This window comes from Diadema antillarum, unplaced genomic scaffold, assembly GCF_040938485.1.
Source record: "Diadema antillarum isolate AM-2024a unplaced genomic scaffold, OU_Dant_1.0 scf00000036, whole genome shotgun sequence".
In the NCBI taxonomy this organism is placed as follows: domain Eukaryota; kingdom Metazoa; phylum Echinodermata; class Echinoidea; order Diadematoida; family Diadematidae; genus Diadema; species Diadema antillarum.
Genome location: NW_027270925.1, coordinates 1,683,501 through 1,753,899, shown reverse-complemented (window position 1 = coordinate 1,753,899; position 70,399 = coordinate 1,683,501). Strand labels below are relative to the sequence as shown.

Here is a 70,399-nt window from a genome sequence, read left to right as displayed (position 1 = left end):
ATAGAAACTCAAAATAAAGACTTCTTTTGATACCAAGACGGTGTTGTTCATTATATCAGGTATTTTGTTATATCAGTAATCAACAACAATGAAACAAAAATGAATATTTCTGCTTAAATCAAATGAGAGAGTTCCATATAGGAGTCATTTTGTTGTAGCAGTTCTAAACTTACAATGAGTTTCTTCTGTATTTGAGTTGCTCTTCACTTCTACATATGCTTCAACCACCTATGAATGAATGAAATAATGATGATGAAGACTTGTTACAAGATAAGTGAGATATTTCATCTCTAGTACTTTACTGTTTCACACCATCTAACTTATTTTTAGCCATTTTGTGTTTTATTGTTTGTTTGTTTATTGTCATGAAACAGCTCAGGATTGATGTGCATTCATGAGCTCTTTTTGAGATGGCAGTGATACTCGCTTTTCATTGGTTATTTACTTTCCCGTTTACAACTAAATTTTACAAGTTTTGTGAGGTGATGAATTGTTTTAATACGGTACTTGGGATCGACCAGTTTCTAAAGCATGGGGTCAAATTTACTGGTTATCTTCAGAAAGTCATACAAAAACATGATGCCTTCAACAGCTATAGACTATGGAGGTAATGTTTCTTGTATAATTGCTAATAAACTTGAAACTTGAAAGTAATGTTAGAATATGCCTTGTTTTAACATAATGTAAATGAGGACAATGCAGTGTTAAGTGTATAGAGATGACATAGACTGTATTTAAGTGTTTCACTTTGTGTCATAGGTGTAAGAGGATACAAGAGTCATGATACAAAACTTTGCCTCATGCACAATAACAAGTTCATGATGAATTAGCTGTGCGGGGTAATACAATGTACAACTTTTACATTATCCATAAAACCTCTTTATGAGATGTTTATGATATCAAGCTATGGCTGTTATGATGTTGGGCAAGAAGTTACAGAACTCAGCCTAACATAAATTTGACATTACATCCCCACTGGATGTCATGAGATGACAAACATATCTAGAAACAGCATTTCCTTTTCATTATTGATACAAGAGGATCTTGAAGAGTTTAGAATATACTCACTTTAAGCTAATTTTATGTTTACCCATTTTGACCAGAAAACCATGGGATTCATAATTATGTACACCACCTAGATATACAGTTCCGAGGTGCTCCTTTGTGACTTGTAAAAACTGTAGCTGCAGATTAATGTGTAAATATGTAGATACCTATCTGAATTTGATGGAATAAATGTATAGACCATGTTTTGTCAAACACGAGACCATTTGCTACATACGCACAGTAACACAGTGAACCATGTTGAGTCACAGATATATTTCCCATCGAAGGAAAGACCATGACTAGAGTATTGCACTACTGTAAAAGTGGAAATTTGCATAATATGACAATTATTGCGCTTTTCACATGTCACGAAACTGGCACAAAAATGAAAGCATGCAAGTGTTTATGCCTATGCAAAGAAGTTTTGCCAGAGGCATAATTTTGCTCATTGTATGTAATACTACAGTCTATGTCCTTCATATTTTGATTCCACAAAATTAAAAACAAGGGGAATTCATCTTACTAGGCCCAGCAAGAAGAATAAGTCATGAGAAAACTTCCACTTTTAATGTATTGTGTTGCATATGACTTTTCAGCGCTGCTGCTCTGACAGTCAAATCTACCACAGTTGAATCCTGTGGCACCTTAAGTAGCATACCCCGTACTGGTTTTCACCTGCACAAACTCAGTGGCGGATCCAGAGGGGGGCGCAACCGGCGCACGCCCCCCCCCCCCCTTTATTTTTCGTAAAAAGCAAAAGAAATAAAAAGAAAAACAATGAAATGAAACCCGGAAGTGGCACCAGAAATATTAGTCACGCTGCCCCTTTACAGAATTCCTGGATCCGCCCCTGAAACTTGTCATACGGGGAAAGTCTGATGTGCATATCAAGATTGTGTGAGAGGTACAGTGTAGATGGTGCGTCAACTTTATTGTGTACAGCATTGGTGAAGTCTTCCTCACTTTCTATTGATGGTTCAGGACTTGTCAAATACACTTTATAATTGAACAAGTCCCCTTTGTGGTTAAAATGGTTCAAAATAAAGTGTTATCACGGAACCACAGCTGTGGTATGTTCTCCAGTATCTCTTGGTTCTTCTTGTCTCTTGTTCAGTTTATTTCTTTATTTCTGGTTTGTCTTCATGTTACCATAGTTTGGCGGCCTATGGCCGTGGAACTTTCTCATACTAACACACCGGAATGCTAGGGTCACTTCATTTTAATTTGACTTTATGTCACTTTCTTTGTCTGAATGTACAAATGTATTGTTATACATAGTGTCACAAAAATTAACTGTTTAGATCATACCAATCTCTCCATGCCTATGCTAAGGAATAGTTTGACATTTTAATCATTTTTAGCCCATTCTCAGCCAAATGTATTGTCATCCAGATATTTTGTTACATACTGTAGTTTATGAAGACATACGACAAAGGAGGGCAGTAAAAGCATTATGGAATAATGTGGCAATGAATGCATAGTTCTCTGTGTGGTGCATTTGTATGTGAATATGTAAGTGTGTGTATGTGCATGTGTCTGTGTCTGTCTGTCTGTGTCTCAAACACCATTGGTAGAAATCAATTACTGATATGTATAAATACTCCAAGAATGTTTGTTTTGTGCAGTGCTGGGTGAAACTTGGTCACTCCCATAGTCAAGGTGAAAAGAGAAAGTACATATGTAATACTTGTATTAAATAATCCAAACAGTGCAGGTTTCATGATAGTCAGGCATAAGAAAATAGTGGAATATGGAGGTACCCAGCATGCTCAACAAACTTTGGTTTTGATCTCAAACTTTAAAATTGTGAATTAGATGAGGTGATAATGCCGCAACTCTGATCAGTTGTTACATAGAAAATATCAAACAGATCATACAGTACAACTACAACCATCTCCCTTAAAAAAAGCAAAGCTAAGTTACCATGGGCGTCACGGGGGGGGGGGGGGGGGGGGGGGGGGGGGGGGGCGGGGGGGGGGGGCGTGCGAACGCACCCTCCTTCAGACCCTTAAAAAAAGGTTTTACTTATCATGTATGCACGCACAATTTAAATCTCCATGATCTTGGAGGTGGGACACCCCCCATCCAGACCCTCCCCCGCTTGCTCATACAGGCTCGATCACTTCGTTCCCTCGCATGCATAAGAGCCCCCCCCCCCCTTTTTTTTATTATTTGCTTGTTAGCTGAAAAAAACCTGAAACCCAGAAGTGAAACCAGAAATATAAACACCCCCCCCCCCCCCCCTTCGAAAAAAGGCTGGTGACGACCCTGGTTACTACAACTCCATGATCATTTGACGATAAAGATGAAGTTACAAGCACAAGCTGTTCTTAGTTTTTTCTATCAAATTTCAAAGAGAGATTGTTGAAAGTTTGTGGACATGGTCATTGGAAACATGCTCAACCGTAGCATTAATTCACCTACCAAATCTTGGCTCATGCACTTATTGCCAATGCCACTGTAACATAAATATTCTGCTTATGAAAAGTGAAATTTCATAACCACCTTGTTATGCAATCGACTGATAAATTCTGCCGCTCTGTTTGGGGTTTACTTCAGTCATGAAGACCAGTTTGAGTATGGATGTGACATTACACTTGATATCAAACGATTGTGATGTATTGTTATTAACAGAGATTATTCTTTAAAACACATTCAATGAGCAAAACGTGAGGGTGCTTCAAGAAGAATGCAGTACGTGACAGTCTCTCCTCAATGGACATGTCTGTCTGTGTGTGCTGTGTTATTTGTCAGCCACACTTGTGAATTTCTGTCATCTTGTGTTTTGAACTTAAGAAGCGCTGGTGATACGTGTACACTGTATCACATATTTTCCTTCCACCGCAAAGCAAAATATGATGTCGGAATACATTTAGTTTCAGTTTGACTGGAAACAAGAAATTGTGGAGAATAAATCTCGGAAGACGAATCATTTCAATAAACACCAAAATTCAAGAAATCAGTGTGATTATGTGACACCCCCCCCCCCCCCCACAAAAAAAAGAAAATAAAAGGAGAGGGGGCTGCGACCAATCGAATGTTAGTGATGCGCATTTTACACGACATCCAAAGGGGCTATATCACAACCGACTTCCCTATACCCCTATGTACTGTTGTATATCTTGCGTCGTGTTTTTATGCGCGAGATGTCATTAAATTTCTACAAAAACCCTAGGAAATAGGAAATTGTGAGTGCGGTGAGGTTGTCATGCTGGCTAGATAGTCTATCATACTTCACCACCAACTGGAAAACGAAAATGAGAGAAACAGTGATTTATTGGTGGAGAATGGTATAATCATCACGAAAATCACTATACGTTGATTGTTGCCTCTTACCGCTGGAGTATTATTTGCTTATCGATGTGTGACTTCGCTGTCAGTATAGTTTTTGATGGGGAAACAAGGAGAAAATGAAGATTGAATATGAATGAGTGATTGTAGTTGTGTGTATGTATGCAAGACTCGACATTGGCGGTGGCTCGGTGGTCCGGGACCACCAAAATTTGATGTCGGGCCACCTTTTTTTAAAGAAATTACACGTTTTCGTGGCCCGATCAGGCCACCAGTGTGGATGTTGTGTGTACATTCTTTTTATGTGCTTTTCTCATCCAGAGAAGGGGAAAGGGCTCAGTACTTGATAACTGCATTTCTAGATGTTATCAAGGGTAACCAGGGTTGTCAGATCGCCGCTATATAGGCATACATTCATATTCAATTGTCTTCTTCTTTTTCTTCTTCTTCTTCTTCTTCTTCTTCTCATCTTCCTCTTCTTTTTTTCTTTTTCTTCTTCTTCTTCTTCTTCTTCTTCTTCTTCTTCTTCTTCTTCTTCTTCTTCTTCTTCTAGTTTCCCCATCAAATACAACTAACAGCGAAGTCACACGTTGATAAGCAAATATTATTTATCTCAGTTATTAAAGGCAGGAATTCTCCAAGCGATGTTTGTAAGTATTACCATTCTCAACCAATAAATCACTGTTTCACTACATTCACGTTTTCTAATCAATGGTAAAGTATGATAGACTATTTAACAAGCATGACAACCTCAGAGCACTCCCAACTTTTAAGTTTTCTATTTCGAAGTTTTGTTTTCTCTCCTTCAAAATTTAGACATTAACATTAGTGACGTTTTGCGCATAAAAACACGACGCAAAATACAATGGAGTCAAGGATGGGAAAGTCGGTTGTGATATAGCCAAATTTTGTCTATTTAATGATAGAACTACATTATATGCATCATTTTCATGAATGCGTGGTGTCATGGAAAGTCATGTTTACACGTCATTTCAATATTGAGTATGTTAAGACTCAATGAACTCAGTCCACAGTATGTGGTAATTGAAGCCCTTTATCATACCAGCCAATTTTCACATTATTATCATGGCTTACAATTTTCATGCTATAAAGTTTTATATGTTTTTCTTTCTTATTTCTTTGTCACATTATACGTGTGAAGATCTCTTTTTTTTAATTAAACCTACCATTCTTCGTATGATAAATTTATAGTTTATAATTATCTTATTCTTTTTTATTAATGATTTTGTTTTGTATGTTTTTCTTTATTTGGGGGGCCAACAAATTTCATTGTCGGCCCACCTAAAATGAAATTTGATGACTTTGGTGCTCCGAACGGGCCACCAAATATATATAGCGCCGAGCCTTGATACTTATGTGTGTGTTTGTAGGTGGTAGTAGTATAGTATAGGCCTAGTACGGATGATGGAATGGCAATTTCTAATGATGAGTGTAATTTTGCTCAATATGATTAATCATCTCTCACTCGCAGCGTGTATACCGTATATATAACACACAGCTGTCTTTTCGAGTATTTTTTCCAATATGCGTATACAATGACAACTGACATTGGTTCTAGCACCAACGTTTAAAGGGATGTTATAGTATTGGTTAAGGTGAGGATTTAGCTTTTAACTTTTTTTTCAGAAATATTGCGGAGCATACAATTAAGGACTTCAAAGTTTATTTGATGAAGATCGGTTTTGAAATGGCTGAGAAATCCAAAAACAAAGTAAAACAAAGCGATCCTAATAAAAAGTGGGTCCCACCTTTTATTATGATCGCTTTGTTTTGGATATCTCAGCCATTTCCAAGCTGTTTTTCATCAGATAAACTTTGAATTCCTCTTAACATTGTATGGTCTTTCATATTTCACAAGAGGTTTCTCATTATCTCAATAGAGTAATTGTCAAAAAATGTTGAAAACTTGAAACCCCATCTCATACCCAAACTGTACCATCTCTTTAAATGCTGTAGGATGTTCCAGACATTATTATGAGGATTCAGTGAATGCGAAAAGACTTGTCTTGTTCTCTCTTAATGGAAACTCTATGAGCGAATATCTAACTCGAAATGCCTAGCGCGTGGATGTTTATATTGAATATGAGCTACACAGCGTGACAGCGTGCACGGTAGAAAGGGAGCTTAATATTATACACTTTTGTACCTATGCTCGGACTTCCGTTAAGACCTTTAGCGTGATGTGAGTATACAATAACCGCCAAAAATGTCTGAAAGTATGTTGACCCCACAAAAAGTTTCTTTCGCATAATATTGTATAGAAAGTACCGTCAAAACACGTGGTTTGACATTTCCTAGGTCCTTGGTCACAGCCCACTAAATATGGTCTACAGACTTCGCTGCTTTGTAGGAAGGTCACGTGGGTAATGTTCCCGAGTTACATGGTGTCGCTGCGGAGGGACCCCAATCTGCGAAATAAACGCTCCTACATGTAATATTCAACTCTCTCGCGTATGATTCAATTCATTATGTATTTGTTTAATATCTCATGTTCTTCCTATAGCATGGAAATATTAACAGAAAAGGTTTAAAACTACATAATAAATCAATATGAGATAAGCATGAATCACTTTATCCGGTTGAAATTCGTGGTATCAGATCTAAATTAATCATGATATTGCATTCCGAAATCCGGGAAATTTGATGATCACCATCAAAATTGTGTTTTTGATGATGACATATAATTACGATATCAATAGTTTAATATTATTGCCATAGTCATTCCAAGCATCATTTTCTTGCTATAGAAAAAAAAATATATGCATCTCTTCATGGAAAAATACACTGTGTATCCTGATGTGTGCTTTTTAAAATCCTATTTACCTTCATTATCAAAGTAATATTGTATGTCACAAAAGTATATTGTAAATAATTTATACCATTGTTATTGGCTTCGATGGTTTTGCCTCTGCATGCACTGCAAAAAGTCCGGTGTTAAATAGTGAACACCGAGCTGGTGTTAAATTTTCGGTGCTCATTTATGGTGTTAAATTAACACCTCCGGGTGTCATTTCCAAATATAAAACTGTTTTTTGAAGAGTTTCTTAGTAACTGCACTTCCTGTTGATTTTTAATTTAAACAAGACGATCAAGAATTTTACGTTAAAATACTAGATTTTTGAAAAAATGTGAAAATAAATTTACACCACAGTAACACCAGCTGGTGTGGTCTCTTATTGAAGCTGGACGGGTGTTAAACCATTGATATTAACATCAAAAAATATCAAATCAACACCATGTGGTGTCATTTTTGAATTAACTCCAGTACAGTGTCAAAATAACACCAGGTACAGTGTCAAATTAACACCACGAAGTGTCAGGTGAACACTTTTCAACACCATCGCAGTGCATTTTCTACACCTGTGGGTGTGGTCCTCTATTGAAGTTTGATCGGTGTTAGATTTAACACCCATGGTGTTAAATCTAACACCGATGTTTTTACAGTGTGTATATGGGCAAGACACTTCATCCTCAATGCCTGTAAAGTTCTCCAGAGGTAGCTATCCGATCAATCACCCAGTGATTGCCTGTTTAGAAGTATTCATAGCTTCCGTAGCAGGCATATGGAAGACAATACGTAAGACAAACGTCATGATACAACATTCGAATACAAACAAATATAATGAAGTATTTGCTAGTTTTAAACGTTGCCTTTCTGTGATTGTGATAGGGCGCATACAAAATAGACCACTTTGTGCATAATCATGACTGAAGTTTCGGATGCGTGCATGCAAATGTGACTATCACATCAAGAACAACAAGTAAGATATTTTCTGTACTACAAAATACATTTACACAGATAACAAAATCACGTTAAAGTTTATATTGTTCAGACTCACCCAAACTGTGTTTCCCTGTCATGCTTTTCCGCTTCCATCGACAGGAAATGGAAACGGAAATGGGTGCAATTTCTGTATTTGACTGTTTGCGTGGCAACCCCTGATTTGTCAGGGATGCTTTGATTCTGCGACCTCAACAAATCTAATCGTTGTCACGAAATCAAGCTCATTAGATGCAGTATTATCTTTTATCCCGTGTGAAAGTGCATCAAACACATACATCTGAAAAGGTCCCAATTGTTTGTAAATATTTGTGATTGTTATTTGATTCAAGAAAACATACAAAAAAATACATCTGTAAACGAATTTGTGACTATTTCATTTCATTATGCTGGTCGGGGCAGGACTTGAACTGTATACTTCTGATCTGTTAATGTAAAACTCATTAACATGCACTTTCCGCGCCAATGAGTGAGTCAAAATGTGCACACATTTAACACACATCAATGGATATATAGGAAATAATGTGGCATGTAAAGAGTTAATCGATATTCGCTGTGTAGTGAAGAGCCCCGACTACTTCCAAAATGCTGTTGTTGTTGTTCAATGCAAGATTAGCCCCCGAAACACGACGGATATAAGACGATGTTTTGTAATCCCTTGCAACTTTATGATAGCAGACAGACCCCCGAAATATTTGCTTAAAACGAGAATGTTTCAGATGAATATCGCTAAAGTGATCACCGAATGGTTTCATTTTCAACATGATGTTTCACTTAGCAATGACCCGCTTGTAAAAGATATCATCTGATATTCCTGTAGAATGATATGCAATACGTATAGAGAATTGTAATCGCTAATCTCTTTTGGTTAATGTGCTCTAGTTTTAACTGAGTCCAACAAACGAAATATTGGCAGAAAATTGAAGGTTTGATAGTAATTCAAAAGTGTAACATTTATTCATATAATCATGTCATGTGTCATACATAATTTCGTTAAATCAGAAATATCTATATTTGATAAGCTAAGTAAGTGTTCACTGCTGATTAGGTTTGAGAGACACGCAAAGTGACAATAATAATCACCATGCAGGACGGTTATTGCGTCTGACCTACTTGCGACTGTGTGGGGGTCATGCATGAGACCCCACTGTACAAACAATGGTAGGAAGTTGTAGGAAATTCGGCACTTTTCAATTTTATTGTCAAAGAAAGCCATGCTTTTAAAGTGTCTAATCATGGCGAAAACTGAATCTAGTTCACCATGAAGTCTGAATTTAGGTCAAAGCAAGATGAATTTGCACGTATTATGATAATGATGCATTATACGTGTTATGTGTGTATAAATTATATGAACACAATATATGTCTACATTATACAGGTTCTTCTTTTCTTTTCTTTTCTTTCTTTCTTTCTTTTTTTTTTTTTTGTAAGTGGTATAAAAATTGAACCACGCTCCCAGGTTTATTGAAAATGACCAGCCATAAAACGAAAATAGTTTCACGCGTGTATGAAAAAGCAGACCCCTATGACCTTATGGGCCATTCTTTGGAAATACTATAACTGGACAGCCAAACTTTCAGGAAAAATTATGTTCAGAGGTTGGGCTAAATAATGGTTTGGTTGGTACACTGTAATACAGTTCTGTGATAATATTGTATGATTATAATTTTTACTTTACCAACAATAAATATCAATGGTTTTTTTTTTTAGACTAGTAAGTTAATGGATTATTGTTAGTCAATCAATGATAAATCTTCGCTTTACCGCGTTACACATTGTAACGTTGTACGCCCTTCGTTGATTTGCGCATGTTTCTTCTCGAAGGTATTCCGTATCGGGATGAAATTTCATGTTGATAGCGCATGCGCAGGAGTGACTTGGCGCGCGTACTGTGCGAACTTTTGACAAATCACAGAGCACAGGCGTTGGTATTGTTTTACGATGATTGCTGTTTGGGCCCACGTGCTTCGACATACAGACTGCGTGGATCGTTGATAAAGCATTTGCACTGAGAAGTTCACGCCAGGGTATCAGTATCTATCTATGTTTTGATGATGACAAGGAATATGAAAGGATAGAAGAGGCATACCTGGCCATGGTATATCTTAATAACAATCTTGATGCAAACACAAAATGAGAACAGACACAATCACGTAAATTGTTATATTTCGATAGACATATTCAAACAAAGATGAAGAAATATTGAAAGCAATCGAAACTAAACAATCATGTTTGCCAACAGTTTTAATATCATTAACAATCATGGCGTATCGGCCCTGGGGTCTGCGTCTGTGATGTAGTTATCTACCATAAAAGCAAATGATCACCAAAAAAAAAATATGATAAATTCATCATGCATATTTTTTTTTCTCAGTTGCCTTTGTCGAGATCGCAAGTCACATGCACCGTTTAACAGATTGGATAGGAACTAAAATTTCCATTCTCTTCACAGCATAATTTCCGTAAACTAGTAATGGCTTTCTATCAGCATTCCTTAGAATTACTAACAGGTTTTATCTGTGTATAGCACCGGCTATTCCAAGAAGTCCTGGCGCCACCCACGCGCTACTGCGGGGTAGTGATTTTACAAACTTGCCATGCAAGAGGAGTGGCGCGTGTGTGGGGTCGGGTAATAACAATAACATAACCATGCTGCGTGGATGTATACTTGTACACACAGCAGAGTACCAGTGTGAAAGCATCAGATACCGGTGTAGTACGTTCCCCAGTGCTGACGTGTGTTGGGAGTACGGCGTTCGATCGCGCTCTCTCGAGTCTCGTAAGCGAAGTCTTGGATGTTGCACTAGTGTTGGTCGTTGTGAGGACGTGCGTCCGACCAACTTCCAATCCATCCCGTCCGACAAGATAATTTTCACTGAAAAAGGTATGTATTTTGCGCCAAATATGTTGATTACGTTTCTTGGTAGTCTGCGTAGTCATTGTGTATTGTGTATAGCAATGCATTGACATGTGTGTTGCGTCAAGAAGGCTAAAAGTCTATGCAAAATCACCGAGGCATGAGATGGTTTGGAAACTGTGTAGTTGCTATACACTGACCCGATCGGTTCGGCGCGAAGCCCAAGAGAATACTAATAACCATGGAGCCTAGTAAACGCACAAAAAGTGATGGCATGTGTTTTCATCTTACACTTGCAGGACGTGTGGTGTGTGGCTGTGGGTGTGTACAGTTAGCATAGTGTAGCGAGGTGAAAAGTCTGCCAGCGAAATTTGACTTGGTTTATATACCGCTTTGATTGTAGAGGAAACTGGAAAAGGATTATAACGGCCTATAAAACTTGGATGCAATTGGTGATTTGAAACAATTTTGTGCCTGCTATCTTTTAATGAAATGTGCACCAAGCTTGATTTGTTTGCTTTAGTTATATTAGAATCGAGTGAAATTTCTATTGACTGCAATTATGCAAAGTGTTTGTACTCATACATTTCAACTGATTTAAAGGGATAGTACAGTATTGGTGGAGATGAGAATTGGACTTTTAAATTTTTGCGAGATACCAAGAAAACACTTATGATATAGTCCAGAACATACCATTTTAAGAGGAATTCAAAGTTTATTTGAAGAAAATTGGGCTTGGAATGACTGAAACATCCAAAAACAAAGTAAAACAAAGAAATCGTAATAAAGTGTGGGTCCCACATTTTATTAGAATTGTCTTTTTTTGATATCTCAGCCATTTCAAAACCAATTTTCATCAAATAAACATTGAATCCCTTATAGAATTGCATTTCATAAGAGGTTTCTCATTATCTCACCAAAAAATGTTAGAAACCTGAAATTAGGTCTCAACCAAAACTATACGATCCCTTTAATGAGATGCACACTATATTATTTAGGCTGCCTATTATTTCACAGATTGCAAAATATATGAACACAGTGAAACTGTTCATAAAACTTGATTTGAATAGGGTATATTCAAGTCTTTTTGAAAGAGAAATGGCCAGTATGCAATAATTGGTATGTTTGCTTGAAACTACCAAGCCACGTATCCAACCACCTGCACTGATTACATTTATGCCCCACAATGTTTATCCAGCACAGAACCTTTAGACCAGCACAGCAATAAAAGCGTGCGCATTCCAATTTACATTTGTAAATGCTGTGTCATAGTGAAAGACACAAGCTACATGGTGGGGTATTGGGCAACTGTATGTACCATTAAATAAATACAGTGTATGAGATATGAGGAAAGAGAAAATGATGCGTGGCTTTGCAATGATTCTGATCACAAACTTAGTGATAAGCAATTTTATTTCTGAAATGTAGTCATTGTTCAATATTCTCACCCCTGAATTGTGAGAACTATATTAGACCTTGTACAGCTTTAAGGATATGATATGTATTGTTTTCTTACTCTCATTCTTCATTTTTAAATTTAAGAGGAGATGTACCAAAGGAAGTCTTTTCATCACACCATGACACTTTGGTTGCATGCATTTAGCCTTCCAAAGCATCCTAAATGGCATCCTTCAGTTTAAATCCAATCAGGGTTGCACTCAGTCACCTACACCAAAGTGGTCAAATATTTTTTCTTCATTCCTCCAGTTCATTATGTCCAGTTGTAGATGTCGGACTTCAAACATATGAGTTTTTCATATGTATGCTTGTATATCAGTATGTGTGTTTGTGTGTGTGTGTGTGTGTGTGTGTGTGTGTGTGTGTGTGTACATGTATATTGATGTTATTGCCTTACTATGACTTGAACATTCTTGAGTTCCAAGCATGCTGATTTTAGTTTAACACATTATAGTCAGTTTTGACGTACATGTAGAAAGTATGATGTAAGTGCAGTTGATTAAGATGTACCATTTCTGTTTCACTCAATCTTGATCACAGTGCTCCTGTTTTGTGTGTGGAATAAGTGAACGAGCAGTCTTACCATGTCAGGAAGCCTGGTGAAACCAGCAGAACTTCAAATTAAGCAAGTGCCGGATGAAAATCCGTACGAACTATCGCCCATTGCCCTGGACGAATTAGACATGAGGATTGAACCCAGGTTCACGCGGTTACCACAGGATCCGCCCCAAGCGCCGGCAAGAACGAGGCCGAGCTTGGCGGAGACAAACGTATCCACAGGCCAGCCGGGTAAGTCTTAGACTTAACCCAGTGAATACCATGAGTAAACTATTTGTGTATTTGTGTACGGCATATGGCATTTTGAAATGATAGCTGTGTGAGGTTAAAATGAACTTAAGTATTATTCTTTTTTTTTTGTCTGCTCCTTAGGACACATATTTTTATATTGGTTATCTTGCTTCATGTTAGTGACTTATGTGTGTGTGTGTTTGTGTTTGTGTCCAAATGATGCGAATATTTTGTTATATTGTACAGAGTGTGCCAGTAAAAAAACAAAAACAAAACAAAAACAAAAGAATATCTTCTCCTGTCTCAGATACTGCTCAAGTAGTGACAAAAAGAGACTTTTTTATCATGAAGAATTCACTGAGTGTAGATGTATTCAGCTCTGGTGTATAACAGAATGTGATGCTGATGCAGACCTGTGAATAATTGTAAACCCATTTAAATTGTGGAAAGGCCATTGGTGTCATCTTTGGCGCCAATAGAGTGCTATTGTATAAACCTTGGTGCACTGTAGACAAAATACCAAACCTTCTTAAAGCACCCTGCCTACACAAAGACCTTTTCTGTGAGATAAAAGAAGTATCTAAAACCAGTTTATAGTCCATGCAAAGGATGGCTGTATACCTGTACACTGGATTATCTGCTCATCACTGCGTGTGTACTGGCTTAACCACAGGTGTCTTGGTCAATAGTCTTTATCATTTAAAGTAAGCGTAACTGTTGGTATTCCTTGGAAAAGAGCAGTTTGCTTGATGTACAGGTAGCCCATTGTACAAACACTGTAAATGGTCAAGCTTACAATGTCAAGGACTATAGTATTTTGAAAACAAAGTACTGAAGATGTTGTCTTGTTTTTCATGTTGCACACATCAGATTCTTCAATCATGCTGTCTAATTTTTAAGTCACACAAACAGAGATCATGGGGAAAATTGTCATAGATCAAGATGGAAATTAGACTGAGTGCAAACAAAGCTTTAGCTACATGTTTTAATTTGTTTAAATCTTACTTTTGTGATACACTGCAACTATCATTATTTACCAAAGTCATACATTGTATAACAAGTTTCATTATCAATTCGATAACCTACTCTGTTTCTATTTTGCATATAGACTGACGTAAACTGTTAAGTGTAGGTGACATCTTTCCATATTTCTAATGAATTTAAAGGAGGGGGTTGTAAATGCACCAATATGTGTTGATGCTTCTTTCGAAATGTTTCGACAGATCATGTTACATGTACATTGTCTGTCTATGGTGTAGGTCAGGTGTCATAGGTCAAAATCCAGTCCCTGACTTTCAAATCCATGGAGTAAAATGTGTTGAATGCATGATATTTTCTGTTAAGATGTTGTGTGTATACCACTGAGCAATTTTATTGAATAAAGTAGCGTTATACATTGCAATTAAGCTGTTTGCTTACACTGCGGTAATGCAATAAACATGATGATACTTCAAATAAATACTAGTGTTGGTTTGTTCAACTTTGGTTTATGGGCTTTCATCTGGTGTATGCAAAGACATTTAGATTAATATCTTTCCAGATTTATTTTTTTACGACAGCCAGAGGGAAGAAACAAACAATGAGGGTACCCATTAGCAGTAATGGGATGGAGAGGCTCTTGTCAAACAGGTTACATTCTTGTCTCCTTTTTTTCCCCTGAGAACCATCACTGTAAAGCAGGGAAATGGGATTGGAAAAGTTACTGTAAGAGTATACAGTATGGAGGGGATGTACTCTTATGAAAGAACATATTGGAAATTACATTACACATTTCTGAAATGCATTTGAGCTCAAGAATATTGGCATGTTCAGGCACTCTTAACCTGTTGAGGACGGTTTGATTTTGCTACAACACTTCACACATTTTCCATCTAGATGCTTTCCCGTGTATACTCACTATAGGATCATCCTCATTGGGTTCAGTGAGTTTATTCATAGACCAGTAATGGCAAACAATCAAACAACGTGCCAAACAGCGGTATAAGTGTCAAAAAACAACCTGTGTGGCTTTATTGAACACCTAACTCAGCCTAAAGTTGTATTGATGCACCATTATGGACATGAGTACAAACTGAACCAGAGTTCCACCATAGATCTCAGTTATGTTGCAGAGACCATATTGATCAGACCTGCAATAATGTGCACCCAGAATTTAGCAAAACTAGATCGAAAAATGACTTTGGAGCATGGTAGGCCAAGGAAACTTGATTTGAGAAATTATGTATTTTGATTGAATTGTAATTCATGTCCATTCTTAGATGGAAAAACATACAAACAAACAAACAAATAAACAAACAAACACGACTTCCTCTTCATGAAATGTTTCCAAGAAAGATTTTCAAATAAATTCTTTGCTGATCTAGAGAAGCAAAGTATGGTAGAAGAATATGCACCTTCATGTGCTTTATTTTGTTTTTGTTTGTTTTTTATTTTTGTCTTGTGCATTGTTGTGGATAAATCTCAGGTTCCTCTTTTGTGCAGAAGTTTGTTGAACAAAGATTTCTGCACTTTTGAAAAATGACAGAGCATGACATTTGATCAGCAAATCCAAACAACCAAATGAAGTCAACAACACTCTCGCAGAACATCTTGTGATAACTTGAAACCAAATCTACAGTAAATGCTTTATAGTGAGTATGTATCCAAACTTCTGTTTCACAGGCAATACTGTAAAACATGATATATTCGCGGCATGAAATTCTCGTAAATTGGAGCCGATAGCCTTTTTCGTGGCATGAAATTTTCGCGAATTGCTACTGGCATTCAATGCATGTAGTGTAGACAAAAGCTTTTGCGTGCATTTTAATTTCGCAAATTTTGGCGCTCGCGAAATTCGCGAAATTAAAATGCACGCGAAAATTCCTCGTTTTACAGTACCATATTGCCTTAGGGAAGTTGAAGGTGATTCAAATGCTAAGATACTAAGAAGATGTCATGTGCAGTTTCACAAACAAGGGACTTTGTGGTGCGCCTCGTGGTTTGCCTGTATCAATTTTGCAGACCTGTGACAATGTATACATTGTAAATGGTTCGGAAATGAATGTATGTTGTGCATGATTGATTTGTCAGGAACTAGGGGTGAGTCACACCATGGACTTAGTAGGTCCATGGTGACAGAGAAGCATGGTAGGAAAACTACTCTTTGTTAATGCACCTGTTCATTTTTTCTTGTGCCAGTTCAAGAGTCAGTATTAAGAGGAAATATTGGTTGAGAAATGAAAATACTGACATCATGTTTAGGACATTGATCCAGAGAGAATTTTCCCTTTTATTTACCTAGTACGTATGTATGTGGTACTCTGAAGATATTGAATTCCTTTGATCCTTTTCTCCAGGAAGATGTGGTAAGAACAATTCAGGTCAAGTGCCAGTTTACAGGATTGTATTTTTTAGGTTGTTATTGTTGTTTTGTAGGTAGGGCTCTGTGTACATGCTTGTACAGATGCCCTGGCCTCCTGAAATATTTCCTGCATTGAAATCAAAATTTGCCGAACTTCAGGAGTTAGCATTTATATTGACATGAAGTTTGTTCTTGTGTTATTATGAGACCTCTCAGATACACAAGGAGTAAAACTGTCCCCCCCCCCCATCATATTATGACAGCAGATATCATTAAAATGTCTACCCCCGCAGGGTTTATAAAACATGACACTTGTAGATCACGTTTTTGCAAACTATTGTGTTGTGTTTGTTTAGGTTGAATGTTCAATGGCATAAAATCCCATCAGCCCTGTCTCTACATGTTCAGCATATGTCCATGATAAACTGTTGTTATTGTGCATGCATGATCTTTAATTTGTGTTGCATTTTGTTTTAGGTGTGGCGGAGGTCCAAGTGATGATGATTGAGTATGGTAGTACAAAAATGTAGTTCACACATTAGGATGCAACCTCTATGCCAAATTTGCACCTTTAATTGTGTGTTGTGATTTTAGGCTGTGAGATTACTACCTCCTAATGCAGCAACTTGAAACAAAAGTTATTTTGACTACCGGAAGGTTTGTCTGAAGCTGGCCCAACATAGCAATGAATGATGCATGCAAACTGAATTCTAAGTAGGGCCTACTAAAGTGCATGTCATTAAACTAGGCTGATGAGACAGTTTCGTACGAGATTCTCCGAGAAAAAACCCACGAAACTAGGTACACTGATGTATGGTAATGAAACTTTGTGGACCGTAGTAGAAAGGCAAGTCATTTTTTTTCTTTTCCTACCGCATTTCCTTTCACAGTCAGCCCAAATTATAAGAATCCACCACCCTATGGGACCAGACCAGCTCACGAGAATGGCCACGGGCACGGACACGGCCACGGACACGGCCACGGACATGGTGGCCAACATTTCTACGAGGAAGTCAATCAGGCGGAGCTCTCCAAGAAGCTAAACAAGGAATTTGAGTATGGGTCCCCGTCCAGTCTTCCACAGTCCCACACAGAGGCTGACCAGGCCATCCTGTTCTCGCAGTCCAGCACGACAAATTCACTGGCCCCACTGACCGACTCGGTGGAAAAGAAACCAAGGTGAGATCCATGAGTACTGCTAATTCCGCAGTTTCAAAACTTTGGTGTTGTCTGTGTTCTGATTGGTTACTTGTATCAATCATGTCTACAATTTTGCATTTGTATCTTGTCATCCTAAGAAAGTTTTACGTGATGCTTGATGCTTGTCAAAAAAACAAACAAACGGGAAAGACAAATATTTTATGAATCAATGAGGTTCAAACCCCAGGAGAAAATATTTGTGAATGTGGATTGCATGAACTCTGCCACAAAGCTGCTGACGGATCTGGGGGTGTTTCATCAAGGTAGTCAGCGCTGACAAGTTGTCAGTCTCTGACAATAACCATAGTAACAGTCAGTGACCAGAGCATCTCAGCCAATCAAAACCATGGATTTTGCTGAAATTGTCAGAGACTGACAACTTGTCAGCGCTGACTAAATTGATGAAACACCCCCCAGAGCTTGTACTTGATGAAAAAAGATAGAGACATGTGACATTGTCACACTTTGATTTCTGCATTGAATGAATCTACAACTATAAATCTGACAGAAACCTATTTCTGTGCATATGAATGGTTTGTTGACATAGGGCATGATACTCATCACCTGATGGTACGATTCCATGTTTTCTCACCCATGGAAGAGTACAGCTGCCATCCATATGGAGTCCTTGAAATACACACTGAGGAATGTGTGTGTGTCTCTGGTGCAAAATGCCTTATATGGGTATACCGGTGGTGGGTTTGGCGGTATTCTCACTGCAAATACAGCAAGTGCATTACAATTTTCAATTGGTGATGTCCCTAACATAGTAGTGGTGGCCCAAGCATGGTCAAGTTTACTGATTTATGGATAAAGCTATCCACTGTCCATCACCTATTTGTCATTTTAATATGTTCTATCAGTTAGTACCTGGTAGTGAATTGACGTATATCCAAGGAGAAATACGTAAATTTTGAGGGTTAAGATTTGCTCTTGTGGTAAAACACACACACACACACACACCCAAAACCAAACAAAAGAGAGAGGAAAAAAAATCCTAAACTCACAAACAAAACAAGCACAATCAAATTCGCATTTAACAGGTAGGCCTAATAACTACTGTATCTACGGAAACACAACTAATGGCCTTTATAGACCTAGCCGCTGTAGACAGATTAGTGATCAATATGATTTTATCGTGCAATATTTGTGATACACACATCACACACACATCTCCTGTAGGACCTACTTTGTACAAACTTATAACATGGTCATTCTATGCATTGAATACCAGTGACAATTCACGAAAATTTCATGCTATGAAAAAGGCCGTCCATTACAATTCGCGAAAAATTTAATGCTATGAAAATAGTTAACAGTAGGCCTACACTGTAAAAAATAATATGTGTAATTAAAAAAAAAATGAATACTGTACAACTGCCCAAGATATGAAGCCAAACCTGTCTTGACAACCTGCCAATAGTAGTCACCTGTTAATAGTGGTTACCTGTCATCTGTGGCCACTACAAACTAGTGGACTAGTGTACCGTATGTGCAAAGCTCACCTACAGGGGTCATCTTCCAGAAAGAGTTTGTCTCCTCCAGGCAATATATCACTGTGTGTAGAGGCTATTAGTTCTAGATAATGAGTTCTGCTGTCTATCATTATTATCACATTAAATCATTACTTGTTTTTATTATTCTTTCTGCCTATATTTCATTTCATACAATAGCCCTTCTTCAAAGAGCACAGCTAATTATAAAATGAGACAAAGTAGCATTTAAGTAAAAAGGATACACACAGCACTTTTTTGCACTAATTTATTTCTGAAATACAAGCAGTGACAGGCCTGTGTAGTGTAGACAAGAACTTTTGCGTGCATTTTGATTTCACAAATCTTGGCTCTCACAAATTCGGGAAATTAAAATGCACATTAACATTTCTGGTTTTACAGTTTTGGCTTCTTTTTTTCTTCAGGGTACCTCTTCCGGGTATCATGTGAATATGGGATTCTGTTTCCTTTACTGACTGACAACTACATTTTGTATATCAACATTATTTGTCTGGGGAAGGAAATCATTTTGTGAATTGTCTTTCTTGCCAAACAGGCATGTGATGATATTGTGTAGCCATGATATTTGTTGGTTTCCAGACAGACCATAAAACTTGGCACCAGTATCATACAAGTTGTTCTTTGTGATGGTGATAACAATGCAGGCATTTCATAGCATTTTGCTGTTGATGTATTGTGAAGAACCATCTGACCTGCTCATATCACCTACCAGCACCATCCAGGAGAGATATCATAATTGAAGTGCAAAGTACAGGTTGTATTTCAGCATCGGTCAATTAGTCTTCCTGCAATTCAAAAGTCTGTTCGGAAATTATTTTGCTCCCTTATATTACATATAGCTCAGAGTAAGGATTAGCCCTAGCCTCTGAGGACTAGTATATATTGAAACTTGAGTGGATTTGTTGTCATTGGTTTCACTGGTACATGGATAGACCAAGTGAATCCAAGCACAAATACTAACAGAAAATGGTCAGTATCAGTACTGTAACAATGATAGTAACAGTAGAGACAATGATATCAGTGCTAGGATACTGCTACAGTTACTTCTGCCTATTGTTTTTTACTACTACCACCAAGACAACAACCAGAAACCACTACATCTGTTGTGTAATAGGGTAATTCCATGAAGTTGGGGCAGTGTCCATGTAGCATCGTGATATTTGAAAAATACATTTCAGCATAACTCAATATTAATTATGCTATACATTTATTGTTTGTAGGCTTTACATTTGCATTGAGGCCACACATTTTCCTGGAAATTTTGTGCCATTCAGACTCAATTTTGATGAAGTTATTAAACAATATGTAACGGTGTCCTTTAGCATCGTGACGTGTCCATGTAGCATCGTGAAATTTTAACATTTGGTCCTAAGAGACAAATTATGGCAATTAGCTTGACCAAAATTTGATGCAATATGCATATTTACTAGATTAGTCAGATAGCTAAATATCTCACATTTCCTGTACACAGTTTTAATTTTAAAAGAAAATTACCAAATGTATCACGATGCTACGCGGTGTCCTTTTTTGTTACATTTGGTGGACACCGTGTAGCATAGTGACACATTGTGTAATTTTCTTGTAAAAGTAAAACTGTGGAAAATAGAGTTAAGATATTTAGCTATCTGACTAATCTAGTAATTATGCATATTATATCAAATTTTGGTCGAGCTAATTGCATTAATTTGTCTTTTAGGACCAGATTTTAACTATCACGATGCTACATGGACACGTCACGATGCTACAGGACACCGTTACATTTTTTTAAATAACTTCATCAAAATTGAGTCTGAATGGCACAAAATTTCCAGGAAAATGTATGGTCTCAATACAAATGTAAAGCCTATAAAGAATATATGTATAGCATAATTAGCATTGAGTTATGCTAAAATGTAACACTTTGTGCCCCAACTTCATGGAATTACCCACTACCACTTCTACTCATGAGAATGATAATGATTTAAATGAAGTACTTTGTACCTAATAGGAAATGCAATGGTATTGACAGCAGGATGCACCACTTCCAATATGTTTTATTTGCAAACATAAATGCATTATATGTTACACATTGTTGTGAGAAACAAAGCATGTTGTCTGGTTTGAAACAAATGAGAAACTCCCACAGTTTGATCAGCTAAATGTCAAGCAGTCGGATGTCAAACCCAAGTGCAGACCTCAGGATGTTTCCTTCCCCTGTGAGCACATCAGTTTCCTCCTCTCTATAGGGCCCATGTGATTATGTGCCTCAAAATGGTGAAGGTTAGCACTGCCTCTGTAAAAGAAAATATATTAGCAGCACTAATTGTGAAACCAGAAATTTCTGCGTGCATGAAACTTTCGCAAATATAACGAGGACCAATGATTCCCAAAAGTAAATTGCACACAAAATGGTTCGTCTGCACAAGCCACTACATGTACATGTAGTATACTAACTTGTATTTTTTTTCTTGGTCAGCAATTCCTAAAAGTTTCTGTAAAAGGCTTTCGGCTCCAATTTGTGACAGTTTCAGGCCACAAATTTTTCTCGTTGTACAGTGTTGGGAAATAGGTCTGCTTGGGAAAAAAGAGAAAAACCATGGTATAAATTGTTCTGCCTTTTTTTTCCTACCAGAGACAGGAAATTCTCTTTTTCTTGATGAACTCTGTATATAATAATGGATTTTGCTGTTATTTTATTTGTACAAATTTTCAGAGACTGCTTACAGGTGACATTAACAACTTGCCAAATTATAGCCTCTTGAAAATAAATGCAATGTACTATAAAACCAGGAAGATTTGCAGCATGAAACTTGCATTCAAAGTATTGTGTATAGACAAAAACTTTAGCGTACATTTTACTTTTGTGAATCTTAGCTCTTCATGAAATTCTTGAAAGTTTCTTGCATGCAAAAATTTCTGGTTTTACAGTACAAGTATCCTGTCTCAAAGATGGGAAATTGATAGCTGTGTTCTTGACAGGGCACACTCTTCTTTCCTCATTCCACTACTGTTCTCATTTGTGAATTTAACCACTCATGAATCCGGAATTGGAAAAGTTCTCAGTTAGTCATTTAGCCATGTCCTCATGTAAACAAAACAGACATCATGTCTACCATGGTATTCTTTTTTTTTTTACTGAAAAAAAAAGGAGTGAGAAAAATTAAACAAGATATCTGTTGATTCTTGCATTTGATAGACACTAACTGTAGTCACACTGGTAAAAGATTGTGGAAGTCTTGGCGATCTTTTGTCATCTGTTCATGCTGGCAGCCAAATTTCCTGATCTTTGGATCAAGAAGTTTGAGTGACTAGTGCTCGTAAACAAGGAAGAAGAAAAAGCGCCCCGAGTGAAAGCTGGTGATTGTGATGTCACAATGCACACCTGTACATGACAATGACCATGCACTTCGAAGGCACCACCCACAAACAGATGGTGGACTGGTCACATCACACACTTCATGAAGTTTCAGTTGCTACATGTAGCATTCACACTGTCCAGAGATCAAGAGGATTGGTGGGGGTTCGGGAAATGTCCCTAGTTTGAGTGGGAAGTTTCACGAGAAGTTTCGCTGGAAATTTGCTGTCACGATGGCAAAAGATATCCAGATATTAAAGATTGCAATCTTAAACTTTGCGATCTTTTGCCAGTTTGACTATGGCTGTTGTGTCACGCAATATGCCATTTAAAAAAAGAATCACAAATATGCTTAACTCAGCAAAATTAAAGCACTTTTAAGGTTGGCACCAGGGTCTTTTTGGCACAAAGTTTAGACGTGTAGGAGGAACATGGACATTGTGTCCCATCAATTGAAATGCTACATCTGTTTACAGCAGATGCACTGGATTAATTTGTTTGTTACTATGGAATAAAGTGGGAGAGATATTCAAGACTGTGCCATTATACTGTAACACCTCATTAGGTACGTCATTGACCACTGTATTTATTATTAGGGGGAAATCGTAGCTAGGGGTTCTCCAGAATATATTATGAGCATACAGTTCATTGGTTGGAGAGGGATGGGTCTCTCAAGTAAGCTGATGCGGTTATCAAGCTGAGCATGGGAATTGACAAAGATTGCTCTTCATTATTTTTAATCCAAGACAACAGAGTTTCTGGTTATGGTCATAGTCTGAAATATATACATTTAGTTCATTCGTTTATATATTCATATCTATCAGTATACACTCTGAATATTGCATGTGTGTATACACGTATGTGTATACAGTGTTTGGTATATGTTTATATGATTCATCTAAAGAGCATAAATAACTGCAAGTGTACTTTTGGTTAGCATCTCAACAACTAGCATCAAATAGATGCATCAGTAGACTACAGAATGCCTTTAGGCCTACTGTGTGAATGCTTGGAGTGGGGAGGGGGTAAGAGACACGAAAACTTAGCCCTATTTTGTCAGCAGCCATATGCAGAACAAATTTGCACCATGAGCCAGGCTCTATAGGGCCACGGGAGTAGAAATCGAATTAGATATAAAGGCCACGAGTGCACTCTAATTGCTTTGAACTTGGCTTGCTAAGATTGAGTGCCAGCTATATGTAGTGTAGCAAGAAATTGAGGAGCCATTCAAAAACTTTCAGAGCTTGCAAAAAGTGGCGATCACAATCATGCAGAATCCATGGCAGCCAATGTGGCAGTTTTATAGGGAACAATTGTTTGTTAGGTAGGATGGCGGGCCCAACTTGAAATCTCAATGATAACGCTATCACATCACCCATTGTAACAGGAATAGTGTACAGATAGGATTTCCTGCCTCCCTGTGGTCAGAGCATGGACCAAAGGCACACACACACACTCACACTCACACAGAGAGTCTATTTTCATTGTTTATTTACTAGTATTTTGAGGCCAAACTTCTCTTATTTCCATACCTCAGTGATCTTACACTCTGATGTAATTTATAGAACAAAGCTTGTGTCCTTGTGGTATTAATTTTCATTGATGAAGGATACTCAAATGCCAGTTGCATGACGTATCATGTGTAAGATGATAAGCTTCCTTTTTTTCTTTCTTTTCATTCCAAATCGTGTAAAAAACATCCTGTTTCAATTGACAATATCCTACACATAATTCCTTTTGTTTTAAAGAGAGAAAAAAAAATGCATTATCACCGTGAAAACAATTATGGTCCATAAATAGTAAAGCATCAGTTAAAAGCACTGCATACTATATAAAAGAATGTTACCTTTACATTATTGTGAGTTTTGCACATTATCATTCGAAGATGTGTTTTTTATTTACTTTCTCTCTGGACTTTTTTCTTGCAAGTTTTTTATTATTCCCGTTATTTCCCGTTATTTTTATCATAAATATTGATTAATTTACTATCATGTATCAGGAAGTCGTACAATAAGAACCATGCAATTCATTTGTTAATGACTGTTGGTGATTTGATGTGTGTGACAGTTCACTGAGAACGACTGTGTGCTGAAAATCTCGGAACCTCTAGGTCCAGTTTTTCACTTTTCATGGGTTAAATGTAGCAGAGGACAGGTGCCAGAATTAGATACCATGTAGGACCCCAATCATTTCCTGATTGTCTTTACCTTATCTTGGTGCTGTACTGTTGAGGGTCATTCGTGCACAATTCTATACGCAAATATCCAGGGATGCACTACAGAATGGGATGATGATGAAGATAGGTATTTATGCATGCACAGCACGCTGAAGGTCACTCTTCACTTCATGCTGCCCACATACGGTCCACTGGCCGTACCCAGAGGGATACCCATTCTCCTGATTGAGTGTGTGTCCCCAATGATCTCCTCATTGGGTGAATGCGATGCCAAGACTCGTACGTGGCGGTGACGAACGCATGACGGCGTTTTGAGTCATCTGGGTTCTCGGTCGCAATCCACATCTCCCGCCTCGAATGGTGTGATGAATCATTTTGTTGAAGGTGTTGACCGGAACAAATTCTCCAGGTCCCCCCTTTCCCTGCCCCCCCCCCCCCCCCCCCCCCCCCCAAAAAAAAAAATCAAATGAATGTTGTCTTACTCATTCTTACTCGGAGCTAGGTGATTCACATTGGTGCTTTACACACTGTATGTGTTCCTTGCAATGTCACAAACATGCATTATTTATATCCACTTCTCAAGATGCCTCCAACAGGTTTTGACATTCATGATATCAGTATGATGATGATGATGATGATAAAGATGGTGATGAAATTGATGTCATCAAATGATGATGATAGTGATGATGATGACAGTGATACTAATGTCAAGGCTTAGACAGTAGGTCTTAATGATTTTAATGATATTTTTCTTAAAGACCGTATATAGTCATAATGATGATTATAATGGCAAGGATGACAGTGGACAGAAAAACAATTGTGACTGCTGCTAGGATTATTGCTGTGACGTACTCATAATGGTCTCAGCAGTAATTAGGAAGGAGCTTATTGGGAGCTAATTTGCAAGGAGCAAATTACCATGGAGCAAATTAATCAAGGAGGGGTTGCAATATAATGCACTTAATGGTAGGGCTCCTAATTTTGGCCGAGAATATTGAAAGTGTATGCCTGGACAGTGGCTGTCATCATTGAATTTGGATGATTTGATCCTTTCCTTGGATTTATACAGGACTCAATACAGCTCTGTGTGTTTGTTTGTTTGTTTGTTTTTTCAGCGGCCCAAAAGCTTAAAGGAGAGTGAAACATGAATATATATGTGAATTGAGGGAATACAGCAACATCAGGTGAACACAACAGCAAAGTTTGAGGAAAATAGGACAATCAGTTCAAAAGTTATCAATTTTTACAGTTCTCGTGCAGCCATTGCTTGATGAGAAAACTACAACACTTTGTGCTATAATGTTTGGAAAACAGAAGAAAGAAAATAGAGAAAATTCAACATTTTTCACTTTTCTGTCATAATCAAAGAGCACTTACCTCTTTAAAAGAGGAGATGGAGTAATATTACTCTTAAAGGGTAATATTACTCTTAAAGGGATGGTATAGTTTTGGGTGAGGTCCAAATAAAAGGTGGGACCCACCTTTTATGAGGATCATTTAATTTGGGATATCTCAACCATTTTAAAACCAATATTCATCAAATCACTTATAAGATATGAAAGATTATACAATTCTAATAGGAATTCTAAGTTCATTTGATGAATATGTCTTTTGAAATGACTGAGATATCCAAAAACAAAGTGGTCCTAATAAAAGGTGAGACCCACCTACCATCCCTTTCATATATGTCAATAACGTGTCAAGGGAAGGTGTACTTTTCATAAGAAATGAAATTTTGTGAAATTCTCTTTATATATTCTGTATATTGTTTTCCATATGTGATATCTATCCTCTTATCCAGCGATGGCTGAATCAAAACTTTAAAAATTCATAACTTTTTTATGGATTGTTCAATTTTCCTCAAACTTCTCCAATGTGTTCTACTGATATTTTTGCATTCACTCAAACCACATGTATATTTGGGTTTCATTCCACTGTAATGGTGTTTTGGCTGACTCCTGCTTGAACACAAAATGTTGATATGGTATGATTTGATATGAAATTTATGATGATTAAATATCTTTGCAGGAAAAAGGTGAACCCATTGTATGACAGTTACAGAGGAGAGGAGACACTAGATAGCACGGGGGCAGATACTAGTATCTATGCGACGACAGATGAAATTAAGAAGCATCGAGGGCCAGCCAGTCACATTGGGTCTATCCTGAAACATCCATGTTTCATCTTTCTTCTCATGGTCTTCGTAGTCGCCCTGGTGGTCGTCTTCGTTCTTCTGATGCAAGGCACGATAACATCCAGAGGTGAGTGATCGCGGCTTTACAACATTGTATGCTCAGTCACTAATAGAGTTTTAGTGCAGGAAAGTTTGTTGGCTCGCAGTATTGTGTGCAGGTGAATGTGCAAAGAATGTTTTAAACTGCAGTGCAATGTGACTTCTGATGAATATAACAGTACTTAGCAACTACCAGATGTATAATATTGCCTCTTTAGTTTTCAAATTCTATGGCTGTGAATATAGTGAATATATTCACAGCCATAGACTATGGAACTGAAAGAGGGGTTGCAAAGTTAACTACCCACATTCACAGCCATAGAATATGGAACTGAAAGAGGGGTTGCAAAGTTAACTACCCACATTCATAGCACTTTAAGTAGTAGGTAAGGTTGTTTTACTTGGACAATAAAAGTACTCTTGTACTGAGGTAGAAAACAAAATATGCCTTTCCTCTCAATATATGTGTTTCTAAATCCTATAGAATTTATGAATATATTTGCTGTTTAGGTGTCTGATATAAAAGAATAGCATATAATTGGCAAAAACATGTCCGACCTTCTTGAAAGTGAAAGTTTTAAAGTGAAAATTTGTGCTGGTGTACAAATCTGTCATTTTGTTATCTCCACTTGATGTAGAGATGAAGGAGAAAGGAGAGCTTAAAGGGTGTGTACAGTTCTGGTTGAGGTGAGGATTTAGCTTTTAACGTCTTGTGAGATATTCAGAAACCACTCTATGAGATGTCAAAGAGCATGCAATTCTAAGGGGTATCAAAAGTTTATTTGATGAAAATCGGTTTTGAAATGGCTGAGATATCCAAAAACAAGGTGAAACAAAGAGATCCTAATAAAAGGCATGGCCTGTCACTTTTTATTATTATCACTTTTTGGGATATCTCAGCCATTTAAAAACCAGTTTCATCAAATAAATGTTGAATCCTTCTTAAAATTACATGCTCTTTCATATTTCATAAGAGGTTTCTCATTATCTCACTTAGGAATGTTATAAACCTGAATCCCCACCTCAACCAGTACTGTACAGTCCCTTTAAGTCCAATTAATGCCAAAGGGTTTTGGCCACTGAAAGTGGTATTACCCATGTATTGTCCTTTGAGAATTGAAACCTATAGTCACATAACCATATAAAGTTAGCATAATAGATGCCCACTTGTCAACTGCTTCCGAACTATTATAACAAGAAAACAAAACAGCATTCTTTCACTTTTACTGCACTTGCAGCGAGTGTCAAATCTGAACAGGGGATTTCTTTCCTTTCTTTCTTTTTTGCAATGTGTTTTGAATACTTTCACTTTTATCAGATATTAACCCATTGAGGACGAGTCCTGAGTATACTCGGGCAGGTGTGCGAAATGCTTGTTGTAGCAAAATCAGTTCGTCCTCAACGGGTTAATGACAATCACTTGGCAAAAGTCATTCAATATGTCAATGATAATTTTTTACTGCAGGGAATGTTCGTATGGTTCAGTTTCATTCTGATATTTTCTTTGGAAATTTCTTATGGAAAGAACCTTCGATATTTGACTTATCTCTGTCATTTGATAGCAGCGTACCTGTGTGTGTGTGTGTGTGTGTGTGTGTGTGTGTGTGTGTGTGTGTGATCATTATTATGATCACAAATGTATATTTTTCGTCATTTCAATTGTAGCAAATGAAAATTGTTTTTTTTTCTATTACTTTGAATGGAACAGAATAAACATCGTTGAAAAAAAAAAAGTGTGTGGGCATATTGCTTGATCGGCACAGAAGCTCTGCAACTCTTTTGTTACGTAGCAAGAAAGCAAACATCTTGCTAGAGTGAGCGCTCATTGTAGTGTTGGGCCATCCACACCCTTGTCATAATAGTGGTGACCCCAAAGGCTTGCAGCAACATGGGCATCTTTACTCAAGCTCTGCTTTTCAGTCCTGCTGCATGGCTGTGCTTAATTGTGTGTGTGGTGGAAGAAAGAACAAGAAAAGCAGATCGAAGTACAGGAGGCACATTGTTGAACATGCTGTTCCTATCTGTGCTACCTGCCCTTTGATCTCGTCATGTCAACAATTTTGAAATTGTGTCGTACTTTGATCAAGCTGTAGTTATGTGCAGTGGGCTGTAAATCCATGAAGCTCGCTCTCTTTATTACCTTCACATGTTCTTGATGGCATGTTGTGCAGGCATTATTTGCCAATACAGCCATAAAAATCAAAACCGAAAAGGAATACTCTGTGTGGTAGAATCAATATCTTCATTGCTGCCCCTAAAAACCTCAGAATGGTTTTATGCCACTTGTGGATACTTGTCTGGTTGCCAGTTTCTCACAGACTTACTCAAATTTATTTCCTTATACTTCAGAAAAGGAAGTCAGTTTAGAAGGAACTGTCAGATAACAAAATGACCCTTCATTCTAGTAAGAGTGCTTTACTGGACATAATTATGGCAGTTGGGGGTATGATTATAAAGCTAAAGGCAATTTTCCAGATCAGAGAATGTTTCTGTCAACCACAGCACCGTATGAATTATTTACATTTACACTAACGTCATTTGCACATCAAATATGATAATGTTCCTTGCACGTCACGTGTTTGCTGGAAAATGACCTTTAATTTGTCTACACCGACACATTGAGAATATTTAATGTGTACTACTTGGTAGGTTAAACATATGATATCTAGTATCATTTATTCTTATCATTTTCTTGTAAAACTTATTTAGTCATGATATACACAGAGCCAAATATTTCCTGCAATGGAAAATGTATTGAATTTCTTTTTATATTTCAAGAAAAGAAGCTTGCTGGTACTAAAGATTTTGGTCCACCTTTGGTTGCACTGGAACTTTTCGTCATTTCATCTGCAGATGACATAAGTGGCAAAGTCGTATCTGACAGATATTTTTATTCCCTCTCCTCTATGTTTGACAAGAAAAATGTTCCATGAATTCTGACTCTCTCATCTTGTAATGCCCATGCTATAAATCTTTGTGTCTGCTTGGGAATGAGAAATTCACATTTTCTGGTGACCTTTTCCCCAAAGAATGATATGTGAGATGCATGTGCTGTCAGTGTCAGATTTCTATCGTGATAATCCTGTCTCTTGTAAAACAGCCATGTAATTCTTTATTGTAACTTACATGGTTGTAGAGTAAATACACTGAATGCCTTTTGTATAGAGAAATGACGACTTATGTGGAAACACTTTGATTTGTCACACATGTCTTGACTTAAAAATAATAAACTTCTGACTGTTTCGCAAGCTTGTCAGAGCTAGAGACGAAGCATTCTACCTTTGTTCAAAAGTTCACAGATATTTAAAATCGGAGGTATGATTTATGATATGCAATGCATCTGGAAGAAGAAAATGTTGCAAAATTGGGAACTTTCTGGAGACATTCTCCCATCTTCAGATGTTATGCAAGACTTTCCATATAAGATGCGGTGGAAAAAAAAGCTTGACTGCTGTTCTCCAGATGTTTTTTCCCTCCAGCTGGGAGTATTGTAAAACGACGAATGTTTGTGTACATTTTAAAGTGAATTTTGCCAATTTTACCAGAGCCTATAAATTTGTGAAATTAAAATGCACATGAAAGTTCTCATCTACACTATATGTATTGAATGCCAGAGGCACTTTGTGACAATTTCATGCCATGGAAAAGGCCATTGGCTCCAAATTGGAAAAATATCAAGTCTTACAGTATTGTGTATGACCTCTTTATGCTCTTTTCTCAACATATATCACAGGTCTGTCTGCAGGTCTGACAGGCCCAGCCCCAAACAGTACCACCGTGGAGGAGGAGATGGCTCTACTGAGGAGGCAGGTCTCCGATCAGGCCGAGCTGATCAGTACTTTAACGGAAAAGGTCAGCCCCTTTGCATACCTGATGAGATTTTCAGCTTAGTGAGAGAATCAAGGCTCTCTGCCCGCTCTCGTGAGACAAGCTCACCTTTATGATTCCAGAATTAAAGAAACCTTTGAGCTGGGAATCACACACTGTACCCAGCAATATAATGCATGTGCTTCTAAGTCTCATAGAAATGTTGTCACAGATTTCATAGGCTCTGCTTAGTTATTAGGCCTCAACTTCTCTTTTTTATGGTAACTCAGCCAGACAGTGTCAATGCTATCAATTTTTTTGGAAATTTTGTGGTCATGAAATGATAAGATATCTCAAACACTATGTGAATAGGTGTGGATGTGGTATACGGTTGGACTGTTGCCCAAGTGGTGGTAATTTGGGTTTTATGGTTGGTCAGACACTTGACTCTCAATACACTGTATGGTAGTCTCGTGGGAAATATGTAGCCACTGTGTAATATTATGTAATGTGTTATACCACTGCAGTGTATATATGTGGTGCGTAAATGTGATAACAGTTTAAGCTAGCTAGACTAACCCACCACACAAAATACAATATGCATTCCTTTTGTGTCATGATTATTGTTTGGTGGAACACGATAAGGTCACTTATTATTTATTGTCCAGAATAAAGTATCCCTCGAGCGTTACTATGATATGTAGAATTGTAGTGAAATTAATGTATTTTTTTTTAATGTGTGGAACACAAATTGTGGGAGTGGCCCATAGTGGGTTCACCCTACAGGACTGTGGATTTTTACTGGGTATGCCTAATTGCAGTTGGCAATATGCCAAGTATGAGAAATAGACCCAAAATACCATCAAATATTGGTACAGACGTAAACCACTTGCCAATTGAAAGACTGATGGACAACTATTAGGCACATTCCGTGGGCTATTGTTTGGTGGCTATGCTACGCTTTACTTCCTTTATTCAATAACGATGATGTCATGATTTAAGGAGTCGCTGCACTGTTTACTAATTTTAAAAAAAGCACTCTACAGAAGGGCCTACTTCATCAGGCTAGTGTATTCTAATGTACATTTCCTTATATCTCTGAAGTAATCAAATAAAGTAATATGCTCTGTGCATGTAACCTGTGTGGATGTAGATACATATTTTATGAATTGTATACTTTGAAGTTTGTGTTGCACTGTATTTGTTTAATTAAGAAGAGTTCCTTTTTCTTTGTTTACAAGACCTTTGCCCAAGTCTGCAAATGCTCCCTACCATAAACTATGTAAACATATAAGGCACCTCTGAAATAGAAATGAATTCATGTCTAAAAGTTTGCATTGCCTGGAACTTTCTGCCTTTCTATAAACATTTCTACTTGAGCAGTGACTTAAAAGTAGTGAACTAACTTGGTTATGTTTCCCTAGACCTGGAGAATTTGTACCCAGTGCCATCTGAAAAAGAGATATATAGTCCTGAACTGTTTAATAACTCCAGTAGGGTTTCAAAGTTAAAGTTAGAATATAAATAAAGTGAATGATCTTTTACAGAGTTTTTCTGCTTTTGCTCTTACTCTCCATGAATAGGAACAAACTCGCTTCATTCTTGCCTTCATAACTTGTCTTTACTGGAGGATAATTAATTATGAATAAGACCCAGAGAGAATGCAAGAGAGCTGTGTCATTGTGCTTGTTCAAACATCATGTGTCACTGCCATGCACTATAGCTTTAGCTCAGTGGTAGTTCCACTGCCTGGTAACCAGTAGGAGACACAGGTCAAATCCTAGGCTAGTTCCTTCTTTTCATTTGGTGTTCATGATTGAGTATATGAATTTGATCATATTAATGGAGAGTACCAGCAAAAACTTGATCATATTAATGGAGAATACCAGCAAAAAAAAAATATAATAAATAAATAAATGACATAAAAGAAAAAAGAAAAAGAAAAGAAAAGAAAGTCTCTGTAACTACACTCTCTCCACTTAAATTCCCTAAAAAAAAAAGAAAGTCTTTGTAACTACACTCTTTCCACTAAACAAATTCCTTTCATTCATAAATGATTTATTTCTGATTATTTGTAAATTGTATCTTATGAAATCAGCAGTTCAGTAAATCAGTTAATAAGATAAGATAAAGGGGTATAATGATTAAATTACTCATGACTGAAATTCAATCATATCTTATAATCTTGTAATCTTATTACAATGTTGGAGGATCGAACACTACATGTAAGATGGTGCAATATGGTTTCATGTACAGATGTACCTAACCATTGATGCCTGTGCTTTGGTTTACTGAAGTATGTGTGTCTCAATCCTTAATTTTGTTCAGTTCATTGAAAATACTATGCACTGAAGGAACTATTTTTGCTTATTTTGACCGATGTTGATTTTTTTTCTTGCATTCTACAGTGATATCAGATGAAATTACTGTCTGTGCTATTATTTCAAATGAAATAAATAAATATCACTTGAAAATAAATATCTTTTGACATATGATTTTTTTCCCCCACAGATTGTGACATTAGAAAGAGCCATTACCACACCAGGGAATGAAAATGCGTCAGTAGATCTAAGAGTGGCACAAAATTCGCTAAAGGTGAGCATAGATGTATGGCTTTGACATACACATTTCTGAGGCTGTGTGTATGCATTGACTTCCCTTACAGAAGTGGTAGGAAATATTCTAATTCAAAGGATGAGTTCACCCAGATATGTATGTGTGGATTGAGTGAATGCAGCAATGGTCGTAGAACACATCAGTGAAGTTTAGGGAAAATAGGACAATCCATTCAAAGGTTATGAATTTTTAAAGTTTCAGTGCTGCCATTGCTGGATGAGAAGATTTGAACAGTTTATGACATCAGCGCAAGACAACAATATAAAAGCAACATACCAATAAAGATAATTCCTCAAGAAAGAGAGAGATGTTCTGTTTAAAATCTTTCTGTTTGAAAAAAAAGAAAATTCTTCCCAAAGCACAGTTTTCGGAAAGTGAAACAGGACCCTGTAGCAAATATTCGGCATAAGGAGTAGTAATTCATAGAGTTGCATCGTCATTATCAGTATATCTTCATTCTCCCCACTATCTTCATTGTCTGTGATATAGTAAGACTTTTTTGCATTCTCTTTGACCTCAGCTCATGCAACTGAATGAAACTATGAATGCCTTGAGTGGAGAAGTCCAACAGATCGACATCAAGGCAGATCTGGCCTACCAGCAGACGTCCATCGCCATATCAACTAATGCAGCACTCATTAACAGAGTAAGTACTTGCTTCTTCTCCTTCTTGCGTATGAGTCAAATATGCAATTTGGATCCGGCATTGCAGCCAGCTCAATGTATCCGGGTGGTACTTGCTTGCTGTTATGGTGGTCTTCAATGTACAGCTTGCTGCAAAAAGCAAAAAGCAAAAACAAAACAAAACCGGAAACAAAGTCATCAATATTTGAACAGTATTGCTATGATTATGTTTATATCATTGTCATAATGATCATTGTCGTAATATATTTTTGTCATGATCATTGTTATCATCTTTGTTGTCATAATGTGATTTTTGTGAATAATGTAGTTACCAGAAGTAGTTGTAGTAGTGGTAGTCATTATTTGAATATTGCAAGCATGATAAATTGATTGCAAAGAATTTCAAACAATATGGTTTTTCTTCTGAGAGGGAAAAAAAGGCAGAGGAAATGAATTTTTGTTATACTGGATTACTCTGACACTCTTTGTAGATAACCTACTTTGATATGTCTGTCATGGCAAGAGAAATATATGTCCTGCTATTGTCTTGGTGTTTTATTCAGCCAACTGCTCTGGGTCAGTCACCGGCAATACTCCAGGGCATGCCCCACTGTGTCACAATGTGTAAACAAATAGTACCATTGCTGGACAGCTAGATGCTAAGATAACATGTCAATAAATGAATTGCCCACTTACTGAATGGTAGTGGTAAAGTAGGCTAATATGGAACTGAGGGAATTTGTATGTTTTCTCTGTTGCTGTTTTTGTATATTAAAGTATACTCAATTTTCTTTTTAATGATAAGAGATGAGAAAAGAAAAATTTGTGAAGACCAGCTCTCTTCCATGATATATTATATACCATTACTATACCATATACCATACCATATACCATATCATATACCATATATTATATACCATTCCAGTATGCAGTGTGACACGTCATATAAAATAAAAGCAAAAACAAAATTGGCAGTTTGTATAGCAACATGCTATTTAGGCCTACAATGTGTAAAGTTCTGATTTTAATGTTGTAATGACTCTGAGTCACATATTTCCTAGTAAGTGAATTGCTAAAATGAAAAACAGTTACAATAGATATGTAAATAATAGAATATCACTAAATGAATAATAAAGCTATAAATCACTCATTCATACATAGAAATAGGCATCAAATTAAATTCACCTGTTAGTAGTAGGAATGCTGATTTTCAAATGAAAGTGATACGTTTTGCAATGCACATACATGTAGTCATGTCCCCCCAACAGCTAAAGAATATGGTATTTAACACATAAAAATCAAGGTACTTGCAGAAAAATTCAAAGAAGAATTAAACATGCATGATTAAACTCATTTGGATTTTCATGTCAAATAATCTACCCAATGTTATTTCCATACTCAATGTTGTAATTCCAAGAGTGTAATGATGATTAGCAATAGAAATACTGATAGCAGGAAGATATTTATGTATCTTGGAAAGCATACTTGACTTGGCATTAGACAGAGATGTTAGGGTCATCAACCCTGGGTAGTTCATCCTTACAAATTAACTCAATCACACCACCAAGATATAATTGCCATGACCCTGGTGTTTAGTCCATTTTTTTTCCTGTTCTGTAATTTCCTGTGAATGACCCTTGACATAAATATCAGTGTGACAAGGTCTTGCCAAATATGTACTCTATAGAAAGGCCTTGGTGTGCGGAAGTCCACTGATTAGCACTGTTTGTGCTTATTCTATTTTTTGTTTGTTTTCAGCTTCTGCTTGAATTGCTAGTTTTTTGCCCACAAGACAGTAACACCGAGGTAGTGATGAGACAGTGCCTTGTTCCACTTCTGTTTTGAACTATCAGTACACCATCTCAATTTTTTGATACTTGGTCCATGAGAAAAATGGGTGAATGATGCTGCCGTCATAGTTTTAAAAATAAATTCAGTAGGGCAGGCAATCTTGTGAAACTCTTCACTCTTCTATCTAGGATGAATGTACAACAAGGGCATTTTGTAGAGGGTAGAGTTAGGAATATACATAATTGGGACATCTTTGGAGACACACAGCCAACAGGGGTGCCAGTTTGCTGTTGTTATGGGAATGTGATATTTTGTCAGAGCCTGACTGTGTCAAGATTGGCAATGTTTAAGTGAACAATTTGTGAATAATGGACAAATGGTATAAAAAGGAATGGATAAAGTTCAAATGATGTCTTATTCTATGACATGTAAAGTTAGATAAATGACTTGATTTCCTTGTTTTCTTTGTTCAAAATGGTGACTGATAGTCATGCCAATTATCTCTCCAGCTGATTCCATGCATCACTGTAGTATGTAGGTCTACTTTTTAGCCTGTTTATATTTGCACTTTCTGTAATGATTAGTGTGGAAACTATAGTGGAGAATTGTTTTGTCAATGGCGATTTGAAAAGTCTTCCTGTGAAAATCTCTGGAAGAGTGTAGGAAAAAGATGTTCTGTCTTTTTGGAGCATAGAGGCGCGTATTTTTGTCTTCAGACAGTAAACAAGGTCAAACTTGATGTCATATCTTGCTCTCAACTATTTGCTCTGGGAGGTCAATGGTAGTTACTGTTTACTTACGGCCATGGACGTGACCATATGCTGGAGGGTCCCCCCCCCCCCCCCCCAAAAAAAAAAAAAGAAGTTCAGTTTGCACCTATGTACACACTGTTTGTACATGCCGGTCATTTGTGTAGGCTTTGTCTGTTTGTTTGTCTGTTCTGTACCTTTGCACTTTAAATGTTATGTCTAGATATGGTGCAAAGGCTTTAAGGTCATAAGGTCAATTACCATATCTGTATTTGCTAATTTAGGCACAAGTTTTAATGTGTGTTCCTTGAAGCAGTAGGAAATGACCCGCAAGTTCTTGTAGCAATATCCTTGTAAGTGACCCTGCACCAATTGTATGCCTGGAGATCTTTATTTTTTTTCTTGTCATGCATGAGCTTAACATGAAAATGACTTTAAAGCAACTCTGACATGACAAAGTAATATTGGAGCTTATTCCAAACCCTGAGAGTATGTTGCAATTTTTTTGCTTCAGACAAAGTCAACATTCGATGCCTGACTGTATAATATGTCTCAGGTTTCTGAATATAAAGTGTGTAATATTAATTCTGTTTTCATAGTTTTACACATTCTTTTATGATACATATGATCATGACACATTTCCACTTGATGATAAATTCTTTGCAGTCAAACTAGATATATTTGGAGGAAAAGTATTTACATTATGTACGGTACCTTCCATTGTATAGTATTACATTGTATTTGATATAAAATCATGTTCTTTTCAGCCTTCAAATGTATTTCAACTTTAGAAGAAAAAAGATATGAAAGGGTCATCTTTACTTGCCAGGAATGTGTACATGTGCAGCTTGATATTGCATGTCTACACCATGAGTTGTCATTTTGAGTTACTTGACTATTTCATGTTGCTCTTAGAGTCCCCATTAGTTTTGAACAAGTTATCTTACCATTCTGAAGCTCTTTTGTTTTCAAGAGACCTTCTAACACTACATATATATAATATTTGTCTATTCTCCCGATATACAGGTTACACTACTGGAAAACCAGACTATGACTCTAGATGGCCGTGTAAGTATGACTTTGATACTTTTGATACTACAATTTCTCTGGACTATTTCCATCATTTAAAGTTTTGGTGTTGGAACCGCTGAATGAGGAGACTACTAGAGGTTATGAGGTATGAGTGGACAACAATATAAAGAAAATATAAGAAAATTCCACAAAAATTCATTTTCCATGAGAATTATAAATTCCATCAACTTGATACAGACATATGTTATTTAAGGGTAGCAATTATTCCCCCTGCTTTCTGACAGCGGTTAGTTAAGTGCTCTTTCATGATGCTAGAAAAGTGAATTTTTGTTGAATTTCCTTTATATTTTCTTTGTATTGTTGTCAACTCAACTAACATCATAACCTCTAGTAGTCTCCTCATCCAGCGGTTCCAACACCAAAACTTTACAAATTAATAAACTTTGCATTGATTGTCGGATTTTCCTCAAACTTTCATTGATGTGTTCTACTAATGTTGCTGCTTTCACTCAATCCAAATTGCTCTTTGGGTTTGCATTCCCTTAAGGCATGTGTTCTGTTACGCAGGTATTATCAAGTGCCAACTCTGCCATGGAAGGATTATCTGCGACTTACAGCAATGTGGCACCTCCCTGATACAAAATGCCACAGCAGGGGTCGGGATGTGGAATGCAATGTACTATTAATATAATATAGACTATTATGTCAATTATATGCTGCTTGTTGTGTATGTGTATTGAGCTGCATTGCAGACATGCAGCACAGTTGTGAGCAATTATGTTTTTAATGAACACCCAGGGCAGGACCATACCGGGAGGGAGGGAGGAACTTGAACACCCCCCCCCCCCCCCCTCCCCCCACAAGGGATTTCATGCACACTTTGTAATTTTGGTGATACAGTTCAGCATACATGATTATACAGTACTCTGCACCCTTTTGCTCTGCAGAATTGGATATGAAATGCAACTGCAAATAAGTTTCACTTGGAAAATTAGAAAATTTATTCAATTCTGTGGGGGGAGGGGGCATTAACAGCTTTTAATTCCAAACCTTCCTTCTACTCTAGTTTTCCACACCCTTACTTCGAAGCTTTTCTCCCCGAGTACATTCTTCCTTGTGTAATGTAAAATGTAAAATGCAGGGACCTGCCCATAGGCTTGCAGGGACATATTTCTCGTGACGAGATACTCAACATCAAATGACGAGAAAAAAAAAGATCTATCAAAATGTGTCTAAAGTTGACATTGATTTATCATTTTTGTTTTATTATTTTCATAATCGAAGCCAGATTTTCCCAATATCTTTATTCTGATGCAGTGATGATACTTCAAGTATGTGATAAGGTAGTCAGAAGAGATGTCAGTCTTGGAGCTAGATGTCACCTTTGACCTCTCTTATTTTGCTCTTTCTGTTACGCAGGTGAATTCACTGAATGGAAACCTTCAGACGCACAGCACAGATATAGTCAGCATCAAAGCTGCCAACATGCAACAGGATAATACAGTATGTATGAATTTCATGTCAGTCAATTTATCACCCTTCCCCCCCCCCCCCCCCCCACAAATTTATGATCATTGTTATTCAATCTTACTGTGCTTCATTCACTAATTGACACTTCTGCTGGAGTGTTGATTGGGACTGAAGTCTGAAAAGTATCCGGCAGTGAATAGGGATTTTGTTATCCCCATAATCCCTATTGCATTTCCATTGTTTTCCTGTTGGACTACGAGGCTTATTGTACAGAGACTTTGGCCTGAGTGGGCTCGCTTACTTAAAGTTGGGTTAATATTGGAGAATGGACTGAATGCTGATGAAAAAAGGCATGTATAGTGTCAGAGAGCTTGGACACTTAAAGACTTCTTGAGATATTTTCATCTTTGTCTCTAATCATACCAGATATGTATGTTGAGAAATTTATAGATATTGTGGAGTGTGGAAGGTTGCATAGGTAAACATTCTTTTGTGTAGTCCTATGTTATGTAAAGTGCTTGAATTATGAACTTTCTAACCATTTTTTATTCCTCTTGAATATTCTTTATGTGACATAAATCAAACCTTGATGATTTAACCCTAATCAGGCTGAGGGGGGGGCGGAATCCGCCCCCCCCTCGACGTTTCGCGCAATATCTTCGCAGCGCGATAAGCTCCCGCCGCGATGTTTCATGACTTTTTTCTTTCAAGTATCACGCAACTTTTGAGACCCAAATTGTTGCGCCCGCGCGTACCGTTTTGACGTGACGCCTGTTCGAAAAAAATTTGTCAACCCCAAAATTGCTCCAAAACGCGATTTTGTGTACAAATCCAATGCAAATTGTGTTTTTTCAATTAATTCACATAAAAATTCATATCTTGACTTAGAATGGACGAAATTGATTTATCTTAGCATAATAAAGCTTCGAAAAATGTCTGTGAGAAATTTTGGCCAAAAAACAAACAAAAACAAAAGGTCAAAAAACAATGAAATACATAAGAAATTAATTTCGATACAGATTTTTTTTTATCTTATGTCTCAGAAGAATGATACAAGAAACATTTTTAAAAAGACATTAGCTTAATTAGAGCATCAATAAGTGATTTAGAGCCCAAAACTGATTTTATGCATAAATTACAATAATTAATTAATATAAAATATAAGAAAAATTTTTCGGAGAAAGCAACCATACATTTTGATAGTATACGTCGCGGGCGTCGCGTGTGCCGATTTTCGGCGCGATCACGCATTCCATAGGCGAGATCTGAAGGGGGGGCGGAACAAACAAAAACAAAAGGTCGAAAAACAATGAAATACATAAATTAATTTCGATACAGATTTTTTTTTATCTTATGTCTCAGAAGAATGATACAAGAAACATTTTTAAAAAGACATTAGCTTAATTAGAGCATCAATAAGTGATTTAGAGCCCAAAACTGATTTTATGCATAAATTACAATAATTAATTAATATAAAATATAGGAAAAATTTTTCGGAGAAAGCAACCATACATTTTGATAGTATACGTCGCGGACGTCGCGTGTGCCGATTTTCGGCGCGATCACGCATTCCATAGGCGAGATCTGAAGGGGGGGCGGAATCTGCCCCCCCCCCCCCCCCCCCCCCCCCCCCCCCCCCCCCCCAGCCAAAAAAGCCCAGCCTGATTAGGGTTAAGATCATTATTTCTGTGTTTTGATGTTTGTATTTAAAACAAGTCACAATATATTTTGTCTTAGTTTTGGGGTTTCTGGGGGGGGGGGGGGGGTGGGGAGGGTAGTGGGTTTTTTTTTTCAGATAACATTCCAACTGCCACACCTTGTCTACAATTATCTTTATTACTGTGAGAAATTGTGGCCCCTGTTTCATTTTGTTACTATCACATTTTGTTTTGTTTCATCTTTTCTTCTTACAATAGCTCCAGCAGGTTGAAAACCAAATAAATGTGGTTCAGCAAGAGTTTGAGTCAACGCTAGATGAATATAATATCACTATATTCGAGGAAATGGCCAGAATAAGTAAGATGCAAGGACCCCGTGGTTACAACGGCAGTGACGGTGCTCCTGGTGTCGGGGATCTCTCCCGCTGTGTGTATGATCGTGCAGCCGTTGGTACTGGAACAGCCACGGCCATTACTGAAACTGCAGTAATCTCTGCCGGATCAGTAAGTTTGTTTTTCATAACTTCCCATGCTTTTAAATCATACAAAGTTCAAAGATAACTTTTATTTAATATGTTGATGAATGTGGCAATATGAATGAATGTGTGAATGATAGCGTATTATGATGTTTGAGTAGCTTTCCTGCATTTTTGTTATCGGTATTCAAATGTAGTGTATTTTACTCATCTTTGATGAATGACCTGAAATGGTCATTCTGATGACATGAAAGAAAATTCCAACGGTTAGGCTGATAATGACAGATCTTTAAGATATGTCAGGCGTACTCAGTATGGTTACTTGTGTATTTGTCATTATTATTGATATTTGGTTACACTGTTATTACCTTTATTTTATGACAATTAACCCAATGAAAATGTCTTAAATGGTCCTCGCCTTTTTGTTCGTAATTTTGTGGACTTCTGCTCAAATCATCCTTCAATTAAATCAACAACTTTCTGCAGCACAATATGTTTCATGACTTGCATTCACTTAATTTTTTTTTTTGCGTTGTTGTTGCTTTTTTTGTACTTTGCAGAATGAGATCCTTACGGGTGTGAGCTGTTCTACAGAGGGTGGTGAAAGGGCATTGTTAGTACGAGAAGGCTCATCACCCTCTTTTCGGTTTAAATGCCAGTGTTCTGGCACCTATCCCAGCACGGCCTCATCAAGGTTCTGCTACATGCACTACTGGAAGTGTCCGCTCACATAGACCCTGCATGCATGGACAGTGCAGGAGCAAACACGGACCTCGTATTCTGCAATAAGTGTGTAACTTTTGATTAAGTGGTACCCCACCCTCTGGTGCGAAAGAAGTGACCATCGATGAGCCAATGACCGGACAGTATGGCTGATGTTTCTGCACCTCTGTCTCATTTTGTCAAGTCATTTGAGAGGCTGCGAAAAATTGTCACTTTGTCTATGCAAGAATATCACTCGATGGTACCTCAGATTTTCTTTTTCTTTTTCTTAATTTTCAGACAAATAAGGCCTTACAGAAACTCTCTGTTTTTTTTGTTGCTGGTCTAAAAATGGAGACGATGGATAGTGTGTGTCTGATTAACTGTAACACATACAAAGTAAGCGGTAAAATTTCGCTCTGATGTGTGAATCAAAGAATTATTTTGAAGTGCGCATTTCATTTAGGCAGTAGCTGTCATCCATGGCGTTTGAATTTAAGATTTTTATAATCACAAGACTGCTATTTTGCACCCCATTGTAAATGGATGGTAGTCAAGTGGCAAAGTGCTTATTTTGAAGGAAAAAAAATACAAATGAAACACATCTCATTTGGTTGCAGATTCAGTTCCAAGCAGATCCAGCCAGTATATATTATGAATATGGCGTATGATGTTTAATATACAGTGCGCTTATCATGCACATGGTTTGAAGCCTTAATATGCTCTTCAAAGAGGAGTGACAGAAGAAACCAAAATGAGTTGACATCAGACACACGTACTGTGCCCTTGAGAGGTGTTGATGTGTGTAAGATTCCAGCTATCGGGTGGCAAGCAATGTCTATTGCTGTGAAGTATGCCTGCATATAATTATACTGGGACATTTCTCTCCAAAGAGCAAATTTCACATCCTTGTCTTCAACAACTTGTAACCGAGAGCAACCAAAAGCTCATGCTACATACATCACTGAAAACGTTTGCTTGTCACGAGATGAAATTTCGCAGATATAGTATCAATGGGTTTGAGAAATAGATTTAATGCAATGAAGAAATGATAACATTAATGATCATCATTACTTATGGACATGCTCTCCATATTATTTTGCATTCCATGCATAGCTACTTTGAAGCATTTATTTCTGATTAACACATGTTGATAACAGTTGTTTAATTCTTCTCTTAAAGTAGAACAAAAGCTGGCATCTCTGCTCTTTGGAAGTTTGACACCCTGTGAGGGTGACTGGCTGTTTTAAGGACATGAGATGTAGAGATATCCCGTTTGTGTTAATAGATTTGAGCACGAAGCATTGAACTATATTGAGAGCCATTGTTTTAAAATAGGTCACCAGTCTGTTATATAATACAACCTTTACCATATAAGCTTGAACCCTTTTGATTAGTTCAAGTCCATCATGTGTGAAGATTAAGTGCATGCTTTGTGTACATGCAACATACAGTAGGGCATTAGTGCTATGTGTCATGAAGCATTGAACATTTAAAAGTGGTTTCTCAAACTACTTTGCAGTCACTGTGAGCCTAAAACACCTTGAATTACCTGTAAAACTACCTCTTAAAGGTAGTATGCATGAAAATAATTCAGACTGGAATCCTTTGCCAATTCAAGTCTGTTTATATGAAGTAAATCATGGCTTTGCCGGTTATACAAATTTAGATTGATGCAGCAGAACAGAATACTAGTTAGGTCCAGGACATCACAGCATCAAAGCATCGAAGTGGTAGGATGTGTGAACAGTGTAGTGCATCAAGAATTAATACGTACAAGCCTCATTTCTCATCTTCCAGATGCAAATAACATCATTCTGAATTCTGGTATTATTATTTTTTAAAGATTATTTGGTGTTTTTTACAAATTGCAGTGTCTTCCTTTTTTTGAAATAAAAAAAATTCCAACGTCATATCCCAGCCATGGGAGTCGCGAAGTTGGATTATATGTTTTGTTTTATATAATTTTTTAAAGTTATGAGTTTCAAGTCTGAAAGAATCTTATTTCATTCCAAAATTTCAGGAAGTGCCATTGAATGAAGACAGTGTGGTATTTTTTTTTTAAAGAATCTAACATATTATAGAACATAACTGTTTGTTTCCAATATTTGTGAGCAGCTAATCTCATTAGCATTTGCAATAAAATTTAGATTCTCAACATTTCATTAATTGATGAGATAGTACATAATAAATTATCGAAACACAACAATAATTGGTCTGAAGAGTAGACTTAGTCTTCAAACTTTCTCCAAGAATCCCTATTCCCTATACAACGAATATGTTTCCTGTAGTCTTTCCTCAAAACCAATAACTATTGTTACCGGTATATGATTTATCTTTGAAAAATTTGAAGCTTTTTATGTTATGATGTGATGGACTTGTTTGACTATCGGTTCAGAAAAGGACCAAATGGTTTCACTGTCACATGTGTTGTTTGAGAACAATGTTGGAAACTGCTGCACTTTGAAAACAAATATTTCGAGATAACATTTAACATGCGTAAACCTCATTTTTTAAAAGTCACAACAGTACTTGTAAAGACTCTGTTCCAGTTTAGGTCACTTTTTTCATGGTATCACAGCAAATATTTCATCTGTACCTCAATGCAGTTGCTACATTACTCTTTTCTCTGCTTAGTCTTGGCGAGATCAGTACAGATGCATGTACAATATGTCCATGGGTTATGTGTTGTCCACTGAGGCCAAAAAAATGACAGTAATCTGTCTGTCAGGATCTTCTGTTTGTTTGTATGTTTCTTGTATTCTGAAAGCAGGGATTGAGGAATTTGATGCTACATTACCCACTGTGTACTGCCACGTTTGGCTGCAGAATACCAACTTACTTTTCAAGATTTCATACACTGATGTGTAGATGCAATGTATATTACCATATGTTTCAGATACTGAATGTACTACATCCTTAATTAGAATTTTAGCATATTGCACGTTCTTCATTGGCACCTTTCTAATTCATAAGGCTGTATGTAACTATATCAGATAATGCTGCGTACCATTTAAGAGAACATGAAATGTTTTGTGACATAGCAGACATCTCTGTAGATAGGATTGAATCATAAGTTGGAATAATCAGCGTTTATCGGCACATGCTATACTAACCAACACATTGGAGATTTGATGTACTTTTTAAATACAGTATAAGATATGATATTCTGCGTTACTATCTTCTTATTTTTCTGTTTAACATTGAAATATTACAAAGAATTCCTTGCCACATTTTTGTTTTTTCTTTTTATGTGGAAATGTAAGTACTGTACTGCTTTCTCAATGTACTTATATTCGTATGTAACATGTTTGGAGTCTATTTAAAGAGGATGAAATGTTTGGAGAGGTGTTTTTCTGTCAGTAGTTTTTATCACACTTGTTTGGCATCTTACGACTTATTTTTAATGAAGGGCATTTAGTCTTTGTTCCAAAGATTATGACTTGAATACTTGTATTTCAGAGCAGATCAGAAAGGTGTGTCTGTCAAACATGTGGAATAGTGAAAAAAAAATAGAAAAACTCACCTACACCTGTACATGCCACTATTTGAGGGAGAATATGAATTCTGCTACATGCTCACTGTCAGAATGTTTTTGTAATCTTGCTTGTTACATCATGGTCTGCAAGGTGAAAGGTTACGTGATAGGTTGTATTCCTGTATGAATGAGATATGGAGTCTTTACTGGATCTGATGTCTTCTTTCATTCTCACTTGCTGCATGTGATTTGGTCGTGTAGTCATTATCCTTATCACTTTTATAACAGAAGTGGAACACAAATACTGTCTTGTTTGGAAATTCATTTACTGTATTTCCACAAAGGAGTTATGACACAATTTTCGTTGAGGCATTGCAGATTGTTGACTTTTAGATGTACTTTTATACTTGGCATTTACTCTCTTTTTCAGCGGGCAGAGTGGTTGGGAAAATGACAGGAGTAGGATTAAAGTTATTCAGACTGTGTCTACTTTGTCATATCAATGTACCAGTCTTTATGATTGTAGACTGCACACATACACACACACACACACACACACACACACACTCACACACACACACACACACACACACACACACACACACACACACACACACACACACACACACACACACACACACACACATACACACACACACACAAAACAGATGCTGTCACTGAATAGAACATCTACCAGAGCATTAACATAGACATTGGTGGTTGTGATGGCCGAATATGAATCCTTGTTGTCATATAGTCACTGGGGTAAGATGTGAAGTGCCACTACCACAAGATGCCAAATACTTCTGAACAGAGGCAACCATTAGCTAGAACTGTTCTACGCCACATTCTTGACATTTCTGAATAAGTTGCTGAATGTTAGAATTGATGGCTCTCATGAGAGATGAAAAAAAAAATGCAGTCTGTCATGATACACATTGATTTTTTTTTTTTTGGGGGGGGGGGATATAGGAAAATATCTACAAAAAAGCAGTGGATAATGGGACATAAGTGTAGCTGTTGGCAATGAGATGAAAATACAGCACAATGTATAATGTTAATTTAATGTTTCTGTCATTTAAATTTTGCATTCATTGTAAAGTTATGAATTAGTATGTGTACTATACAAGTACAAATGTGAAAAGGTGAAATGGTGTTGTGTGATTTGTGTACTACTTACAAAAGATGAAAAAAAAGGTATTGTTCACTGCCTGAATGATTTCAAATATTGGAAATACAAATTACTAGTATTAGAATTTTACAAAGGCATAGTAAATATTATTGTGTAAAATGCAGATGTATGTGCATTGTGTACAGTCTGTTTGACTTCTATGTGTGACTGCCAAGTGGTTTGTCTAGAACCAGAAGGAGGTTTGTTCAATTTCAGGGATCATGAATCATATGCCCTTGTAGCGCCCATTCTCTTCTGCATTCAAGTGCTCTGTAGTTTGAGAGTCGAGTCAACACTGCTCTTCTAAAAGGACGCAAGTAGATTTTACCACATTGGCTTTAAACCAGAAGGGCACAATTATCACAGGTTGGCACTGACATCTGACATGAATACCAAATGTTGGATGTACTAGTATGCTAGAATATATCTTCTGTGATAAAGTATTGTATGAACTATGTTGGGCTAGATGTGTTGTCTCTGTGTGTGCAAATAAGTCACAAGTTAAACAACTCTATGCAGAATGGTGTTTTTGCATTAGGGGCTTTCTGGTTCTTAACTGATGAGACATAACCACTGAAACATTTTCAGTATGGTGTGTAAGTTTTGTTGTTTTTTTTATTTAAACCTCATATTTTTATCCAGTGCCTTCCATTGATAGGGAAAACTGCGCTGGACATGAATTTTGGTTTTATGTATTTCTTGTTTATTTTCAATACCACAGTACTTATTTATGTCAATGATGTAAACAAATTATTTCATTGCCAGCTTCATTTTGAGAAGTTGGTTGATTGTCAGTATTGAATTGCTTTATCAAAAGTGTACCACTAATTCTGATGTATGTACATGAACATGTTAGAATACTGTAGATTAGGGGAGAGTGAAGCTAATAATGTCAAGAATAGCAATTTTTATAGAAAATTATTATAATAGTATGCTTGTATATACTCTTTGAAATTATTGCTGTTTTAGATGTATTGATTGGCATGGTATATTACCAGGCTGTCAAAATATAGTGATTTGATTTTATTTTCATGATAAATAAACTGTTGCATAACATGCTACTTTCATCATGACTGCGTGTGTTTTTGTTTTCAGATATCTTGTTTCCTTGTCTCCTGTTACATCAGGGAAATTTGATGCTTAAAATAAAGCATCATTTAATGTACTTGCTGACTTAGATATAGTTTAAAGGCAAACAAAACACAGTAAAAGTTCCAGCAGAACTGGACAAAACATAAAAATGTTATGGAACTTTTAAGTATCCTGTGCTTTCACAGAACAGGAATGTTTAGTCCCAATAACATATGCAATCTAGATTATTACTACATGTGTAACAGTTGATGTTCTGGCTGCTGCACATACCTCCTATTTTTCCAGTTTTTTGTTTTCAAATCACAACTTTATATAATCATATATATAATATATATATATAATATATATATATATATATATATATATATATATATATATACATATATATATACATATATATATATATACATATATATATATATATATATATATATATATATATATATATATATATATATATAGTACATGTAATTAAATCAAAGTAAAAAAAGCAAGAAAATAACATTGTTGACATCTATAAGTTGGCAAACAGTGTAGTCATAACTGATGAAAACGGAGTTTGGTTGCATGTTTTGCTTGCTTCATCATAAAAACAAAAATGAATTGTAGAATGTTTAATATGTCCCAACTAATAGGGGACTTTATGAGGCATTTGCATTTTGTTTTGTCTAATTCTTCAGGGTCTATGTGAAGTTGACATTTATTTTTTGACCAGGTGAAGCTTTATATCCAAGACCTTTGTCATTTTTTGTCCAGTTTCAATGAAAGTTATGCTGTTCTATTTGGCTTTAATATTTTATGCAACTTGAATTGTACAGGATTCAGTGTGCAGTAGTGAGCATTCAAGGGCGGAGCCAGGAATTCTGTATAGGGAGGGGGCGCAACAAATATTTCTGGTGTCACTTCCGGGTTTCATTTCATTTTTTTTTCTTTTTATTTCTTTTGTTTTCAATGAAAAATAAAGGGGGCGCCTCGTGCGCCCCCTCTGGATCCGCCACTGAGCATTGCAAATGATGAGTTTGAATGTCAAGGGTTAAACCGAAAATGAAATAAGGTTCGTTCTTCCGGAGGTTCGCAACTGAAAATGAAATAAACTTTACTTAGTGACAAAATATGGTGGTGTAGTTTAAAGAAAAAAAAATAGCGTAATGAGAATTTAGTGAAAATATGCACACCCACACACCCACACAGAGAGACATATAGACATACACAAACGGAGAGACGAGCCTTATTTCGTTGTCGGATTAATGAACCTTCGTAATAACGACCCTAATTATTTCATTTTCGGATTAACGAACGTCCTTGATAACGAATCTTCGGATAATTCGACAAAAAAAAATCAACATAACAATATTCGGATTAGGCCTAACTATCCTTTTTCTTTTTCTGATTAACGAAACTATTTAGGTATAAGGAATTTGTATGTATTGGAATACAAAACTTCGGAATAACAAACCTATATTTCATTTTCGGATTAACGAACTTTTTGAATAAGGTGCATCACCTTCAACTCATCACGGCACATACACAAGCATAGTTCAAAGAGTTAGCATGCACAATCCACGATCGTCTTTCCGTGAAAATATATAAATTACCTCTGAAGTTGTTATCCTTTTAAACAGCCATCCGTGCAGAATTCCCCAAAGGATGAGCCTTTGGTGCGTCATTTTATGCAAGAATAATGAAGGCGTCAATTCTCTATACTGAGACTATTCCAGGTTCAGCAGGTATAGACGTGAAAACATTCCAGACATCAAAGGTTGACATTAAAAAGAGTTCTAAAGCCCCCGAAGGATGGAACGAGTCTCGAGTCTATGATAATGAATAATTTGAGGCATAAGACAATTTCCCTAGCATGATCCCTTAATTACCAACACAGTCATGATCGAGAAAGCATCGCAAAACATGGCCTTGCTCAATTCAATCACGCATTGTTTGTTCATTATAAGTTACCATTTTATCTTCAACCGCTCTTCAAATAGACTGGTCTCCTGTCTACAACGCAGGAAATGTAAACTCATCCTTTGAGGTTTTTATGAAAATTTTGATAGAAACTTGTGATAATCATATACCTTTGTTAAAACGATCTAAATCTAATTATAAAAGAATACCAAGACAGCCTTGGATCACGAAATCTCTTCTTAGGTCTATTAATAAGAAAAACAGATTATTTTGTAGATACCGTAAATCCCCAAATGTTTCAACTAAATCTCGTTATGTTTGTTATCGAAATACCCTGACCTCTACGTTACGCTTACCGACAGTTCGATAGATGCAAATCGATAGATGCAAATCTGATATACAGAGTACGTGAAGGTGATCAATACAGCTTTAAAATCCAGCACTAAGGCGAATTCTCCAAATCGTATTCTGAAAGAGGGTCGCCTGATAGACAATCCAGAGGAGATGGCAGATGCATTCAATGACTTCTTCGTTAACCTTGGGCCAGATCTTGCCAAGAAAATACCTCGCTCCGGGACACCTTTTCATTCGTTTCTAAGGGATAGGAATGCACACATTTTGTTTTTTGTTCCCATTGTTGAGGAAGAAATTAAAGAAATTGTTCGCAAACTAAATAACAAGAAAAGTGCAGGTGATGACGGAATTTCAGTTTTTCTGTTAAAAAACATAATAACTGAAATAATTACTCCCCTTACTTATATCTTTAATCAATCTTTGTCGACTGGAAAGGTCCCTGAAAAGATGAAAATTGCTAGAGTCGTTCCCATATTCAAAAAGGGTGCTGAAGAATCGGTTAGCAATTATCGTCCAATATCTCTTTTAACTTCAATTTCAAAAATCTTAGAAAAGCTTGTTCACAAACGAACTCTTAGATTCCTTATCAACTGCAATATTCTTTCGAATTTTCAGTTTGGTTTCAGAAAACAGCATAGCACAACCCACGCTTTGTTAGCTTTCATTGATAAAGTAGCACATGCTTTAGACGACGCTTCCCATACTATAGGTGTTTTTCTCGACTTCTCGAAAGCGTTTGATACCATAGACCATGATATTTTGCTTTATAAGTTAAGCCATTACGGCATTCGTGGGACAGCTCAAGATTGGTTTAAAGACTACCTTACTAATAGAAAGCAATATGTTTATGTAAATGGATATGAGTCTCTTTTGAAAACAACTTCTTGTGGTGTCCCTCAGGGTTCCCTACTTGGCCCGTTATTATTTATCCTGTACATAAACGACCTCCAAAATTCGTCCCAGATTCTTTCTTTCATATGCTTTGCTGATGACACAAATTTATTTCTCTCACATCGTAACTCAAACACGCTTATACATATGTTAAACAATGAACTGAAACTTGTTCAGTCCTGGATCCACGCAAATAAGTTGTCACTAAATATTGATAAGACGCATTATATGCTTTTCAGCAATTTTCTGAACTCTGTTTCTGATTATGTTAAAATCAATGGTATCAATTTAAACCAGGTAGACAGTATCAAGTTTCTGGGACTTTACATTGATAGTGATCTATCCTGGAAAACCCATATTAACTATTTAAGTAAAATTTTGTCCAGAAACATTGGAATTTTAAACAAGCTGAAATATAATTTCCCGATACATATATTACAAATTATATATTCAACAATGATTTCCCCTTACCTCAACTATGGAATTCTAGCATGGGGTAATTCGTCCAAATTTTTGCTTGATTCGCTATTCCTTCTTCAAAAACGCGCCATCAGAATTATCAATAACGCCGGATATTTATCTCATACAAATGAATTTTTTCACAAGAATAAAATTCTGAAATTGATTGATTTGTTTGATTACGATCTAGGTATTTTCATGTATAAATACTCAACGAATGATCTTCCTGATGTTTTTCTTCACATGTTCAACAGAAACTACTCTGTTCACAATTATCCCACCCGCCAACGGGACGCTTATCACCTTCCACGTACTCGCACAATTTTCGCGATGAATACAATTATGTATGCGGGACCGAAATACTGGAATGACCTCCCCCCTGAACTCAAAGGTTGTTTATCACTATCATCCTTCAAAATGCAAATTAAGACAGTATTTATTGAATAATTACGCTACATCAGCTCATTGAAATTCTGTTTTGTGCTGTCCAGGACTATCCCGTTATACTGTACTCCAGGGTTGTTGTCATGTTAAACCAGACTTTAAGAGCCCAGCTGTTTGCGCCCTTAAATTCTATCACTGTGTTTATGTATATTTTTCCTTCTTTAAAGATAGCTGGGACGAGGAAACAGCTGGTATTTCACATTCTCACTGCAATGCAACTGGTTGTTGAATGTCTTTTTTTAATGGATTTGCAGGTGCATGTGTTCCCTTCTTAATACACGCAATGTACACATTTCTAATACTGTCTGAACGGTATCATTGTTATTATAACTATATTAAGTCATATTGTATTGCCAGAACGACAATGGTTCATCCGCCTATATACAGCATGTGGCTTTTCCGACCCCTAACCTGCACAGAGAAGAATTTGCTATATAACTGTATATTTGTACTTTTTTCTTTTGTTTTTCTCTTATGTTCCGGTCATTGTTGTACCCGTGCTCCCCTTCTCAATCTTAAACTCGTTTTTAACCGGGACCTACGCTCAACAAGCTCGCTTTTAAGTAGGTTCCTTCATATTTCTTTAGCATTCATTCACAGATTCCAAACTTAACAGATCGACCACTATTATGTTTTACATATTTGCAATATTCTATGTATGTCATGTATTTCATTTAATTTTGTTATATTTGATGTAATTTTTCATCGAGAAATATGAAAATAAATTGAAATTGAAATTGAAAAATATGGAAACGCTATTCTTAGCTTTTTTTAACAGGTTCCTCGTTATTTCATATTTATCTTAGATTTGTTTTGCGGGTTTTTTCCAAACCCCAAAGCAAAGCTATAGAGATCTGGCATGGTCCTATATCTTGTGAAACGCACACAATATGTACGTTGTCGACCCAACAGGAAAAGACGAAGTACCCTCTACATGTCATGTACACAGGATCGCTCAAACATAATCCTATTTCGCTGTCATTCCTATCAAAATTACGCCTGAAACGGCCCACGTCTACCTTTTGCCTGATTCAAGTAACCAAAATTTAAAATCCCATCACATTCGCACAAGACCATGCGGGTTCCCCTATACATAGAGCCGCAATGATGACTTGAATGATGTCTGCTGCCAACATAAATTTATTTTCTTGACACCAACTTCATAATGACAATGATACTGATTATACTATGGTGACGACCATGATTAAAGTGATAATGGTGATTATAACTATAAGATGATGATGATAATGATGATGATGATGATGATGATGATGATAATGACTCTATATTGCTCTTTTTCTTCAGAAATTTGAACACGCGTCTTTGAAATGACAACATGACAAGCTTCACTGTTATAATCTTTACAACACTAGCAGCAGCTATATCATTGTCCCTATATAATCAGCATTCGTATTATTTTAATACCCTTATTTGTGTGTGTGTGTGCGTGTGATGGGTCAGAGATTTCTATTACAGTATACGATTTTACACAAAGACGGCAAAATTTGACGAAGAGTGCAGAGATGTAACTTGCGCCCGCAGCATACCGCTCACGAGGACATTACTAGACCTTTACCTCAAAGTCTGTAAACATTTCTTTCTTTCCTTCTTCTTTTGATACAGACATGTGTTTTGATTTAGAGCCAAAACCACTTCCACGTTCTGGCCTTAAAAAAAAACAAAAAACAAAACAAAAAACAAACAAACAAACAAACAAACAAACAAAACAAAACCATCTTAAAACAATTCATGCAAAATGTTTTAGGAGCCTTCCCGTAAATTTAAAAAAAAAAAGACAATCTGTTCACATAAATATAATGAGTTTGGTTACCATCATCATCAACAACAACAACAACAAAAACAATAACACACACACACACACACACAAAAGAACAAACTCTACCAAAAGGTGAACAATACAAGTTGGTCTAAAATCAATTCGGATGAATTGAGCTAGTGCGCCCTCTCAGTATTCCCTCCATCATCATCACCATCAGCGGCAGCTGATGTGATGTAGAAAATATCTTGAAAGTGTAACCAAAGATCCTGATCTTTGGTGTACCGGTATAAATACCCGTGCTTTGGGGACGTGAAAGGCAGTTCAGTATAGTATGGACAAATCGCGTTTGTATGATTACAAACAAGGACGCATTCACATGCATAATAGAAAATAGAACATGTCGCTAGTTCTTGCCAGCATAATTATAGTTCTACAAACTATATAGGGATGTTGCTCCACCTCCCTGATTTTACCCTTCCGAAAGAAGTTACAATCAGTGAATGTTATTTCCCCCAAGAAGTAGTGAATGTAATATGTAACAATATAATGAAACATATACATTCATACGTATACAGGTGTTTTGTTTTGTTTTTTTAAATTGTGTATTTTGTGCTTTTTATTAATGCATGTCGTCTGGGAGTTCACTGTTCCACAAAAAATTGAACTCTTGCTCCCATGGATTATTGGTTTAATTCTGCTTCTTACTTCCAAAACACTGAAATTAAAGGGAGAGTATAGTATTGATGCAGATGAGGATTTGGCTTTTAACTTTTTACAAAATGCCAAGAAACCATGCACTTATGAAATAGCACAGAGGATACTATCTAAGAAGAATTCAAAGCTTATTTGATAAAAATCGGGTTTGGAATGGCTGGGACATCCCAAAACAAAGTAACCTAAAACAAATGAAGCGATATAACTAAAAGATGGGTTCCATCTTTTATTGGGATCACTCTATTTTGGATATCTCATCCATTTCAAAGCCAATTTTCATCAAATATGCCTAAATGCTGAATACCTCTTGAAATTACACGCTCTTTAATATTTCATATGAGGTTTCTCATTATCACACCAAAAAATGTTAGAAACCTGGGGGGCCTTTCATCAACGAGTTCGTCGGAGGTTTTCACCGACAAATTTGCTATCAGCCAATCAGACGCAAAGATTTCAGTAGCTTTTAACAGTTGTCAGTGTAAATCACTGATAAAAAGTTTCATGAAACGGTCCCCTGAATTTAGGTCTCAACCAAAACTATACGATCCCTTCAATGTACAAAAATAGATCATGCCCACAAATTCCAAGAATTCTCACTAAACAGAGTGCAAAATAAATCTCAATCATAACATTAACAATGACCTTCTGAGAAGTTGATTTTGAAAAATAAACTGCATCAACATAACAATGCCCATCAATGCTGTTTTGATAATTCGACAGGATTTCATACCTATTGCATTACCCCCCCCCCCCCCCCCGGTTCAATATCAGTTATTGTAATTCTCTCTGTTTTTGCAATGACCTGTCACAACCATTTCTAATTGCGTTCAAATTACTGTTCTTAAGATAACTTAAATATTTAAGCATATTTGTTTGACATTGTGGGACAGTGTATTGCTGAACACTCAATAGCACACCAAATTTCAGCTCATAGCAGGCTTTTCATTCAAGCCACGATGGAATTTATGAAATAAGATTTTATTGAACTACAGTTCGGATCAGTATTCCTTACGTTCTTTTTTTCGTCTCCCAAATCCATAATCCTTTTTGTATCCATGGTAATGTCTGCATCTATATGATATCTATCTATCTATCTATCTATCTATCTATGCTATCGACTGTGTCTACTATCTATGCTATTTATTCATCTATCAACCTATCTTATCCGATTGTCTGTCTACATAATATGTATCTCTCTATAAATATCTATCCCCAATATTAATTCATTTATCGATTTATTAATTTTTCATCATTTGCATTTAAATAATTTTCATTAGCTTCACGCTGAAATTTCTCTTTTGTGTCATTAAGATGTCCTGATCATGCATGATCAAGAAAAACAAACAAACAAACAATCAATCAAACAGCGTCGCCACGTCGCACACTGGTAGTTAGCCGCTTTGTGCTCGTAGAGATACTCTTAGGATCGGAGTATGGACATCACATTGCTCCATGATTGTGATGATTCGTGATTCGGTGTCCGTGGTATACTACTGTATACTAGTACTGAGTAGTACTAGTAGATGACAAGTGAGAGCATCACTTCCTTTATCATCTCTTTCGACGGGATCCGACAAAATACCTCTCTATCTTGTGAAAATAAGCCATTTACATACCAGTGAATTTCGTAAACGACTGGTACCAGTAAATCTGCCGACAAGTTCAAGCTGCGTTCATGAAGATAAAAATAAGGTGCATTGAGCGTGAGCCAGTGACAGAATTTTCATCTCATCGCCGCCCTGTTTTGTTCGAGAGATCGCGAGAGCGTTGTTAGTCTAGCTGCTGTGATATCGCGATCGCCTGCCTGCCCGTCATCATCGCATCACTCGCTTGTTTGTTCTTGTTTGTTCACCGGTCAGTCGGCAGCGGTGCCGATATATAACCACCATTCTATCGTCTCACTGCCCCCGCTGTTTTGATGGGCACATTTTCCAAAATGTTTTGGAGGGATTTTGGTATAGGAGTGCTTGTAGGTGCAAGTACTTCAGTCATTATACAAAGCATATTTGCGCGTTCGTCTGCATCAGAACTCCGGCAGCTGAGAGTGGCAGTAGCAGACCTGCAGCGAGAGTGGAAGGCAGTGAGAAGTCTACTTACACCAGATGCAATAGATGGGGACACAGTGCAGACTCTTCGGAATGCCAGAAGGCCTGACAGTTCAATCAGCAAACGAGAATGGAATAGTGTAACTGGGTACAATGAGCGTCCCACAGGCAGTTCATCTGATGAAGAGGATCTTGATTTTGAGGAAGCTAATGAGGGGTAAGAGAATTAGTTTGTTAACTCATCTTGATTTAATAACAAAAACAAGCAGCATGAGCTATAGAAATTTAATAGAATGGAAGATTTGTTTGTTTGTTTGTTTGCTTGCTTCAATTGACAATTCCAATCCATCTGAGAAGATCCTTGACCTTGCTAAAGTAACAAATAGAATGGCAGCAGGTGACAGATCAGATAGAAACTAGAACTTGACTTTGCTTGAAAAGGACTTTTGTGTAACTGAGAGGTATAGATCTAGACTATCTATGTTTACATTTTGAATTTGCTCAACGTTGATTTAAGGTACAAAACCAGCTACAAATCAGCAGTGATAACCACATTTGATGAGGGTTTATTCAGTGTTTTATTCATTTGTGTCATGGAATAAGGAAAACGGAAAGATGCAATTAAAGTTAATAACAGAACTTTATCTTGTGATCATGCTGCATGATATAAAGAACATATGTGAGAAATCACAGACACAGACTCTTACCACTTACTTTGGTACAGTAAATTAGTAAATTTTGTACGTGTAATAATTTCACTCCCAGTTTGATTTGTACTAAACAATGGTAGGCCTACACTTGTAGTTGTACAGCCTATAGGATTTTATCTAGATATCTAAACCTCTCTTCGTCTTCTTCTTGCAGGTTAGCGACCACAATCAACGAGATGATAATTCTGTCACTTTTGGTAGAGAGGTTGGCAGTGCACTTTGCAAAAAAAATTTAATATTAGCTTTGATGATAATTGATAATTGCAAATAAGGGACTCAATTTCAATAAACTTGAAAAAAAAAAAAAACCTCTCTGTCTCTAGAGTAGGCTACTACAGGGGGAGGGGGAGAAAGGGAGGGAGGATACTGTGATTAGCAGGTTCATGTGACATTCACACCTTTATCTTCTGACTTCCTGTTGTCTTTAAAAACTAAACAAAAAGAGCAGACCTGTACCACTGAAAGAATAGGTATAAGCAGCGCCCCTAGTCTCTTGCTTGTATTTCAAACAGATTCACATCACCTTTCCAACAACTGGGGAAGGGTTCTGGGCAGGGGTTTGAGAGCATCTCAGTCAGCCAGGAGGAGTTGATGTCATTTCTGTCGGAGATTGATGAACTGTTCACTGGCTCCGAGACTCAGCATGAAGAAGCACTCAGAAGACTACTTGCCAAAGAATCACAGGTAAGATTGGTATTGATAGGAAATGCTAAATTCTTTTGGGTTCGTGTCAGAAGGATTTGCATAAAACATTTACGGAGTAATTATCCCTGTTTGCGACAGGGTGCCTATTTGCCGCAGGGGCAGTTTTACTTATCAACAAAACAGTGAAAGAGCGTCAAGTGTGTCCACTTTAGAACAAAAGGGAGAGTTACTCGCAGATGTAAAGGGCAGTGAGGGTACAAACTCTCACACCTGATTGGACCTTTTCATCAACGAATAAAATGGCCCTGCTGTCAATAGGCAACTTGTCGCAAACAGGAATACTTACTTAATAGTAGGCCTACTGTAGGTGGTCTTACCTTGATCTTACAACAACATTTGTTTGTTGGCTGTCACTGCATGTAAGATCTGCCTTCTGCAGTAACAGTGACTGTACATTTATCATTATTATAGGTGGTCACAATTAAACAACATTATATTGCAGTCTTTGACCTATCCCAATAAATACAAAGTATCCCTTTTTTTCTTTTTGAACAAATCAAATTATAGCTTATAATTTTCTTTCTGTCATTTCCAAATCCTGGATACAACTTATCAGATTTCTTGGCAAGACTATATCAATGAAGAGAAAAAGGATTTTTTTTTTTTCAAATGAGATGTGTATAAAGCCTTCTCATGTTCCTCATTTGAAATGCTTAATATGTTTGTTTGTTTGTTTGTTTTTCTTATTGAATTCTCTCATGAGATGACAAAGTTAGTGATGGACTGTTGTTGATCTCAACCACAGTCATAATTATTACTGTCAATTTTGCCACAATTCATATTGCTTTTGTATGTGCTTTACAACTGTCATGAGTGCAGGAACCATTTCTACTTCTGTACTTGTGATTAGTATTTCCTTAGCACCCATGGTGATCACTATAGACTTCTGAATTAATTTTGTTTGAAAGAAAAAACAAACATTTATATGTCTGCAATTCTTTCTTTACACAACAGTTTTCATCAAAGACAGATTTCCTTTGGCGGCTGGCCAGAGCTAAAGTGCTCGTTTCAGAGTTTTGCAGAGTACAAGGGAATGATGAAGAAAGAAGGAGACTTGTATTTGAAGGTAAGGCATATTTGGTCATTTTTGTGAAGATCTGTGAGATGTCATATCAGAGATTGAAGGAGACATCAATACCATTATCTGCGACTTCTTGTCATGAATTACAATTGTAGGTCACGTCACAAAATTTTCCCTTTTTTTCAAATGTGAAACAAAAACAAAAATGCAAATGTAAGATGACATACCTTGTACAATGATAAATGCTGTAGAATTATTGAGTGTTTACTTAATCAAAGTGATCTTGTTTAAAGTCTAAATTAAAGGATGCATAATAGTGCAGAAGAAGGTTTTTGTTGTGAAATTACTCACTTAGCTTAAGTGATGAATGCATCATCTAATTGATTGTACGTATTTAGAATTTGATGCTATTTGTGCCAACACACACACATACGAAATCAGAGCTGACACCGGAGTGCCATTGCAAAAATATATCTAGCTTTTGTCCATCCTTCTTAGAAATTTTGACTCCAAAGGGGTTATTGATATCCTTTGATGAAGTTTTATAAAGTCAACAATTCCATGTACTAATACATGTCTTGTGTCTTGTAAACAAGGGCATTTTTTAACAGAGGTATATATTTTAAGAGTGAATGGAGAATTGAAATATTGTGATATGTTTCATGAATGTGTGGCGAATTGGTACTTGAATGCAGTCAATCTCTGTTTCTGTGCAGCCCGAGATGATGCGAAAACTGTCATTGAGCTGAACGAGGAGGTAGCGGAGGGACACAAATACTATGCAATCACCCAAGGCATTATCACCGACTGGGTCTCCTTCACAGAGGCAGCCGCTCTGGGCAAGGAGTACAAGGTACCAGCCCCGACGATATCTGCAGCATCATACCATTTTGCTCTGCAATGCTAGCATCCAATGCAATAATACATCATGGGCAATTGTGACGATGTGTTGTATCTATTTTTACCAAGACAGAGACAGGGAGTTTGCTGACACACTCTGTCAGTAATTTAAGGTTCCCGCATTATTTTCCAGGTTTGAAATGATAACCTTGTGTGCAGTTTGGTGCTAGTGCATACCAATTATAGGGATAAGTATCACTGTGTATTTCTAATTTAAGTATAGACAAACGTTGCTATAGTGTATCCCTAGAAATGCCTAAACAGTACTTCACCGGAAAAATAAATTTTAGTTTTGACATAGGCAACTTCTGTGAGATCCTCCAAGTTAACACATAGTTTGATTTATCTGATATTTGTATAATAATTGCTGTGTCTTTATTCATCAGTCTGTCCTATTTCTGTATAAAGAACAGTGTTATGAAGTTTTGCTGCATTTCTGAAGATTATACTGTATAGCAAGACCTCAATGCAATCAATCCTGAAAGAGATATCTATGCTCTAATTTTTTGTTTTTTTTTCCAGACACACATGGAACGGGCTATTGAGCTGAAGCCAAGAGAACCTTATCTGAATCACCTGTATGGCAGATTCCTCTTCAATGTAAGTAATTCATTGTAGATAGTGATCAGGGAGCCTCTTTGGCTCAGTGGATTAGACCATTCACTCTCAATTGTGAGGTCCCTGGTTCAATTTTTGCTAGCAGCAGTGGTTGTGACACTAGGCAAGGCAGTTCATCCGCATTACCTAGTCCTTCAGAGGGGACGTAAAGCTGTTAGTTCTGTATTAGCTTGTTCTCACGCATTTACATGCTGCCATAGTGCAATGCTGCACACTGGCACTGGTCCAGTGGTCCCTGACCAGTAAAAATCACTGTCGAACCAGTAACTTTTTTTCAGGAATGGACCAGTAAAAAAGTGGAAAAACTGGGTGCCTACTGGTCTGACAGACAGGTCGGACCAGGAAACATGGGTTAGTGTGCAAGCCTGCATAGTAGCCATGTAGAATATGTAGAATAACCTGAATATATTATTATACACACACATGCATGCACACACACAGAAGTGCCATGGCAGCCAAGAGCATCTATCCTCCATTTAAGTTGAATTCATGGTTGTAGTATAACAATTGAATGAAAATTACATTTGAATGTGCCCGACATCAACATCCCATAGGATCCTCAAATATCTCAGATATTCAAGCATGCATATAACAGAGTGTCAACTTTATGACTGTTGTGTAAACGTGTGTCAGAGTGCCACATTCTATGTGATGACTGTCAGCACAATCAATTGTTATACATGTATGTCAATTGCGCATGCATGAATCTATTGTTAACTGCAAGCACTTGTGCCTTGCCTAAGCTGATTACCAACTGGGGGAATGTCAGTGCTAGTTGTGAAAGGCTTCCCTCCCAAAATAAGCCTTGCCATCCTGATGATCCTTGTGGCATATTAGTGTATGTATTAACATGTCCAACAAATGTCTCACAATCTGTGGAATTCATTTTCATTGCCAAGCTTAAATACTTTTGATTTAGAATGATTCATGCCATGGAATGCCTTTAAACTGCCTTTGATTGATGACTTGTTTACTCATTATGAAAGCTTGTCAAGGAGATAACCCAGAATTACAACATTACTGAATACATTGTTTAACCATGGGAGCTACAGGCACAGTTCTGTTGTCAACATGTGTTGGCGCAAATGACACTCTGTATCTCATATTGAGAGGAACTGCGCTTGTTTTTTTTTTTCTCTCTCTTTAAAGGAAATGTTGCAAAGCTGCCAAGTGTCTGAGTCTGCAGGAAGTTTACCTCAAAAATAGATTATTTCTTGGCATTTTGACAGAACTTCCCTGATTTGGGAATCATTATCGACTCCTGAGATGCATGTTGTGTAGGCAGCCCTGTATGTTCGGAATAGAAACAGTGACAAAATATGAGTATGATTGGACCATTGAAATAAATGTGATGACCATTTGAGAATTTGTGAACCAACTCATATACATTCATGCCAAGGAAGGAAGGCAGAGAAGGAATACTGTGGGACTTTTGCATTATGCCATGCAAAGAATGTGTATTTGCAGGGAAATTACCGGTAACCCGTTGAGGACGGACTGACTTTGCTATACTAGTAACACGCATTTCCCATAGACACCTGCCCGAGTATACTCAGGACTCGTCTTCAACGGGTTAACTCTTAACGTGCCATGGTCGCCGAACGGCGACCTTAGTCCTGACATGCCATGGTCGCCGATCGGCGACTAAGAAGAGCGAGAAAAGCATTGATCATTTAAGTCCTTATGGTACCGTAATGCGTTACACCAAGAAACTGCCAATGATATGTACTGGTAGCTAATTAGTATAGCCATCGTTTCCACTAAAAATATGAGCATGCTTACATTGGAAAATTTTGAGTAAATACATGATTTTTCAGCTAGATGTATTTTTTTCGCGTCGGGAAAATCCTCAGTGAGCGCACCCTCTGTAAGATGTGTATGGATTAAAAGTCTCATTGGTACACCACGCGTGTGTATGCTATTGAATCTGCGTGTATTGTCTATGCGGTTCCACTCGTATTGTTCCGCTTGGACGCTGTCCTGCGGGAAGCTGCTTTGATTTTGTCCCTCAAAGAGGTTCAGCTTAGGTCAGCTAAGGTTCGTAGGTCAAGTCTTTCATCCTTTTGTTTTGGTGAACGTCACTAATCGTCCCCACGCTAGCCTATAAGTAATTGCATGCGGACAAAGGCCTGCCGATTTCAATAGAGTACCCCTCCAGTGGTCCTGTTAGACAAAAGGAGGATTAGTAGGTTCTTCCTTCTCAAGTGGACAAAAGACACTCTTGAAGGGCCCGGGACAATCACTTTAGTTTCAAATACAGGATCTGGGACTAAAGGACTCAGATTTGGGAATGTATTACTGAATCAGAAAGAGAAATTGCTAAGACAAAATAAACTGCTAGTATCTTTGGAATCATACAATTCTAGAAGGCAATTTTGTTATCATTTGAAAGAGGAGATGTTGCTCTAAAACTTTCTCACAGAGTCAAGGGAGTGTTCTTTTGAAGAAAAAACACGACTGACTCTTTTTTTCCATACTACACAAAAATTTCTAATAGTTTTTTTTGATGTATCAATTATTTCTGCAATATTTCAGGTTCAGATAGATATTATGGCAAACTGACTACATGACACGAAAGAACAAACATTTCTTGATATATGTTGTGTAGAACTCAATTCAAAACAGTCAATAGTTTCAGAGATATGGCGGTTTTAAATGTCATTGTCAGTCCAGTTTCGAAACGTTCTGACGTTAGATAAAAACCTCTGGCACGTTAGGGGTTTTAGGCCTGGCACATTAAGAGTTAAGGATTATTCAGTTTATGCATTGATTGGTTCATCTGTTGCTAGTTTAGTTTTTGGCAAAAAAAAATAATTATAGTAATATCAAGTAACGATCATTATAGGCATAGTCATAATAGATCAATGTTGCTATATTGGGTTTTTATTTCCATTGGTGTATTCAGATCGCAAACCTGGGATGGATGCAGCGCAAGGCTGCGATAATGATGTATTCACTGCCACAGAGCCTTAGTGTAGACGATGCCCTCATCTGGTTTAACAAGGCAGAGGAATTACAACCTGGGTTTTCAAACCTGAATCCGTTCTACTCGGCAAAGGTAAATTGATTTCTCGCCAAAATGACTGAGTTTATGAATGCCCTTGTAATACACTGATGCTTGCTTTGTGTAACGTATATCAGAATCAGTTGTGTGCATTGTATGGAGTACCTGCACCCTCGTTGGTATTAGTAAGCGACACCAGCATGAGAGAAGTGCCATCTATCAAGTGATGATGCAATTTTGAACAATTTTGATTCAAGTGTGCCACAAAGGAGACCTGCTTCCATAAATACAGGTGCTGGTAGAACAGTGTCTCTTCAATGTCTCTTCAAATGTTTCTTGGAATGACCATTTACCAATCCTTATGCCGTGTTAAAAATGTGAACATCGCTTCCCATTTTATTATCGTAATTGTGCTTAACATCTCATCTGTTGCATGTGTAGAATGTTTGGGAATTGTATGCATTATATATATTCAGACCAATAGTTGGATAGTTTCTATCTTTTTCAAATTTGTGATGAAACTAGGAGTGTGTGATATCTGTGATTTATCTGGGTAGACACAGAAACATGCAATCAGAAAATACCAGGGTTATCAGCATCAGCGTCGACTTCAAGATGGATTTTCAGGCACCAGGATGTGCCAGATCACTTTTCAATATAGGGAAAGATATTCTGAGATGTAACACAAACAGTGGGGTGTAAATAAATCCAAAGATTACCTTGTAAAGTATTGACGTCATTGACATATATTTTAGTAGTATAATATTGTCTTCTTGATTATAAACTTATTTCCCAGTGCTGCATTGCAAAAGGAGAGACGGATGCTGCAGTAGAGTATTTGCAAAAGACAATTTCCTTTCCGGGCAAGAGCTTTGAGGTAAGAAAATCCATGTGCATTATGCATACTGCCTTTTTACTGCTTGCGTTTTTCTTCTTTAGCAATAATGTATTAAATTGTTTCTCACATAGTGCATTTCTACTGTTGATGTAAGTATTTACAATTTGATCTCATGTTTAGTTGGGATAGGATCTTTTTTTCTTTTCTTTTTTTTGTACTAACACAGAACTATTTTACTCAGGTATAGGGCAAGTCTTTAATTTTGTTGTACATGTTTACATCGTGATGTAGTTGTGTTTCCTCATAGTGTGGAGCATTGTATATGAAATTCAGATTCTATCCAGTGAGAAAACAAACCAAAGATCACAATTAAACCAACTAGCTGGAATGGTATGATGGCAAAAAGTATTCTCCATCAGAACCTAAAGTGTGTTGTTGCTACCATAACTGTCATAAATCATGTTTTATGACTGATAGTCATAAAATGAATGCAATGTTGATAAAACATACTCTAGTGTGTTGTGAAGTAGTCTTGTATCATTAATATCATCATAATCACTTTTTTTTAAATCCCCCTCCTACTGGGATATTCATTATTCTATATCAAAGGTATATTCATCAAAACACATAATATTTCAGAACATTTGGAAGACTGCACTTTGAAAAACAGGCAAGGAACTGCTGTGACTCACAACAGCATAGTAATATTGTCTTGAGTTATGGTATGTAATTTGCAACACAGGTTTCAAAAAGAAGTTGCAGCTGATTAATAGTGCAGATATTTTTGTTCCCCTGAACAATTAATCAGTTTGTATGATTTTCCTTTCCACAAATTGTTATCGCCTTTGCAGGAGAAAGAAGTACGGAGACAGGCAGAGGAGCTTCTACTGCAATATCAGTGACTGAAATATGCACTAAGGTAGCTCTGTATTGTTGGAGACCCATGTTAGGAATTGATATATTTTTGTGTTGTTGTTTTAGAGAAATCCATGTGTTTTATGTGAACATGGAGTCATTACATTCCACCCATAGATGTGTTTGTTAAGTTCTTGCATATTCTTCTCAGCCAGCTGGTTTAGTTTGAATTTTGTTTTGTTCAGTTTTGAATAATATTTTTGAGAATGGCATAAAAAAGAGAGAATAGAATTAAAGGACAGAAAGGCATGCCACACTCCAGTGAGATGACATTTCCTGAACAGTATCTTCCAGATCTCTTATGGAAGTTTTATCTGTGTGATGTCATCACTTCAGAGATGAGGGACTGTCACAAAGCATCAAAGCCAGGTGTGTCACACACTCTGCTACATCAAAGGTCACTGCTAGCAAACTCTGTCTCCCCCTCCCCCTGGCTTATTCGTCACGAACAAGTAATGTACTGTAAAAGTGGTTATGTTCGTGCAAGTAATTTTTTGCGCTCGGCCGGGTATAATGATTTGTGCATGTTTTTAATTCCGCGCTATCAAAACATTAGATACTGTAAAAGTGGAAATTTTCGCGGTGTTCAAATTTTCGCGCATTTCGCGCAACCAGAAACTAGTGCGAAAATAAAAGCACGCGAATATTTTTGCTTGCCATATGTGCCTGTGCGTGATGTCTTGATTCCGCGGAATTAAAAACACGCGAAACTCTTCCGACCCGGCCAAGCGCGAAAAATTAGTCACGCAAAAATATCCACTTTTACAGTAGTGTTAACATATCACAAGCAAAAATATTTGTGTGCTTTTATTTGTGCGCTAGTTTCTGGTAGCGCAGAATGTGCGAAAATTTCCACTTTTACAGTAATCGACACTTTAAACTTGCATTTTTTTAGGAGGTTCATTGTACTGTATCTAAATAATGAGTTGGAGAAAGGGACATGATATCATCTGTATTTTTTGATGTAGTATACGCAGTACTTTGCTTTGCTGGCCTTTGTTTTATGTGTTTTGACTGATGCAAATATAACTGATTATATCTTCTTGTCATGCTTTATCACATCTTCACTTGTGTTTGATGCTCATTGTATTCATGCTACTCTTTGTCTTGTATGTGATGCATGAGACATAGGGTTATGTTCATGATAGCCAGCAAAATATATACTCACTAATATGTGTTTTGGCTAATTGGACTTTTATTACCATGCAGAATTTCAATCTGTTTATTTACTTTGCATAGTATTATAAGAACATTTGTAAGTTTAACCATCACATATTCTGAATATCATTTGATAATTACACCATATCTGATTATAGATTTACTCAAGCACTGCTTACTCAATGTCTTGTAATAGGGAGGAATGAATGTGTTAGGCTTTTATGACTTAATGTGATCCAAGAGTTGACGCTGCTAAGATTTGGTGTAATGGTGCACTTCACCCATTCACAAGGGCCAATGCTGTTCTGAAATTGATTCTCCTTACGTCCGTACCCAATGCCAGAGACTCCAACCCCAAGCACCTTCTGATCTGGAGATTCTCCCGCCTGAAACCCTTAGCAAACAGGAGACTCCAACTTGATGTGTGCAAAGCGCGAAATTCCCACGGTTCTAGATGCTCTCTGGTGCTATCTAAGGCTTATTTTTTAACATACGATAGAAATAAGTAAGAAATCCTTTCCAACGGGAGACAAAGAGCCAGGGCGGGAGAAATTAAATCTCAAACGGGAGAACGGGAGATCTTGCAAATATGGGTTTTCGGTGGGAGATCTCCCGTCGAAAACGGGAGAGTTGGAGTCTCTGCAATGCAGGCTGGGAACTGGCCTTAGTCTGGTTATAAACAGATGTACAGTCCAACCTCAGTTGTTCGGTCATGACAGGAGACCGGTGCCTGTCCAGATAAGTGGGATATGCTCAAACATGACACTTTAAGCAAGATGTGTTGGGGATATGTACATTGTAAGGCATTGTTAATTTTCTATTTACCGTAATGATTTACATGATATTTGCATATTATATTATTCAAGTTATGTGGAAATGAAACAGAATTTGGGTAGAGATACACCTTTCTCTTGGTCTTTGTTCCCTCTAGCAACAGTATTTCCAACTGAAAATGCAAAGACAATTGTTTGCCAATCCATGTCTATTGGTATTAGAAAGATCGGGGGGAAAGTGATAGCCAGAGTACTGAGGTTGGACTGTATTCAGAGATATTATTTTCAAATTACCAGTCTGGTTTGCAGGATTAAGAGATTGAAAAAGCTGATAGATTTAATCCCATCTGTGATCTGTAAGGTGACTTACTTGACTTCCTGCAGCCCAAGTACCGACTGGACAATTGTGTGTTTCCAAAATCATTTAAACTTTGGTCTTAAGAAGGCAGTTTTGTGGTTGTTTATTCTCATAATTTTAGTTCTTGTTAAGTTAATAACGGTGCAATATGCTTTTAGAAATACAATCACACGTAAGAGTGCTATGGTTTTGATATTGCATCCCCGCAAAGTATTTTATTAAGTAAACATTCTGTATTTTCAGTGAAATAATCAGTTGTGCAGTGCAAAGTATGGAAAAACGTCGGGATTGTCAAAGACTTTTATTTTCATTCCTCTGCAGGGCCAAATTAGTTTATCAAATGCCTGATTTGTTTCTGTGACATTTTAAGGGGGGGGGGGGGGAGGAGTAATGAAAAGATTTTTAGATTAGTTGTTAATAGTCTATCTTACATTAAATTTTGTTTGTTTTTGTTCTGAAATGTATTCACCATGACATAACCTTGTTACAGCCAAGGCAAAAACCTGCACAAATGAACACAAGGAAAGAGTATATGATTGATCCTAAAATGCTGGGGATATATCAGGCTTTCATTTGTTTGATTGTCAACTGCTATGAAGATGTGAATGTCATTGTGTTAAGTATACTGAAATGCTGCAGTTACACCACTACATGTAGCCTAGTGAAAGCAATCACATGGGGATATTTTTGTGATGTAAAATGGGTCTGAGCTAGCGTGCAGTAGTTCAGACATTTTTGTGGAAGTTTTCCACCATTCTTTCTTTGGGAATATAAGAGATGATATGTGAAGTAGACCCTACCTAGTGCTACAAGGACCATGTTATGTGTAGGGTTACAGGGTACACTGTACAGTGGACTGCCATCATAAACTCCTTGGGAGCAGTTAAATCACTTAATTGTATCAAATTTTTTTTTTTGTAGCAGGGTTTTAAGCCATTGAGAATGGACTGATTTTCGCATTTCCCATAGACACGCATTTCCCATAGACACCTGCCCGAGTATTCTCGGGACTCGTTTTCAACGGGCAAGAACTAGAACTTATGGGGAAGAAAAATGTCTTTCTTATGTAACAAGAGTTTATGATATCAGTGTTCTGTGTCACAAGTATACACCGTGGCCATGTGTCCCCTTTCCTCCATTTAAGTGTTTTTTTTAAATTTTTATATTAACCAATTATTGGATGTTTATAATTCTTATTAAATGTCGAGGTCATAGGTGATAGGGAGTGTTTAGATTAGAATCACCCATTCAAGTGCAGGAGATCTCTCAAAGCATCATATGACAAGTGTTCATCCCATGCATCCTATGTTCAAGCTATGTACCAGTCTTTTGGGATTTATGAGGATATCTTAATCCTCTAATAATGGAAATACCAAAGCCTCACTTGATAGAGGGTTCATCTTAAAAAAAGGACCAACAGTGATGAGTATGAAGCTATCCAGTCTTAGTAAGGCAGTTTATGTCACTCCTGTAAGGCAGGCAGTTTGTGGGATCTGTCATGTTATGAAGATATAAGATCACTTGTCAGAGTGACTGTAGCAAGTTTCACCTATCACAGCATCAATTCAGGAGTTGGTAGATGGTACGAAAAGGAGAGATTGCTACATGAAATTGTTAATGTGTTCATGATAGGGTAAATGTATTGCTTGTCTGTGTAGAGGGTTAAAAATATTAATTAATCTTGCATATGGTAGGTAAATGCACTGTGTCCTTCAATAGGATAAACGAGTATAAAGCAATTTATATGTACAGCTCAAATATTGGGACTAGAAAAAGAGCTTTCTCTTGATGTATTTAACACACACGCTTTTCACATTATGGTCCACAAAATCCTTTGATGTGTGTGGAAACTGAACTTTCTGGTCATTGAATTTAAAGGAAGTATTAGATATATTTGCCAAGTTGATAAATAAAAATTTTATAATACAATTAATGAGGCTGACAGAAGAAATGAAAGTTGTTGGAAACACGGAAAGTATTCATATGTGTAAATAATAATGAAAAAGTTATGTAACTTTCATGAAAAAAGGTGTTTATTGTACTCTTTGCACCCAGTACATTTTACACATTTTACATCAATGGTATAAAAAAGGTGACTTGTCACATGCAGCCAGAACAGTGACAAATAGTTTAGAGATATTGACCACAGTGAGATGATACTGTGCCAGGTATTAGCTGAGATTTGCAGTATTTATGTTCCAAGACTATTTTTAATAGACTATTGCAATTCCTACCTACTTGTGAAATCATGCTTTTGTATAGCTGTTGACTGTACATGTATTTTGAATTTTACAGTCACTTGAACAGTGGCAGAATAGAACATAAGTTTTGCAAGCAAGTGCCAGCCACCGGGTACAATCTTTCCTGGGCCCCATTTCATGAAAAGTTGATATGATAGCAACTCTTGCTGGAATGGCAATTGTCATAGTAACGACAAGAATCCAGCTTCCTGATTGGCTATTGCTATTGGAAGTTGCCATTCCAGCAAGAGATGCTATCCTAACATCTTTTATGAAATGGGGCCCTGGTCTGTCCCTGATAACATTTAACCCAGGGAATATGCAAATATTACTCCAGTTGTATTATGGATTTGAGGAGAAAAGGTAACATAGGGACATGGCGTGAAATGTGTCACCTCAACTACAGGTCTCAGTCTGTCATATTAGAAGATGCCAGAAAATGGGCCAGTAATACCATGTACAACATTTGTGAAGTTCTATGATTTACCAGTGCAAAGCAAGATGTGCATGTACTTTTCAGTTTGTGCTAAAAAAGATCTTGGATATAAGTGATATAGGACCCACAAACATTATTTCTACATACCCTGGTATTCATATGATGTTTGCATGTGGTTGTCATATACGGATATGCATGTACATACTGGTATACATTAAAAAAAAAAAAGACATGCTATTAAAACTTGCCAATGATATCTGTATGAAGTACCGGGTACATTTCAGTATATGCATGTATTTTACCAGCTTTTGTTTTTTTAGCTACAAATGGTATTGCAATTTATGTCTTGAAATATTTCAAGTGTAATCCATAAGATTTTTTGCTCCTTTTTCTTCTGTGGCATAGTGTTGAGCTTTGATTGTTCAAA

At 37.0% G+C, this 70,399-nt stretch overlaps 2 protein-coding genes across 2 annotated transcripts; both read left to right on the top strand.

Annotated features, from left to right (window-relative positions):
• Nucleotides 1–10,912: 10,912 nt before the first annotated feature.
• Nucleotides 10,913–41,998, top strand: LOC139708155 (uncharacterized). Its single transcript, XM_071620132.1, has 11 exons — nt 10,913–11,024; nt 12,996–13,244; nt 17,475–17,763; nt 26,837–27,069; nt 30,775–30,893; nt 33,360–33,443; nt 33,985–34,110; nt 37,655–37,696; nt 39,080–39,163; nt 41,047–41,292; nt 41,825–41,998. Exons 2-11 carry the CDS (start codon nt 13,040–13,042, stop codon nt 41,996–41,998), a joined length of 1,602 nt encoding a protein of 533 aa, XP_071476233.1. The 5' UTR covers nt 10,913–11,024; nt 12,996–13,039.
• A 14,131-nt stretch (nt 41,999–56,129) lies between these two features.
• On the top strand, nt 56,130–66,146 carry LOC139745113 (regulator of microtubule dynamics protein 1-like). Its single transcript, XM_071655537.1, has 8 exons — nt 56,130–56,513; nt 57,519–57,690; nt 58,666–58,777; nt 59,449–59,585; nt 60,155–60,232; nt 63,156–63,308; nt 64,051–64,131; nt 64,944–66,146. Exons 1-8 carry the CDS (start codon nt 56,170–56,172, stop codon nt 64,992–64,994), a joined length of 1,128 nt encoding a protein of 375 aa, XP_071511638.1. The 5' UTR covers nt 56,130–56,169; the 3' UTR covers nt 64,995–66,146.
• Nucleotides 66,147–70,399: the final 4,253 nt, after the last annotated feature.

Coding starts and splice junctions, on each gene's coding strand:
- LOC139708155 (XM_071620132.1), top strand. CDS start 13,040: ATGTCAGGAAGCCTGGTGAAACCAGCAGAACTTCAAATTAAGCAAGTG. Junction 17,764..26,836: donor TCGGTGGAAAAGAAACCAAG/GTGAGATCCATG, acceptor ATATCTTTGCAG/GAAAAAGGTGAACCCATTGT. Junction 41,293..41,824: donor CAGTAATCTCTGCCGGATCA/GTAAGTTTGTTT, acceptor TGTACTTTGCAG/AATGAGATCCTTACGGGTGT.
- LOC139745113 (XM_071655537.1), top strand. CDS start 56,170: ATGGGCACATTTTCCAAAATGTTTTGGAGGGATTTTGGTATAGGAGTG. Junction 60,233..63,155: donor ATGGCAGATTCCTCTTCAAT/GTAAGTAATTCA, acceptor TGGTGTATTCAG/ATCGCAAACCTGGGATGGAT. Junction 63,309..64,050: donor ATCCGTTCTACTCGGCAAAG/GTAAATTGATTT, acceptor CTTATTTCCCAG/TGCTGCATTGCAAAAGGAGA.